Source organism: Leptopilina boulardi, unplaced genomic scaffold, assembly GCF_019393585.1.
Source record: "Leptopilina boulardi isolate dan_hultmark-lab unplaced genomic scaffold, ZJU_Lbou_2.1 LbouV2_237, whole genome shotgun sequence".
NCBI classification, from domain to species: Eukaryota; Metazoa; Arthropoda; class Insecta; order Hymenoptera; family Figitidae; genus Leptopilina; species Leptopilina boulardi.
The window spans coordinates 1,099,068-1,171,156 of NW_026137793.1; the positions used below are offsets into that span (position 1 = coordinate 1,099,068).

The 72,089-nt window shown below is 28.7% G+C and overlaps 4 protein-coding genes across 5 annotated transcripts; all 4 read right to left on the minus strand.

Moving 5' to 3' along the window:
* Positions 1–8,030: 8,030 nt before the first annotated feature.
* On the minus strand, positions 8,031–12,786 carry LOC127280310 (uncharacterized). 2 transcript variants are annotated; one of them, XM_051303221.1, is made up of 2 exons: positions 12,669–12,786; positions 8,031–12,114 (listed from the first exon to the last, which is right to left on the minus strand). In XM_051303221.1, the coding sequence occupies exon 2, from the start codon at positions 12,025–12,027 to the stop codon at positions 8,635–8,637; it is 3,393 nt and encodes a 1,130-aa protein (XP_051159178.1). In that variant the 5' UTR covers positions 12,028–12,114; positions 12,669–12,786; the 3' UTR covers positions 8,031–8,634. The 2 variants fall into 2 exon arrangements, with proteins under 2 accessions (XP_051159178.1, XP_051159179.1); XM_051303222.1 differs by having other exon boundaries at positions 8,031–12,111; positions 12,669–12,754.
* Positions 12,787–14,133: 1,347 nt separating this feature from the next.
* Positions 14,134–18,810, minus strand: LOC127280313 (uncharacterized). The gene is made up of 2 exons (XM_051303224.1): positions 18,754–18,810; positions 14,134–18,325 (listed from the first exon to the last, which is right to left on the minus strand). The coding sequence occupies exon 2, from the start codon at positions 18,196–18,198 to the stop codon at positions 14,824–14,826; it is 3,375 nt and encodes a 1,124-aa protein (XP_051159181.1). The 5' UTR covers positions 18,199–18,325; positions 18,754–18,810; the 3' UTR covers positions 14,134–14,823.
* A 556-nt stretch (positions 18,811–19,366) lies between these two features.
* LOC127280311 (uncharacterized) lies at positions 19,367–23,586 on the minus strand. The gene is made up of 3 exons (XM_051303223.1): positions 23,558–23,586; positions 23,261–23,328; positions 19,367–22,948 (listed from the first exon to the last, which is right to left on the minus strand). The coding sequence occupies exon 3, from the start codon at positions 22,860–22,862 to the stop codon at positions 19,488–19,490; it is 3,375 nt and encodes a 1,124-aa protein (XP_051159180.1). The 5' UTR covers positions 22,863–22,948; positions 23,261–23,328; positions 23,558–23,586; the 3' UTR covers positions 19,367–19,487.
* A 705-nt stretch (positions 23,587–24,291) lies between these two features.
* LOC127280328 (uncharacterized) lies at positions 24,292–28,470 on the minus strand. The gene is made up of 2 exons (XM_051303242.1): positions 28,423–28,470; positions 24,292–27,778 (listed from the first exon to the last, which is right to left on the minus strand). Exon 2 carries the CDS (start codon positions 27,688–27,690, stop codon positions 24,292–24,294), a length of 3,399 nt encoding a protein of 1,132 aa, XP_051159199.1. The 5' UTR covers positions 27,691–27,778; positions 28,423–28,470.
* Between the last annotated feature and the right edge of the window lie 43,619 nt (positions 28,471–72,089).

Here is a 72,089-nt window from a genome sequence, read left to right on the forward strand (position 1 = left end):
TTTTTTTTGACTAATTTCAAAAAAAAAAGGTAAAAAATAATTTTGTTCTAATATTTAAAAAAAATGTTTTAAAAAAGGTTTGATTAAAAATTGATCTAATAAAATGAAACTAAGAAAAAATATATCAGATTACAATCGAAGATGATTAATTTCTATTTTTTGTTAAACATTTTCAAAATTATTTTCTGTATAGCAGAAAAGCAAAATTTACATATAATATATAAATTTTTTTAGTCTTTTTGGAAAAATGTACTCTTACTTTCTTAATTGAAAACAGAAGTTCGTATATTCAGAGACATTATTTATTTTCTTATTGATCTGACAGTTTTAATGTCTCTATAAGAGATTATTTTTATCCATCTCTATATATATACACTGAAAGAAAATTCATACTACTAAGTATTAAACTCATATTAGAGTTTAATATAAATGTTACAATTTAGGGAAAAAGTGCACCTATACTGATTACTATTACAGTTTTTATGAAAATATATAATGAATTTAAGAGTAACTATTATTTTAAGAAATAAGAATTAGTATATTTATTTTAAAAATTAGTATTTTCTTTATGAATTCACAGAATACGAAATATTATAATAAATAATTTCACAAAATAGTAAGAAAAATAACATATATCCGTATACTTATTTCACATTTTGTAAAACTTTATATTAAAAGTCACGGATTTTCCCGAGAGACTACGAATTTAACCGAAGTTCTGTCTGTTTGCGGCTTCGTGTCCTACTCGAACTTCTACGACTTGATCCGATTTTCGAAAGTGTTGTTAACCAGCAGAACGTACCTAATTTATTTTCAATTTATAAAAAATGTTTTATTAAAGTTATTTAATAATAATAAATTTATTATTAATTATTAAATTTATTATTATTTTTATTAATTTTTATTTTTTGATGTCATCTTTACAATTATTTAATTTTTATTTGCAATAAAAATTTTTATAACAATCATAATTTTTAATCTGAAAAAAAAGAAAAATCTATATAAACAATTAATAATAAAAATGAACCCAGCGTAACCTCTATAAAATTACACCATTGGCACTAGTAAACTATTTTTTATTATTAAGTTATTATAAGTAAACTTCTTTCTCGCAAGTGGTAAAAATATTCAGTAGTTAGTATATAAGAAAACGATATATGCCGACCCCCAGCGAAATTTATCGTTATGCGTATAGAATTGTAAGTGTAGGTTTCGTTGCGATCGTGTAATGTCTATATGTATAAGCGAAATGAACGTGCGTGTTCATTAGTATGTGTATTAACCTGTATCGTAAGTGTGAATGTGTTGTTCCTAGTCTCACTCCTCTTCCTCCCGAGAATTAACGGAAACGTCCGACAGTTTCCGCTTTTTTTCCCTTTTCTTCCGACATTCTGAATTTTTCGTATAAAGTTTTACAAATATTAGAACGCTACATTCCATATAATGCAACAACTCTATGAGAATTTAATATAATATTTTCAAATATTGGTAATTTTTTTACGTTCTTTCTACAATAATTATTAATATTTGAAAAAAGATTTTAAGTTGGAACTTTAATATAAAGTATATTGAATTTTAATAAAAAGTACACTTTTCCCTAAATTCTAAAAGAATATATTAAAATGTAATACGCATTTTGTTATTTTTTCCTATGAAATTTCTTTCAGTGTAGGCACATTTTTCATCTCAATTATTGTACATTTTTTTTATAAGACACAATACTAAAATTGAATAATTTATATTTTTCATTGTAATGATAATTTCCAAACTTTCTATAATAAAATTCGTACACATAAATATATCAAATCTAGAACAAATTAATCAGTTTTAATATTTTTTTTAATAACAAACTTATTTCTTCTTACGCGATTCATTCGCTAATAATAATAGAACTGTTGTACTAGTTTTCTAAGTAGCTAAACCGCATTATAGTCAGACACGAGAGATTTATTCTTCTGTCAGCGTCAAGGTTTAGAAAGAAAAAAAAACTGTATATAACATTACTTCCGCATGTGATTAAAGTTACTTATCACTTATCTGCAATTATTCTTTGTAAATAGATGTACAAAGATCAGCGGTACAGACTCTATTGAAAAGAAATTTTTCCTAATCTTATAAATTTAACAAAAAAAAAAAAAAAAAAAATTTGCATTAAAAAATTCCACCCTTTCGTTTATACAAGAGTTGTGGCTATAATTTTCTAATTCTCTCTCTCTATATATATATATATATATTTCAGTGGGCATACATTTTCATCATGTCAAGTTGCATAGAGCCTTTATACAGGCGTGCATATAATCTTCTGTTGGATCCGATCAAGGATTTAAGTTTGTATAGTGCGCGCGCGTTACGTACTTACGCATGTTTGCAGGCGGTTGTCTTGGATAAATTCGTTCTTATACGTATTACTCGCTAGATGCATTGCCATCCAAACATGTTTTCTAAGTACAGCCAGATAAACAGTTGCTTGGACGTATTTAAATAATCTCAAAGTCCTTTGTGGGATCTTGCGCCGACATTACCGTCAATCCGCCTCGTGACAATGTGAGGATCTTCACGACAAGGGAAGAGAAGTCACCCTCGCAATTCTTGATTGTCAACACACCAACATCCGGGTTTTAAGATACAAACAAAGAATCAGTCCCTTCAAACCGTTAAATAAACAGCTAATTTTATTCAAAAAATTTATTTCCTTTTTTTTCTTTAGAATTTACATACTTTTTTTTTATATTTGCAAATTTGTATTTTTAGACAAAAATTATTCAACTTTTTTAATTTTATTAGTTTTTCAATTTATAAATTTAATGACATTCATTTACATTAATACTCATGTTCTAATTTAAAAACAAAATATCTATACATTTCTCAGATAGAAATTTTTTAGTAATACTAGAGTCTGTCTTGGAGGGGGGGGGGGTATAGAAAAAGTCGACAGGGGAGTGAGGGGGTGTTAGAGTAATTGTCAACGTTTGACATTCAAACAGAAATACATAGGTATTTCTATAAGAAAAAAAAATTTTTATTATATAAAATATTTTGATTCTACTTTAATATCTCGCAGCGCTATATTCGCGCAGGTTATTTGAATTTTTTACGGTTAAATTCATCCAAGTTGCGTACACCGGCAAAATACATCCTTTCCAGAATAAAAACAGAAGCATGTTGCTGTTTATGTTAAATTTGTTCTCGCTTTAATTTTGCGTTACATGATTGTTATATTAAAAATTGTCGGGTCAAAAATAAGTGAGGGTGATTTATATCACCAGCTGATTTTAAGTTACAAAAGTACTCACCCATATTACACATTTAAATTCTACAATCCCGTGTAGAAATGTCCCTAAGCTTCCCAACGTGATAATGGATTCCGACTAGAACCACGCTAGAAAAGTCGTACTCGAACCTGATTAGATTCTTGTGAAAAATTCAGACTAGAAATATCTGCTGAGATCCCGTTTGAATTCTAGAAAGGCAATTCAAACTAGAAAAATCTGATTAAGCTCTTACTAAATTCTACCCAGAAATACCTCTAATCGGACTTAGATTATTTTTCGATGTTTTCTTTATTTAAAATATGAATTTAATTATGTTCAATAAGGGACACAAATATTTTTAAAATGTTCGTTTTAGACATAATAATAAAAAGAATAAATATTAATAATAATAAATTATAATAATAAAATTATTAAATAAATTAAATTTATTATCAAATAACACCGAGTGATAGAATCAAAATAATATTATTAATAAATTACATTATTATATATAGTTTCACTTTTTATTTAATTTAAAAATAATATTTAAATTTAAATCGAAAATATCGAAATCGATGTATCGAAGTTTTCAATATATCGATGTTCCATCGTCGAGAATGATGACATGAATGGTGCAAGTGCACATGTCATTTTGTGTGAACCTGAATTTTATTGTTCTTTTGTTAATTAATAATGGAAAATAATGAGAGGAAAAAAAGCAATCGCGAATGCGTAGCAAACAATATCGTGAGGTGAAATCCGTACGCGCTGAATTAAATAGAATGCAATATGTTCAAGAGCAAGTTATGGATATTGACAATTTAGATGACTCAAATCACTCATCTTCTTTACCAGAAGGTAAATATTAACATAATATTATCAATTTAAGAATATTTAATATTAAGCCAACAAATATGAAATATGTAAAAAATATATTGATTGGTTTTCTAACCTCAAATTTTGTCTTTATGTTAATATCATTATTGAAAATTTTTAATTTTTACTATGATTATTCCAATTTCTTTAGGTAATATTATGATTTCTAACTTTTTTATTTATAATTCTGGTTAAAATTTGTGTTAGTACTGTTTGGAGGTTAGGAACACAGAAAATTAAAAGGCATTAAAATAAGCTGCAACGCTTATTATTTTAATCTAATTTTGCTTATTTTAATCCATTTTGGTATTAAAATAAGAAAAAATTGGATTAAAATAATAAGCGTTGCAGCTTATTTTAATGCCTTTTAATTTTCTGTGAAGTTCAATTAAACTACACGGCTATAATAAATAGCATAACGGGCGTTTTTAACTCTACAATTTCAAAAACACACACGGAAGAAAGGCCGTTGGATCTTTATATAAATATGTTTTTTGGATTTATTAAATATTTATTAATTTTATTATATTAATTTTTATTTAATAATAATCAATTAAAGGGATCTAATAGGGTTCTAGCGAGAACCCTTTACTTCTGGTAGGGAAATCGCAGGGATATCCCTGCTAGATCCCTATACCAACATTCCTCGCTGGCGTCGATCGTGACGAAAAATGCCGGGTCCCGCCTAGAGTTTCCCTTCCGGAACCCATCTGGCAAAAGGGACGCACAGCGAGGTCGCTATTAAAATCTAACTTAAATTTCTGCACGGGATGTTAAAACCCTACATGTAAAATTCTACACAGTTAAATTGTACATCGTTAAACTCTACATAAAATTATTTTGTAACGAAAAATTAGTTAAACTTTTTATACATTTATTAAAATAATAAGAAAATTAATTTTGTTAAATTCTACAAATTTAAATTTAACACCATTAAATTCTACACAAATTTATTTCAAAAAATTATTATCATAAAACTCTACACAGTCATGAAAGTCTACAATCTAAAGTTTTTCACATTTTATTATATTTGTTAAATTTTGCATTGTTAAACTCTACACACGCTTATATATAAGGAAAAAATAAATTTTGAGTCGATTTCACTTTCCCATATTTAGACTGTACATTTATTAATTCTACACCAGTTAAATTATACATTTTAATACTTTACATTAGAAATATTAATTTTAAACTCTATATTTTGAAATTGAACACTTAAATTTTTCTTATAAAATTAATTCTACTTTATTAGATTGTCATTCACTTAATTGTACACAAACTAAAATGCATACAAAAAATTTAACAGTATTTTTCGTTTGTCAGTTTTTAATTTAATTTCTTTTAATTACCTTAATCTGTGTAGAATTGAATGTAATTATATGTAATTTGTAAATTTCTTAATAAAATTATTGTACGAAATTTAGTTTGTGTAGAAGTAAACAGTGTACAATTGAATAAAAATGGAATTTAAAATTTTTATATTAAATTTTATTTCGTGTAGAGTTTGATAGTACTTAATGTAGCGGTGTAGAATGTGCAATTTTTTTATTTTTTTTTTTTACTGATTTTCGTTACTGTAGAATCGAAACGTGTACAATGTAAAAATATAAAATTTATAAAAATGTGTAGAATTTGTTCGTGTAGAGTTTAAAGATATTATTTTTTAATTTTATCATCTGTAGAGTTTGACTATAACCAATTTAATGATGTAGAATTTAACAATTTTTTATTTAATTTTTTGTATGCATTTTAGTTTGTGTACAATTAAGTCAATGACAATCTAATAAAGTAATATTAATTTGATAAGAAAAATTTAAGTGTTCAATTTCAAAATGTAGAGTTTAAAATTAATATTCCTAATTTACAATATTAAAATGTAAAATTTAACTGATAGAATTAAAAAATGTACAGTGTGTAAATATGGGAAAATGCAATCGCCCGCAAAATTTATTTTTTCATTATATAAGCGTGTGTAGAGTTTAACAATGTAAAATTTAATAAAGATAATAAAATCTGAAGAATTTCAAATTGTAGAATATTTATCTTTGTAGATTTTTATAATAATAAATAGCGCGGTTCAACTACTACAAAATTAAACTTTACACCATTTAAACTGTACAATTTTAAATTCTGTATTGGTTAGATTGTCTAGAATTTATTTTTTAAAGTCTAAAAAATTAAATTCTGCACCGTTAAACTTTATACGCTTTTATTTAATAAAAACAAATTATTATTTTTAAACCCTAAAAGATAATTTTTAATGAATTTTAATGAAATAAAATAAATTTTAAATTACCTTGCCTAAATAACGAATATCTTAAGAAAACAAATAAATTAACATTTTTTTAAACTAAAAATTTGTATTAAAATAAAATTCCTTCATTTTTTTCGACACAAATGACAATATCATAGTCACATGCAGAAAAAATGCAGTGACAATTTTGCCAATAGACAGGAAAATAGTCAAAGGCGCTACCCCAATCGACCGTGTCCAATTGAAGAAATACCAATGATAATTTAACCTTCCGCTTTCTCAGAAATTCCAGTAAACCACCAAAGATTTTCTCTTTAAGATGCATACGCATGAGGAAGATCTCGCGATCTCGTTGAAGATCCGTCGTGCGATCGCGATGGGTACCCGTCAAAGTACATCGTATATTCTTTAAGGAATGAGATCTCGGCCTCTTCTAAAGCAGTGTTGCTTGTAGTGATCTTGCGAGAAGGAAATAAAAGAAGAGAGAATGATCAAGGGAGAGAGAGACGGAAAAGAGCTAGGACTCGCGAAGACTCGAATGTATGAAGCCATAAATTTTCGCGCGACAAATCGTCGGCTCGCTCGTTCGTTCTCAGGCTAATTGTTGGGACGCACTCAAATGTCCAGGGATCTTCTCTCTTTTACTCCTCCCTTTGGATCGATAAAAGCTAAACGTCTCTAATCGATTAATCGATTATTTACTCGATAGTTACTCGTTTGCGCGATTAATGTCTCCCTTGAGACGCAATCTTGATTCCGATGAAAATTTATGTTCAACTTCCCGTTTAATATATAAAAGAAACATAATTTGCATTTTCTTTCCTTAATATTAAATTTACGATTTGTTGGAGGTGGAGTTGACCCCTTAGATGTCAAAATTAACCGGCAGAAATTTATTTCCAGTAAAAATAATAATCATAAATTGTGCGCAAATATTTGTCCGCTTCTAAGTTTTTGCAAAAGAAAAAAAAAAAAAAAAAAAAAAACTTGGAGGGAACAAAATTTATGTGTGAGACTGGAAATTTCTTGATAAATTGATCAGGTTTTACAACGTTAAGGAAATATTTCTAAGGCTAAGGGTCAATAGGACTAGTTTTTCCGATAAAAACAATTTTCTTCTTCAAATTTTTGCAAAACGGAAATACTAAATATTTTTAATGCTTCATCATTTATATTATTCTTCACTTGTTCTAATTTCATAATTTGATAACATTTTCTCCCTTAAAGTGAATTTCAAATTTACAAAATAAAATTTATCTTGGAAACCATTAGTAAATTTTGATTTCCATTAATATAAAAATGTAATTAATGATTTAATATAGTTATTATTTAATTATTTAATTTTCAAATAAGAATAAAAACAATTTTCTTAAATTAAATTAAGAAAGTTACGAAAATGTTGATTATTGTGTATACTGAAATAACTTCTTTACTTTAATTAAACAAAAAAAAAATTCAAAAGCTTCTTTATGAAAATTAAATTGAATGCCAGGTAACTGACACAACAACGAAATGAAATTTTTTATTATTCTTCAAAATAAAGAATACATACATTATTGCAAAATACATACTTTATATATATATACATTAAATATTATTAGAAAATAATTTAAAAATTAATCCATGACAAAACTTACTATCCTCTAAAATCTAAATTTACCACATGTATAAGAAAACTTTTACAATTGTTTTGAATTCTTAATTTTTTTAAACCATTTTACACATATGGGACATACATACTATTTTTTAAATATTATTTATTTTTAAAAATAGTTTGAAATCCTTTAAAATTTATTATACAAGAGTGTTTGGGATCGCTGATTATGAATTCGATATCAGTTTTTCAAAATTCAAAATGGCAGGTCAAATATGGCGAGAGAATGAAATTTAAAGCCGATTGGTTATAGTTGACAAATTTTTTTAATTCATACGATTTGCTTGAACCTCGTTATTTTATGGGATTCGAAGTTACTAATTACAAATTTAAAATCAGCATTGTAATCTACGACTCCAAGAACCCTAGAGAAACGAGTTTCAAGCAAATCAAAACGATTTTTAAAATTTTGGCCTCAATATTACATACGCTATTTTGCAATTAGAAACACAAAACTCAAACTTATAATCAGAGACCATCAAAACGAAAATAACAACTTCAGCTCTCATTCACTGAATATTCAGTTAATTCTAGGTGGGAAAGAGTTAAATAAATTACAATAGAATTAAAATTTTCTAGATATTAACTACTTTATAAACTTATTGATGTTTTATGGACGTAATTTCTGTAATTTCTCTCATAATATTTTTGTACCCTCGAAATTTCTCATCACTTTTGTGATTATACATAAGTGTAACCCATAAAAAATTACCCAAATTACGAAACTGTGTTTCACTGACATTAACAATCGAAAACATAGTTCCCGGTAAAAGAATTGCAATCTCTTCCTCAAAATGATAGAACAGTTTTATTTTTGCTCTAAAGTAAGGTTTAGTAAATTTCATTTCGTACAAAACATTTTTATATCCAGAAATTGCAACCGCAGCGGAATTAAGAGCTGCAGACTCCTTTAAATAATTTATTGTAAATTTTTGCAAAGTAAATATTTGTCTAGAGGATAGTGTTCTGTTGATGATTTCCACTGGTTTTGATTCAATTCTAAATAATGTTTTTTCAAATTCATCATCTGGATCGTCAGATTGTCTTATTGCTAATTTATATAAAGCCAATTTCATAAAATTTGCCTCCCTCGTATCTCCTGTTATTCTTGTATATCCAGATTGTGCAAAATTTCGAATTGCATAATAATCTTCAAATGTGGTAACATATCGTGCATTTTGAGAATTGTAGTGTTCAATTATACTTTTTAGATTTGTTCCATTTTCAATTTTGTATTTTTCTCGGAATGTGTAAATTGATTCAATTTTAAGAATACCATCAGTGAGTGACAAATTAGCATTCTCGAGGTGTAAATCGAATCTTAATTTCGAGAGAAGAGCATGGTTTTCTATTATATAGTGTTCTGACCATTCAGGTATTTTTAAGTCAGTAGTATTTGTATAATCTTTCACGAATTTTAAATCAAGCCTTCCTTCATCCGGAAATGTATATTTTTCCATTGTTTTCAAAATCTCATTTCTTGTGAGATTCATTTGTTTTTTTAATACTAATTCCACATCTTCATCAAGATTCCACCTTTTTTCCATGCGACGGGCATGTCTTGGACAATCAACTAAAGGTAGTGACCATTGCATGTATATACCAATGTCACATTTTTCAATATTGAAAGAATGAGTAGATATTCTTAAAAATAAATTATTCTCACCGCTCCTTTCTAATTGATTAGTAATTTCAAATAAACATTTTTCTTCTGCATATACAAAACTATTATCCAAAATCTGATAATATATTTCATCATCATTTGGTTTATTTTCATCATTCAATAGAAGAAAGATTCTTTTGTTTTCAACATAACTAGTTCTGAATTGTACAAATCTATTAGGAGCTATATAAAAATATTTGTAACCATAACCGTAATTACCCCTTGCATTGTATCGACGCTTTATGTAAAAAGAACAATTTGTATTATTATCTTTCAGTTTTAATAGTTGTAAAGGATTAAAAATTAAAAAATGTATATCCCGTAGCATATTTTTAAGAGATGTAAATGTATGATTGACTTTGGTTTGTAACAAAGAAATTACTGTTCCTAAAAAGTCAAGATAATTTGTAGTAATTGAAATAAGTTGAAATCCAGGTTCTTCTATGTGTAATGACATTTTATTAAATACCTCACTAATAGATGTTTCTTCATAGAATGGTAATACACTTTTGATATTCATTTTAACTATTTTATTAATTATTTTATGGTTTGAATTTCTTATCATCATTGTCTTTAAAGAAGTACCTAATGAAGTTAGTAAGGTTTGTGTACTTTGTTGGATCAATAATGAAGATACATCTTCATTGAATTGATGAAAAAATTCCAAATCATCAATTTCGCAAAGATTATACTCACCAAATTTTTTCTCTTGTGATTTTGTTACGCATGGATAGAACGGTACTAATGGTAAACCAAATTCCTTCCACCATTCACCCAATACGAAACGTGAGTCGGAAAATTTTAAATATGATTCTAATCGTTGTTCTTTATAAGATAAAAATTTATTCCAAAATACATCCATAGATTGGTCAACTGTTTTTAAATTTAATCGATGATACCTAAGACTTAGCAACAATTGAACACTCATACCAGTTTTGTTTTGAAAATCTTCAGGATTATCAGCCTCTTTGATTAATGTCGTCGTGTAATTTTCTCGTATTAATGCATAAAAGTCTGCATTATTGTTTTCTGGATAATAAAACACAAATAAATCAAATGGTATTCGCGCATGATTATTAAATACACCTAATTTTACTTTATCATCCGGAACAAGTAATTGTATAATTACTTTATCATATTTGAGAGATCTTAATAAAGAAATTCCGAATGACTGTTTCACTGATTTCAAATCATGTATTTTATATGCTTCAATAATTTTATTCACTTGGTACATGAATGCTTCATTTAAATTTGGTAATATATGATCAGAATTACATTGAAAACCTTCGGGATTATAAAAATAGTCAGCGATTTTGGATTGTACTTCTTCTTTGTTAAGATATTGGCAATGATTTTCTATTAATAGTTTAGCTATTGCCGACCTATTGTAAAATGTTGAGAACGCAACATGTATTTGATATATAGTGTCAGCGTTAAGTTTATCATTTATTCTGCCAAAAGTTTCATGTAAATAAAAAAAAAGATTTTCATATGCTGCTGTCCAGAAATGTGGGTCAAAAACTGTATTTTTTATTCCATCGTTTTGTTCAGATTCTTTAGTGACATGGACAAATAAGGCTGGAAGAGCAAAAGCTTTAAATGATGCTAAAGTTATATTTTCATGATTATGTAAATTTTCCAACATAAGTCCCATAGTCAAGTATTCGTCAAATAAATTTTCTTGATCCAATATATTAGATTGAAAGTTTTTTAAATCTGAGTAATATATTTTATTTACTCTACCAGGTTGAAGAAAATGTAATCCTGCTTGTGCATAAATATAATCAGGAGACAATAAATTAAGGTCAGTTTTTGGTCTTGGAAATAGAGGCAATATTATATCTGTTAATATTCTATTCACTGATAAAGAAGAAAGAGTTGATGGTCCACCGTACTCGTTTTGAAATATTGCTTTCTCAAGATTTACCTTTATTTCACTGTATATTAAACTCAATTCTAACGTTTTTGCTTTTCGTACAACATCAGCTAGAAAACCATAAATATTTCCATATTTGTCAAAAACAAGGGACTTAATAATGTAGTCAAACATTGTGTTCACAAAAATTAGGTCAGAAGTTTCATTCTCCTCTTCTCCGTATAAGTCGCTGCCTTTTAACAAATATCTTATTAATTTAAGAATCATTGTTTCATTATCATGATGGTCTTCTAAATATTCATAGAGTGCATTAACAACTGGTATTTGTTTGTTTTGATTAATTTCCATCAGATATTTTTCAACAAACAAGAAATCACTGAGTAGATTTAAGTAAATAAAGATCGGTATATACTGTACTGTTCCTAGAGGATTTGTGTAGAGTGTGTTGTTCATTCTTAAAAATTTGGTTCCTTTTTGCAATCAATAGTGGAAGATTTTTGATATTATGGACATGTATCCAGAACACGTGTATCGATTCTGCTAAAAAAGTAAATATGTTTTATATTTACATATTTTGTAATATTTATAAAATTGTCAGCAGTTTATTAAATATGATAGATTAGATTATATTAGTCAGCAGGTTTCTCATACATTCGATTTGTAAGAGTACATAATTATTTTTTACAAAATATTAAAATTTCTAAACATATCACAAATAATCATAATATGTGATATTCAAATCAAGTGATTAATTAATTAATTAATCACACATAATTATTTACATAAGAACATTCTTCAAAATTTTATTTTAAAAAATATAAAAATCAGTATGAGCTATACTTTTTGTAAAGAAATGCCACACAAATTAAATTAAAAATAAAATAACAATAAATTTATGCACCTCTATTATTTGTCTTTTCGATTATTTGTCAAAATGAAAAAATTTTTTACGAAAAATTACCATCTAATAGGAATAAATGACCCAAGTTTAAGCACTATTGGTCAAAAATGCATTTGACTTAAAAAAAGTAAATTAGAAATATGTTTAAAAACTTTCATTAAATTTAAAAATAAAATGTTTGGTTTATACTTACAAGCAAATATCATTAAAGAAAAGTCGAATATATGCAGCTATTTGGGACAGTTTGGAAATTGTGTGACTTTGAAGAACAGAATGGAAAATATATATCAATTAAAAATTTCTTATATAACTCAAAGTTACATTTGAATGTATAAATTGTTCGATTTCTAAAATTTATTTTGCTTTATATCATATCTTTTATTAACACAATTGTGAATGTCGAGGACATGAGTCTATTACATAATGTTGGATTACTTTTTTTTAATTCTTTTTTTTTAGTTTATGAGAAATAGAACAGAAATGATCAAGAGGATCACAGGGGGCATAAAATGAGAGTAAGATAAATTATTTATTTTTTCCATTGATTTGTAAAATAGAATTTTGTAGGATCCGTATAAAAATCATAAAGTTTACTATAAAAATGCAACATATTGTATCTATCTTGATTTATTAAGTACCGAAAACAAATATAATTACAAATAATAATAAATCCATTGTGGAGTAGAGTGGTGTGAAAATGGCATTTAGGTTTTATATTGAAAATATTGAATTGTTTTATCAGCCATTTAGAATATAAGCTAAATTAGGTAATACGCAACTTCTGAATCTAGTTTGTATAAACAGATGTAAAAAATTAAATTTTATATTTTGTAGAATCAAAATTATACTGCTCGAAACCAATGGAAACATACACTGAAAGAAATTTCATAGGAAAAAATAACAAAATGCGTATTACATTTTAATATATTCTTTTAGAATTTAGGGAAAAGTGTACTTTTTATTAAAATTCAATATACTTTATATTAAAGTTCCAACTTAAAATCTTTTTTCAAATATTAATAATTATTGTAGAAAGAACGTAAAAAGATTACCAATATTTGAAAATATTATATTAAATTCTCATAGAGTTGTTGCATTATATGGAATGTAGCGTTCTAATATTTGTAAAACTTTATACGAAAAATTCAGAATGTCGGAAGAAAAGGGAAAAAAAGTGGAAACTCGGACGTTTCCGTTAATTCTCGGGAGGAAGAGGAGTGAGACTAGGAACAACACATTCACACTTACGATACAGGTTAATACACATACTAATGAACACGCACGTTCATTTCGCTTATACATAGACATTACACGATCGCAACGAAACCTACACTTACAATTCTACACGCATAACGATAAATTTCGCTGGGGGTCGGCATATATCGTTTTCTTATATACTAACTACTGAATATTTTTACCACTTGCGAGAAAGAAGTTTACTTATAATAACTTAATAATAAAAAATAGTTTACTAGTGCCAATGGTGTAATTTTATAGAGGTTACGCTGGGTTCACTTTTATTATTAATTGTTTATATAGATTTTTCTTTTTTTTCAGATTAAAAATTATGATTGTTATAAAAATTTTTATTGCAAATAAAAATTAAATAATTGTAAAGATGACATCAAAAAATAAAAATTCATAAAAATAATAATAAATTTAATAATTAATAATAAATTTATTATTATTAAATAACTTTAATAAAACATTTTTTATAAATTGAAAATAAATTAGGTACGTTCTGCTGGTTAACAATACTTTCGAAAATCGGATCAAGTCGTAGAAGTTCGAGTAGGACACGAAGCCGCAAACAGACAGAACTTCGGTTAAATTCGTAGTCTCTCGGGAAAATCCGTGACTTTTAATATAAAGTTTTACAAAATGTGAAATAAGTATACGGATATATGTTATTTTTCTTACTATTTTGTGAAATTATTTATTATAATATTTCGTATTCTGTGAATTCATAAAGAAAATACTAATTTTTAAAATAAATATACTAATTCTTATTTCTTAAAATAATAGTTACTCTTAAATTCATTATATATTTTCATAAAAACTGTAATAGTAATCAGTATAGGTGCACTTTTTCCCTAAATTGTAACATTTATATTAAACTCTAATATGAGTTTAATACTTAGTAGTATGAATTTTCTTTCAGTGTAGGCACAATATTACAAAATATATTTTAAATAATAATAGTATAAACTTGTCAAAATAACAATCGAAGACAATTATTTATAATAAAAAATGAGAACAATAAATTACATAACTCAAAAAAAAATTTTTTTTCTTCTAACCTGAGAGTCAGATACAATTAATCTTCAACCTTAGTCAAAACTTACAGTTTAACAGCATTTTGTAATTTCTGTAATTTCTCTCATAATATTTTTGTACCATTGATATTTCACATCATTTTTGTGATTATACATAAGTTCCACTCTTAAACAATCACCCAAGTTAAGAAATTGTGTTTCACTGACATTAACAATAGAAAACGTAGTTCCCGGTAAGAGAATTGCAATCTCTTCCTCATAATGGAAGAAATGTTTTATTTTTGCTCTAAAATAAGGTTTAGTCAATTTCAACACGTACAAGATATTTTTATATCCAGAGATTGCAACCGAAGCGGAATTAATAGCTAAAGACTCTTTTAAATAATTTGTTGTAAATTTTTGCAAAATAAATATTTGTCTAGAAGATATTGTTTTGTTGATAATTTCTATTGGTTTCGATTCAATTCTAAATAATGTTTTTTCAAATTCATCATCTGGATCGTCAGATTGTCTTATTGCTAATTTATATAAAGCCAATTTCATAAAATTTGCCTCCCTCGTATCTCCTGTTATTCTTGTATATCCAGATTGTGCAAAATTTCGAATTGCATAATAATCTTCAAATGTGGTAAGATATCGTGCATTTTGAGAATTGTAGTGTTCAATTATACTTTTTAGATTTGTTCCATCTTCAATTTTTTGTTTTTCCCGAAATGTGTAAATTGATTCAATTTTAAGACTACCATCAGTAAGTGACAAATTAGCATTCTCGAGGTGTAAATCGAATCTTAATTTCGAGAGAAGAGCATGGTTTTCTATTATATAGTGTTCTGCCCATTCAGGTATTTTTAAGTCTGCAGTATTTGTCCAATCTTCCATAAATCTTAAATCAAGCCTTCCTTCATCCGGAAATGTATATTTTTCCATTGTTTTTAATATCTCATTTCTTGTAAGATTCATTTGTTTTTTTAATACTAATTCGACAACTTCATTAAGATTCCGACTTTTTTCCATACGACGGGCATGTCTTGGACAATCAGTTAAAGGTAGTGACCATTGCATGTATATACCAATGTCACATTTTTCAATATTGAAAGAATTAATAGATATTCCTAAAAACGAAAATTTTTCATCGCTTCTTTGTAATTTGTTCGTAATTCCAAACATACAATTTCCCTTAATATGAACAAAACTTTGATCTATAATTACGTCATTTACTTTTTCAACATTTAGTTTAGTGTCATTTACAAGAAGAAGAAATTTTTCGTTTATATTATAATTAGTTCTTAATTGGACAAATATTTTCGAACCTAGATAACCATATTTGTAACCATAACCGTAACTATCTTTAGAATTGTCTTTACACATTATGTAAAAAGAACAAGGTGTGTTTTTAACTTCCAATGTTACCACTTTTAACACATTGTCAATTAAAAAATGAATATTTCCAACAATATTATTAAGAGATGTAAACCTCTGATTAAAATTGTTTTCTATCACAAAAATAGTTGATTTTAAAAAATTTAGATACTTCAAAGTTAGAGACGTAAGTCGAAATCCAGGTTCTTCAATATGTAATGACAATTTTTGTGATAATTCAATCATAGGTATTTCTTCTTTGGATGATAATATATCCTTCCAATTAGCTTTAATTAAGAAATATATTATTTCGTTCTTTGAATTCTTTAAAACTACAGTCTTCAAAGAAGTACCTAGTGAAGTGAGTAAGGTTTGTGTACTTTGTTGAATCAATAATGAAGATATATCTGTATTAAATTTGTGAAAAAATACCAAATCATCAATCTTGCAAGAATCAGTATCACCAATTTTTTTCTCTGCAGATTTTGTTACGCATGGATAGAACGGTACTAATGGTAAACCAAATTCCTTCCACCATTCACCCAATACAAAACGTGAGTCGGAAAATTTTAAATATGATTCTAATCGTTGTTCTTTATAAGATAAAAATTTATTCCAAAATACATCCATAGATTGGTCAACTGTTTTTAAATTTAATCGATGATACCTAAGACTTAGCAACAATTGAACACTCATACCAGTTTTGTTTTTAAAATCTTCAGGATTATCAGCCTCTTTGATTAATGTCGTCATGTAATTTTCTCGTATTAATGCATAAAATTCTGCATTATTGTTTTCTGGATAATAAAACACAAATAAATCAAATGGTATTCGCGCATCATTATTAAATACACCTAATTTTACTTTATCATCCGGAACAAGTAATTGTATCATTACTTTATCATATTTGAGAGATCTTAATAAAGTAATTCCAAATGATTGTTTCACTGATTTCAAATCATGCATTTTATACGCTTCAATAATTTCATTCACTTGGTACATGAATGCTTCAGTTAGATTTGGTAATATATAATCAGAATTACATTGAAAACCTTCGGGATTATAAAAATAGTCAGCAATTTTGGATTGTACTTCTTCTTTGTTAAGATATTGGCAATGACTTTCTATTAATAGTTTAGCTATTGCCGACCTATTGTAAAATGTTGAGAACGCTACATGTATTTGATATATAGTGTCAGTGTTAAGTTTATCATTTATTCTGCCAAAAGTTTTATGTAAATAAAAAAAAAGATTATCATATGCTGCTGTCCAGAAATGTGGGTCAAAAACTGTATTTTTTATTTCATCGTTTTGATCAGATTCTTTAGTGACATGGACAAATAACGCTGGAAGAGCAAAAGCTTGCAATGTTTCTAAAGTTTTTATTTCAATGGCAAGGTAATTTTCTAGTATAAGTCCTGTGGCTAAATATTCATCAAATAAGTTGTCTTGATCTAAAATAGTAGTATTAAAGTTCTCTGAACCTGTGTAATAGATACTATTTATTCTACCAGGTTGAAGAAAATGTAATCCTGCTTGTGCATAAATATAATCAAGAGACAATAAATTAAGGTCAGTTTTTGGTCTTGGAAATAGAGGCAATATTATATCTGTTAATATTCTATTCACTGATAAAGAACTAAGAGTCGATGGTTCGCCATACTCATTTTGAAATATTGCTTTCTCAAGATTTACCTTTATTTCACTGTATATTAAACTTAATTCTAACGTTTTTGCTTTCTGTACAACATCAGCTAGAAAACCATAAATATTTCCATATTTGTCAAAAACAAGAGACTTAATAATGTAATCAAACATTGTGTTCACAAAAATTATGTCAGGATTTTCATTCTCCTCTTCTCCGTATAAATCGCTACCTTTTAACAAATGTCTTATTAATTTAAGTATTTTTGTTTGATCATCATGATGGACTTGGAAATATTCATAGAGTGCATTAACAACTGGTATTTGTTTATTTTGATCAACTTCTGATAGACAATTTTCGATAAATAAGTAATCACTTAGTGCATTAAAGTAACTGAAGATGGATATAAGTTGCACTGATTCTAAAGGATTTGTCTTGAGCATGTTATCTATTGTTAATAATGTTATTTTGATAATTAAAATTTTGTAAAGTATTTACATATGATTTTAAATAGTAGTTTTTTTTATATCACTTGATTGCAACAATCCCCTTTCTTCGTGTACAAAAAATCTGTGAAAAAAATTTGTTTTTGTTAGGGTGTGTAGTTTACACAGTTTTTCGTTGCTACAAAGGGCTCAAAAACAGAAAGTTACAATTTCTATTAGGTTTTTTAAGAAAAAAACGATTAAAATTTAAATTAATATTTTATTGAGTTTTGTTTAATTCACCCGAATATTATACACGAAAAATTTTTGGGTGATCTGGTTTACTAGCTATAGTAACGCTGCGCTGCACTAACTACAGTCACCCTGCAGAACCAATTTTGATAGGGCTTCTTTCCCGTTGTGGGTGAGCAGCCCTACCGCTGGATACGGCAGCTCGCCCAAGAATTTTTTCGTGTTCAGTTATGAAAAATCTTATTATTTAATATTTGGATTGTTAAAAATCCATTATTTTATTGCGAACATTTACTTATTGCTAAAAGTAAAATTTTTTACCTGGATATTTATATGTAGACATTCAACTGCCGTATACTGATTATAGTTACATTCTAAATTAGAGTATTCGTGTTTTACAATGTACTTTTTATTTACATTGTTGTCTTATAACTTGGTATTGACACAATTGTGTATACCAAAGGCGTGTAATTATCAGTACACGTGTCCCATATGTGAATAACTCTAAAATATAGCATAATAATAGTAATACTCTTATGAAAAATAATTACTGGCATAATTGTTGGGATAACTACTAAAATAATTACTGGAATAAATACTAGATTAATTACTGGAATACTTCCTGGAAACTCCAGTAATTTTTTTGCTATACATATTCTTAAAAATTTACTTGTTGTATAATACCTTTCCATATCTCCTACTTTTCTACAATAGTTTTTTGTTGTAAATTCAATTTATTTGAATATATTTACCACAAAATTACAATTCCATTGAAATTTAAATAAAAATTTTTTGTATTACTAAAAAACACTCCTCGTGAAAAAATTAGTAGAGTTTCAGGTAATTAATCCAATAGTAATAATATTATATATATTGTATAATTTTGTCCTTAATAATAAATAGCAAACAAAATAATTAATAATATTCTCAAAACTAACGATCAACAAACTTTATTTGTTTTCTATATACAATAAAAAAATGAGAAACAAATATAAACATAATATAACCATTTAATAATTTATTGTTTTATTTATAAACTTAAACATGCTAAAAAATTAAAAATCTATAGAACTTTTCGTCATTAGTTGTGTGATTTTCTTCATAATATTTTGATATCCTTGGTATTTCTCATTACTCGCATGATCATACATAAGTTCTACCCTTAAACAATCACCTAAATGAAGGAGTCGTGTTTCACTTACATTTAAAACCGAAAACTCAATTCCTGGTAAAAGAATTGCTATCTCTTTCTCATAATGGAAGAATTGTTTTATTTTTCCTCTAAAATAAGGTTTAGTCAATTTCATCACGTACAAGATATTTTTATATCCAGGTAATGGAAAAACAGCGGAATTAATAGCAGATGACTTCTTTAAATAAGTAGTAGAAAATTTAGGGAAAATTAATATTTGTTTAGAAGATATTGTTTTGTTGATGATTTCTATTGGTTTTGATTCAATTCTAAATAAAGTTTTTTCAAACTCATCATCTGGATCGTCAGATTGTCTAATTGCTAATTTATATAAAGCCAATTTCATAAAATTTGCCTCCCTCGTATCTCCTGTTATTCTTGTATATCCAGATTGTGCAAAATTTCGAATTGCATAATAATCTTCAAATGTGGTAACATATCGTGCATTTTGAGAATTGTAGTGTTCAATTATACTTTTTAGATTTGTTCCATCTTCAATTTTTTGTTTTTCCCGAAATGTGTAAATTGATTCAATTTTAAGAATACCATCAGTGAGTGACAAATTAGCATTCTCGAGGTGTAAATCGAATCTTAATTTCGAGAGAAGAGCATGGTTTTCTATTATATAGTGTTCTGACCATTCAGGTATTTTTAAGTCAGTAGTATTTGTATAATCTTTCACGAATTTTAAATCAAGCCTTCCTTCATCCGGAAATGTATATTTTTCCATTGTTTTCAATATCTCATTTTTTGTAAGATTCATTTGTTTTTTTAATACGAATTCTACATCTTCATCAAGATTCCACCTTTTTTCCATGCGACGGGCATGTCTTGGACAATTAACTAAAGGTAGTGACCATTGCATGTATATACCAATGTCACATTTTTCAATATTGAAAGAATTAATAGATATTCCTAAAAAGGAAAATTTTTCATCGCTTCTTTGTAATTGGTTAGTAATTTCATACGTACAGTTTCTATTTTTATAAACAAAAGTATTATCTATAGTTATGTTGCCTGCATTCTCGACATTAATCTTAGTATCATTTACTATAAGAAACAATTTTTTATTTACAGTATAGTCAGTTCTTAACTCTACAAATCTTTTAGGGCTTAAATAGAAGTATTTGTAACCATAACTATCTTTAGCATTTATTCGACATTTTAAGTAGAATGAACAAGTTGTATTGTTATATTCTAATTTTAGTAGTCTTAAATCGTTAAAATGTAATGAATATATGTTTTGCACGATATTATTAGCAGATTTGAACCTATTACTAACTCTGTCTTGTAAGATATTAAATTTTACTTTCAAAAACTCTAAGTTAGTTGTAGTCATAGTAGTAAGCTGAAATCCAGGTTCTTCTATATGCAATGACAATTCTTTAAATACTTTCCTCGTAGATGATACTGCATAGAGTGGTAATTTATTTTTGTTAATCATATTGACTGAGGAATATATCATTTTATCGTTTGTATTCTTTAAAAGTATGGTCTTTAAAGAAGCACCTAATGATGCGAGTAATATGCGTGTATTATGTTGCGTCAATAATGAAGATATATCTGTATGAATTTGACTAAAAACTACGAAATCATCGATTTCGCAAAGATTTTTTTCATCATTTTTTTTCTGTGTTAATTTTGTAACGCATGGATAAAATGGTACCAACGATAATCCAAATTCCTTCCACCAATCACCTAATGTCAAATGGCTGTTACAAAATTTTAGATATGATTCTAATCTTTGTCCTTTATAAGCCATATATTCATTCCAAAATACATCCATAGATTGGTCAACATTTTTCAAATTTAATCGATGATACCTAAGACTTAGTAATAATTGAACACTCATACCAGTTTTGTTTTGAAAATCTTCAGGATTATCAGCCTGTTTGATTAATGTCGTCGTGTAATTTTCTCGTATTAATGCATAAAAATATGCATTGTTATTTTCTGGATAATAAAACACAAATACATCAAATGGTATTCGCGCATGATTATTAAATATACCTAATTTTACTTTATCATCCGGAACAAGTAATTGTATAATTACTTTATCATATTTGAGAGATCTTAATAAAGAAATTCCGAATGACTGTTTCACTGATTTCAAATCATGAATTTTATATGCTTCAATAACTTCATTAACATGGTACATGAATGTTACAGTCAGATTTGGCATTATATAACTAGAATTACATTCAAAGTTTGCTGGATGATCTATATAGTCAGCAATTTTTGACGCTATATCTTCTTGGTTAAAGTGTTTGCAATGACGATCAAAAAACATTTCAGCTATTGCTGAAGGATTGTGATATCTTGAAAATGCTGCATGTATTTGATAAATTGTATCATTTCTTAATTTTTTATTTATTCTGTCAATAGTTGCATGCAAATATGAAAATAGATTTATATAAACTGCTTTCCAGTAAAGTGGATCAAAAACTTTAGATGTTATTTTTTCGTCTTGATCAGATTCTTTTGAGGCATGGAGAAATAGGGCTGGTAGAGAAAAAGCATACAATGATGCTAAAGTGATATTTTCGTTGTCAACAAAAGTTTCTAGTGTAATTCCTGTGGCTAAATATTCGTCAAATAAGTTTTCTTGATCCAATATAGTAGTATTAATGTTCTCTGAACCTGTATAATAGATACTATTTATTCTACCAGGTTGAAGAAAATGTAATCCTGCTTGTGCATAAATATAGTCAAGAGACAATAAATTAAGGTCAGTTTTTGGTTCAGGAAATAGAGGCAATATTATATCTGTAAGTATTCTATTCACTGCTAAAGAAGTAAGAGTCGATGGTTCGCCATACTCATTTTGAAATATTGCTTTCTCAAGATTTACCTTTATTTCACTGTATATTAAACTTAATTCTAACGTTTTTGCTTTTTGTACAACATCAGCTAGAAAACCATAAATATTTCCATATTTGTCAAAAACAAGGGACTTAATAATGTAATCAAACATTGTGTTCACAAAAATTATGTCAGGATTTTCATTCTCCTCTTCTCCGTATAAATCGCTACCTTTTAACAAATATCTTATTAATTCAAGTATCTTTGTTTGATTATCATGATGGACTTGGAAATATTCATAGAGTGCATTAACAACTGGTATTTGTTTATTTTGATCAACTTCTGATAGACAATTTTCAATGAATAAATAATCACTTAGTGCATTGAAGTAACTAAAGATGGATATAAATTGAACTGCCTCTAAAGGATTTGTCATTTTGATGAATAAAACTTTTTAAAAGTTTGATATATTTTTTTAATACTTTTTTTTTATATCGATTTGTAAACTTTAACGTGTCAAGTCTGAAAAAATAAAACTTTTTTTGTTATTTACAAATGTCAATTTGCTTTAATTATAGTTTAATAAATAGAAAACTGAAATGTTAATAAAATTAAGTGAATTCCGTGTGGGCAGAAAACCATGTTCGCTCTAAAAATGTTTTAAAGACGTTCTTAGAATGTTTCATGTCCGCCAAATAATGTTCTAGAATATTTTAAGAACATGGAAGTTCAAATAATGTTCCAGAACATTATTTGCTAGACATGAAACGTTCTAAAAACGTTTTTAGAACGAAGATGGTTTTTTGCCCACAGGGTTAACTTTAAAATACTGACCTAAAGTTTAGAACTTTCTTTTTTGTACTTCATCTAATAAATCCATGAAGGTCAACTTAAGGTCCTGACTGCGAAATAGAATAATTTTTAAATTCAAATGTAATAGGAAAATTGCTTGTGGGCCCAAAAAAAGTTTCCAAAAAAATGTCATATCATCGTATCGAGGGGGAATTTACTCAGGTAGTCAAGTGTACACTTATAAATTTAGTAAGACGTACACTATTAAACATTTGTATTCATTAAAAATCTAAAGTTTTATTCTAAGAAATTATTTTTATAAAAAATAAAAATTTTCACCTGAATTTTTATATTCAACTTCTTTCTACAGATTGTAGTTTCTTCTAAATATATAAATTTTTCAAATTTCATAATGTACATATTCTTTAGACAATTTATTTGCTTTATAACTTGAATTGACACAATTGAGAATGATAAGAATATGTAAATATAAGTACACGTGGCCCATGTCTTATTTTCTGAAGGTATTAATATTAAATATATTAATAATAATTAGAAAAATGTTCGCCTGTAAAGAAATATTGTAGGAAATATTGCGTAAATATTATGCTAAAATTTTCTCGATATTTAAATTAAATAATTAGAGCTTAATGTTACATTTAAAAATTTGAAAAATTAATTAAAAATTGTTTTAAAAACTTTTATTAAATTTATTTATAAATTTATAAAATTTATTATTTTTACTTCAACTTTTAGATTGTAATTGTGGAATTTCAGATTGCTACCTAACATTTTTTGGTTATTTCTTTTTTTAGAATGCCGTTCGCAATAAGTAGGAATATTTATTTAGGTAAACAGAATCAAAAAACTAAAATTTTATACAAATTTTATCATGTAACTTAGCCAACGACAGTTATCCATATTTTATTAATAAAAGCAAAGGCAACTTAGACTATTTTTGAAAATATGTATATTTAATTACAGTAAAACAAAACATTTAAAACAAAAAAAAATACTTTCATTTAATAATTTACTCTTATGTTCATAAATCGGATAAAACATTATTAATATATTCAACTCTTAGGCATAATTTGTGTAATTTCTTTCATAATATTTTTATATCCTTGATATTTCTCATTACTTGCATGATCATACATTAGTTCTACCCTTAAACAATCACCTAAATGAAGGAGTCGTGTTTCAATTACTTTTCCAACAGAAAACTTAGTTCCAGGCAAAAGAATTGCTACATCTTCATCTGAATGATAAAACTGTCCAATTTTTGCTCTTAAATAAGTTTTAATAAATTTCATCTCATACAAGATATTTTTATATCCAGCCACTGGAAACATAGCAGAATTAATAGCAGACGATTCCTTTAAATAATTTGTTGTAAATTTTTGCATAATAAATATTTGTTTAGAAGATATTGTTTTGTTGATGATTTTTATTGGTTTCGATTCAATTCTAAATAATGTTTTTTCAAATTCATCATCTGGATCGTCAAATTGTCTTATTGCTAATTTATATAAAGCCAATTTCATAAAATTTGCCTCCCTCGTATCTCCTGTTATTCTTGTATATCCAGATTGTGCAAAATTTCGAATTGCATAATAATCTTCAAATGTGGTAACATATCGTGCATTTTGAGAATTGTAGTGTTCAATTATACTTTTTAGATTTGTTCCATCTTCAATTTTTTGTTTTTCCCGAAATGTGTAAATTGATTCAATTTTAAGAATACCATCAGTGAGTGACAAATTAGCATTCTCGAGGTGTAAATCGAATCTTAATTTCGAGAGAAGAGCATGGTTTTCTATTATATAGTGTTCTGACCATTCAGGTATTTTTAAGTCTGAAGTATTTGTCCAATCTTCCATAAATCTTAAATCAAGCCTTCCTTCATCCGGAAATGTATATTTTTCCAATGTTTTCAAAATCTCATTTCTTGTGAGATTCATTTGTTTTTTTAATACTAATTCCACAACTTCATCAAGATTCCACCTTTTTTGCATGCGACGGGCATGTCTTGGACACTCAACTAAAGGTATTGGCCGTTGAATATATATACTAATGTCACATTTTTCAAAATTCAAAGAGTGAATAGATATTCCTGAAAACATAAATTTCTTATCACTTGTTATTATTTGGTTTGTAATTTCAAATATACAGTTTTCTTTTTCATACACAATACTGTTATTCATAATAATATTATATGTTTTCTTGACATTTGGTTTATTATCATTTAATAAAAGAACAACTTTTTTGTTTACATTATAATTAGTTCTGAATTGTAAAAATATTCCAGAGGATAAATGAAAATATTTGTAACCATAAGCGTAACTACCTCCAGCATAGTTATGAAACTGTATGAAGAAAAAACAGATTGTATTATCATCCACAAACTTTATTAGTTTTAAGGTTTTAAAATTTAAAAAATATATATTTTGTACAAATCTTTTAAGCGATGTAAAACTATGATTAATTTTAGTTTGTAACACATATGTTATTGCTTCTAAACAAACAAGATAATTTTCAGTTAGAGAAGTCAATTGAAATCCAGGTTCTTCTATATGCAATGCCAATTTATTATATACTTCACTTACAGATGTTTCTTCGTAAGATGGCACTACATTTTCGATATTCCTTTTGTTTATGGCATTAATTATTTCTTGGTTTGAATTTTTCAAAATTATCGTTTTAAAAGAAGTACCTAGTGAAGTAAGTAATGTTTGTGTACTTTGTTGAATCAATAATAAAGATATATCTGTATTAAAGTGGTGAAAAAATACCAAATCATCAATCTCGCAAGGATCAATATCACCAATCTTTTTCTCTGCTGATTTTGTTACGCATGGATAGAACGGTACTAATGGTAAACCAAATTCCTTCCACCAATCACCTAATGTCAAATGGCTGTTACAAAATTTTAGATATGATTCTAATCTTTGTCCTTTATAAGCCATATATTCATTCCAAAATACATCTATAGATTGGTCAACTGTTTTTAAATTTAATCGATGATACCTAAGACTTAGCAATAATTGAACACTAATACCAGTTTTGTTTTGAAAATCTTCAGGATTATCAGCCTCTTTGATTAATGTCGTCGTGTAATTTTCTCGCATTAATGCATAAAAGTCTGCATTATTGTTTTCTGGATAATAAAACACAAATAAATCAAATGGTATTCGCGCATCATTATTAAATACACCTAATTTTACTTTATCATCCGGAACAAGTAATTGTATCATTACTTTATCATATTTGAGAGATCTTAATAAAGTAATTCCAAATGATTGTTTCACTGATTTCAAATCATGAATTTTATAGGCTTCAATAACTTCATTCACTTGGTACATGAATGCTTCAGTTAGATTTGGCAACATATAATCAGAATTACATTGAAAGTCTCCTGGACGATATAAATATTCAGCAATTTTTGATTGCATTAATTTTTTGTCCATGTAGTTACAATGACGCTCTAAAAACATTTCAGCTTTTGCTGAGGGATTATAAAATTTTGAAAACGCTGTATGTATTTGATGAATAGTGTCATTTCTTAATTTTTCATCTATTTTTTCAATAGTTGCATGTAAATGTGAAAAAAGATTTTCATAAGTTGCTTTCCAGAAATGTGGATCAAAAATTGTATTTATTATATTGTCTACTTCATTAGATTTTTTAGACACATGAAGAAAAAGAGCAGGAAAAGCAAAAGCATGCAATCTTGATAATGTTATGTTTTCATTATGAAATGAATTTTCTAATACAAGTCCCGTTGTTAAGTATTCGTCAAATATGTTTTCTTGATCCAAAAAAGTAGTGTTAATATTTTCTAAATTAGTGTAATATATATTATTTATTCTACCAGGTTGAAGAAAATGTAATCCTGCTTGTGCATAAATATAATCAAGAGACAATAAATTAAGGTCAGTTTTTGGTTCAGGAAATAGAGGCAATATTATATCTGTAAGTATTCTATTCACTGCTAAAGAAGTAAGAGTCGATGGTTCGCCATACTCATTTTGAAATATTGCTTTCTCAAGATTTACCTTTATTTCACTGTATATTAAACTTAATTCTAACGTTTTTGCTTTTTGTACAACATCAGCTAGAAAACCATAAATATTTCCATATTTGTCAAAAACAAGGGACTTAATAATGTAATCAAACATTGTGTTCACAAAAATTATGTCAGGATTTTCATTCTCCTCTTCTCCGTATAAATCGCTACCTTTTAACAAATATCTTATTAATTCAAGTATCTTTGTTTGATTATCATGATGGACTTGGAAATATTCATAGAGTGCATTAACAACTGATATTTGTTTGTTTTGATCAACTTCTGATAGACAATTTTCAATGAATAAAAAATCACTTAGTGCGTTGAAGTAACTAAAGATAGATATAAGCTGCACTGTTTCTAATGGATTTGTATTGGCCATGTTATCTACTGTTAAGGTTATCATTTTGATTTTAATAATTGTTTAGTATTCGTATAGATTTTTAAGTGGTAGATTTTTGTATTGATTTGTAAAGTTGGATGTTAGGACAAATCTGAAAAAAATAAACTATTGTTAAATATTTAAAAATTATAAAAAATTATTTAAATTTAACTTTTTTTTTAAATATTCGACACAGTATATAATATTAGATAATTATCTCAGAAATATTTCATTGTAAGATTTGAAAGATTTTAATTCAAGGTGTATAAAATGTTGGTGCAATAAATGTTCGCTTGTGTGGAAATATTTTAACAAAATTTTTGTGAATATTACGTTGAAATTTTCTGAAAATGTAAAATAACAAATGACAGCAATTTTGAATTTAAAAAATGTATTCCTCATTGCATTCATCTAATTATTGGATCAACATTTAATGCACTTAAAATTGAAATATTTCATATCTTTTAATGAAATATTTAGAAAATATTATGTACTGTGTATTAGTATTTTGAAAAACTGTATAAATAGAAAGGTATATTTATATTCACTAGGAATTAGAACATTTAACTGATTTTAAAAATTCAATTTTTGTCACTTTTATAGGCAAACATTTAAAAACTTGAATCACTACACTCCACGTTATTCCACATTATCTAATAAACAAGAACTATACTATTGAATACTTGAATTTATTAAGAAAAAACTTCAAGATTGTATTAAAAGTAATTACTTTTTATAAAAAATAAAATTTTTAACCTGTAATTTTTGTGTAGATATTCAACTGCTTTCCACAAATGTATAAATGTAAAAAACAAGAACAAATATATAAAGTGTTCGAGTTTTACTATTTATCTTGTATTTCATAGGTATTTTTATTATACACATATTGGTATTAACGCAATTGTGAATATTAAGGTCATGTAATTATTACTATACGTGTACCACTTGTTTACATATATATATACTGATAAATATTAATAATTTTCTATGTATTCGTACATTGTTAACATCATGGTCCCTTTCAGAAACGATAATTGGACCCACACTAGTGTAATAAATAATTTGGCTTTGGTAATTTATTAACAATATATCATAATATTTTTTATCACCAACCATGCGTGATAAGGAACATATGTACGTATTATAAATAATGTGAAAAATATTTACTATTCAAGTCAAAATATAAGACAAGTATTTTATTTTCTACCTTGGCTTGAGAGAATTAATAATTTTTAAAATATTGATATTATTTTTTTTAGCAAGTGCAGATACTTTGTCAATCTCAAAAACAACAGGGAGAATATGATAGTGCAAGTGGAAAAGCATATAGGACAAACCATGCAGAAAGATAGCAAGTAAAAGTCTCAAGTTCTTATGGAGAAGACCTTTAAAGAATGCAATGTCGAGTCGAATTAATAGATCGAGAATCCTGGGTAAATTCATTCGCTTCAAGGCGGCGAGCTTAAAAGTACGCGGGATTTCTTTACATCTTGATCTTCTATCGCGGTCCCTGCCGAGTGCAAGAAAACAATAAAACTTCAAATTGATAATGGAGACACATAAAAATCTCTCTAAAATTTAGAATATTACCAAAGAAAATTCTCTGCAAAATATTCTGAAGCTTACACATCACATCGAGTTAAAATCTTGTGAAAATTAAGTTTTAGCGACAAATGTATTGAATATTTATAAAATTATATTTTTGCGTAAAATTTGAATTTGAATCGTTTTCGCGCCATGTCGCGTCAGTCGACAATAGCTGGCGCGCTTAACCACGGGATAGGTTGGTTTTTTCCGGCGATCATACACTGTAAGAAATTTTTATTGAAATTTGCATGCTATGTGTAAAACTTTAATAGAAACGACCTTTGAATATTACTAATTTTAAGGAAAATCATCAATCTTTATAACTTTACCGTATTTATTGAATTTTCAATGAAACAACGGTTTACATAAAATTATAACCGTACAACGATTGAAAATTCAATAAAAGTGTAATCTAAAAAAAATGTAAACTTACTGTGATTGTTGAAAATTCAATACTTTTTTTGTAATTTCACTATACGAAATGTGTAAAAGTCAACTATAACATGAAAATTTCAACGTAATTTGTGTCGTGTCGTGTCGCGACTCGACACATTTGGAAACAATTAATCGTATCGTGGCGGAACCCGACACTTTTAGAAATTTTCAATCGTATCGTGGCGCGACACGACACATTTACAAAATCATAATCGTATCGTGGCGAAGCACGATTATATTATATTATATTATATTATTTTCACGATTTTCTGTTTTCATCCTACACTGTTTATTTTCATGTATTTCGTTTTGTATTATCAACAACTAATTGTATTTGTATATAAACAAACCACATTGAAAATTAAAAAAAATTTTGTTCAACGCAAAATAATTAGATTAATTTAATTTATTAACGTTTTAATTATGATTTAAATAATTTAAAAAAATGTAATCCCTGATTACGAATCCAATATCAGTTTTTAAAATTTTCAAAATTCAAAATGGCGGATCCAATATGACGAACGAGAAAATAAAAAATTAATTAATTGCTTACAGATGCAAACTGATGTTTGCTATCTGATCTATCAAAATTAGTAACCACAGCTAAATTTTTTGCTATGCGTGTAAAGAAATATTCCATGATTTATATATTTTCAAATAGTACCCGATTATGATACACCCTGTATATTTAGTCTATATTTATTTTAATTAAATTTCCCGAAAATCTTTGAAATATAATATGATATATTAAAATATTAATATTATTAAAATATTATTTTATAAACATATTATTATTACATATATGTTATATTATAATAGATAACGTCCAATTAATTTAAATATCTTTTTTATGCGACACGATACGTTTGTGCAGAATTACCGTGTCGTGTCAAGTTATAATACAATACATTTTTCCCTTTCTAAACGTATCGTGCTTTGCCACGATACGATTATGAATTTGTAAATGTGTCGAGCCACACCACGATACGATTAATTGTTTTCAAACGTACCCAATCGTGACACGACACGACACTTTCTTAAAATTCAACAACATTTCGTGTCCGAGACAGTCCCTGATTTGAAGCAAACTAAAAAAATAAATTGAGATTCATAAAATTACTGTTGATTTAGCATAATTTAACAGCGTCATTCAAAATTAAATTATTTTTTTTTTTGAGAAGCATTAAAAAATTTCTTTCAAAGAATATTCAAAATGCATGGCAATTCTTCTCATAATGTCAGTAAAATTAAAAATTGATAAGACTGAATATTTATATTTTTAACTAAATTTATTCATTTGAATATGTAGTTTAGAAATTTTTAATTCTCACAGTTTATACTATAATAGATCAAAATATTATTGAATCTAGATTAATAGTCTTTAATAGAATTTTTACAAATAATTCCATTTTGATTTTTATTATGTTTTTTTTTTAAGTACATTCCTTCCTGCTTCGTTGCATCCTTCCTAAATTATATGATAGATTCATTTGGATGCGGAAAAGAAATGTGAATGTATTCGCATATACCTATAGGGTTACAGGTGAGATAACGGAAATCAATTTTTAAAGGATCGCAACAGCCTCCAACTATATACATATAAGTGTCCACATATTGTGGGTGAGAGAAAATACATACAAGAAATATATTTATATATATATATATATATGTCATAGAGGAAGGGATTATACGAGCGGAAACAAGACTCTGAAAAATGGTGTAATTTAATCGAGCGATTCGGCACGGTGTCGGAGCCACATTCATAGTATATACCTGGCCTAAGCACGACGAGGTGAGAAATGTTACTCGTCTCGTGACCGATGTCTACACAACAAACTGTCACCACTTGACATATCGCTCTGATAAAAACCCATGGCAATGATTTCTACTCGAGACTCTTTTATAAAATGATAACTTTTAAACGTTAATAATACCTCGACATTCACATTCTATCAAACTATATAGTCACACTTATTATTCCATTCAATTTACAGAAATACGAACTAAACAGGAAACTATTATAATCGAAATTGAATGATTCTCATTAAATATCCTGTTATCGTTATCAATATATGATTAATTACATATCTAGCTTGTTTGAATGTTAAAATTGTTTTTATAATTTACTCAAAAATTGTTAAATTTCTAAAGTATAATTTTTGTAAAATATTTGAGAATTTTGAAAAACACAAATTTTTAAAATTATTCTGAACTGTTTTTTTCCAAACAGAAGAATCTTTTTATAATTTTTTGTGGATCATTTAAAAACTGTTAGTGTCCATATAGTTTAAGAGTATTACTCCTCTGCGGATAAGTGATAACAGATTTCAATACTTATAATTAAAAAAAAAAAAGGAATTGCTCATAACACAGAAACTCAATTGAATTATTTATCCCGATGCAAATAGATGAGCAAGCGGAAATGGTAAATTTATATTAGATAACAGGTTTAAACTTAAATTGTATACAAGTTAACAGTGAACCAGTTTTCAGGGTTGTTGGCTAATATATATTCTCAAGCTTGCCTCGGTCCCGTTTGAAACACTAGACGGGCACGGTCGTACTTTAACATTGAGTAATGCGGTGCGGAGTGACCCTAATGAGAGGCATTAATAAGCAATGAAAATGTCCCTCTTCGGTTCGTGTTATTTGAGTGCGTGGGGAGTGTGAAACGTGCGATAGCGTCAAGATAGTGGGTTTATATTAATAGCCAAGCTTCATTGTTCCACGATATGCGAGTAACAGGGCTGATTCGTGAATATGTACCTCTCGGGGTCGAAGAACGTGGACCCAAGGATTTTGTATCCAGAAAACGAGTACCTTCACTTCTAGAGAAATCTATCATGACAATAGTCTCTCATCTCTAAATCCAAAACACTACTCAATCAACATTTCCATCTCTTTATTCTTTCTGTCCGCTTATAACGTTTCCTGAAATTTAATGCCTATTCTGATACACTTTTACTTTAATTCTCATTTGTTTTCTATAAACTAGTTTTTAAAAATTAATATTATAATCTACAATAATAATTTAATGGAATCATATTGTTTTTTAAAATAAAATAAAACAATTTTCATTTGCGGATGTGGGTGAACTTATATCGTGCCAAGCGGGTATTCACTTTAACCGTTGGTTCATGACCTTGTGGCATTATAGATTACAGACGCTTTTTATAAAGCACCCCACGTCAAGGAGGCTGCAATTACTAATTTAGAGGCGAGACCGAGTCGTGCCAAATCCCTCTGCTTCTTCTTCCCTCCCTAGAACGCCCTTTTTTCTCATGTTATTTGTATGAATTGCAAGGAATACCTTGGAGAAAATAAAATGGTTTATACATCCACGATCTCAATATATATACAACATTCACAATGTATTTTTTTTTTAATGTACATGAAATTTTTGTTCCTTGGGGGGGTATTCAAAAGTAGAGGGTGTTTCAAATGAACAACGTTATTCAGAAGTTGATAATAATTATACACGCGGCTGTCCTGGACTCTCGCGCTTTCTTTAACAGTCCCCATGCCCTTCATACTATGCTTCATTTATAAAACCAATCTTCTTTCTACGATAATTACAATTAATGACACACAGCCCCACAAAAAAAAGTGTCGTGCGCGGCAGACTAGACTAGTCATTTCCTATGTATTTTGACGCTCTGAACACGAATCCGAAGTCCGTATTGCTCCATCACGTCAGGATTTTTTTCTAACCTCCAAAAACCTGACGGATTTTAAGAGGTAGGCTATTTTTTTAAAAATTGATGGATTTACTTCAAACTTGGTATCTAGGGGTTTTTTGGGTCGCTTATGACGAATTTGAAGTTAGATTGTCAAAATTCAAAATGGCGGCTCCAATATGGCGGACGAATTTTGTAAAAATTGATGGATTTACTTCAAACTTGGTATCTAGGGATTTTTTGAGTCGCTGATTACGAATCTAAAGTTAGATTTTTAAAATTTAAAATGGCTGCTCCAATATGGCCAATATGGCTCCAATTCCAATAGCGCATTCAACAGAAAAGAAAGAAAACTATGAATATATGAAACTAGTTTTGGATAAAATTAGTTACCGAGAACACAACTGGCAAATTTGTGGAGATTTCAAGATTTTAAGCATACTACTTGGACAACAATCAGGTTTTACAAAAACACCATGTTTCCTGTGTTTGTGGGACAATAGAGATCGAGCAAAATCACTACATTAAAAAACAATGGCCAAAAAGGAATTCTTTCGAACCAGGTTCAAAAAATATAATAGATAATCCCCTAATCGACCCTTCAAAGGTGATAATTCCGCCCTTACACACGAAACTAGGAGCAATTAAACAGTTTGTCAAAGCTTTAGATAAAAAAGGAAACTGTTTCAAATACCTGGAACAAAAGTTTCGAGAAATATCTGATGCGAAACTAAAAGAAGGGGTTTTTGACGGACCACGTATTCGCAAATTGTTAAAATATGAGCAATTTATCACCAAGATGAATAAAAAGGAGAAAGCCGCATGGCTTAGTTTCAAAGCAGTTGTCGGAAATTTTCTGGGTAATCACAAGAGTGAAAATTGGGAGCAAATAGTTAGTGATATGATTAAAAACTTTGGTAAGTTAGGATGCTTAATGAGCATAAAGTTGCATTACTTAGACTCGCATCGGGATCAATTCCCTGAAAATTTGGGAGATTACAGTGAAGAACAAGAAGAACGATTCCATCAAGATCTTAAAGAATTTAAGCGTCGTTATCAAGGAAGATGGGATGTAAATATGATGGCCGACTACTGTTGGATGCTGAAAAGGGATATTGTACCTGGAGGCACCAATTTGAAATGAAAACCATTACACAGATCCTTTGAGGACAAAAGAGTGCGCTACCATAAAAAGACGTGAATACCTTACTTATGTATATAAGAATTTTCATTTCTAGTTTTGAAAATCTAACTTCAGATTCGTAATCAGCGACCCAAAAAACCCCTAGATACCAAGTTTGAAGTAAATCCATCAATTTTTACAAAATTCGTCCGCCATATTGGAGCCGCAATTTTGAATTTTGAAAATCTAACTTCAAATTCGTCATCAGCGACCCAAAAAACCCCTAGATACCAAGTTTGAAGTAAATCCATCTATTTTTACAAAATTCGTCCGCCATATTGGAGCCGCCATTTTGAATTTTGACAATTAAAATTTTTTTCAAATAATTTTTTCCCTAAAATCTGACTTTAGAAGGTCATACCTCTAAAAGTTTTAGAGCTAAAGCACTCAATTTTTTTTTATTTTTTAGCGAATTCTAATATCAACTAGGGGGGTTTTGCGCGCCAACCCCTCCTTTTTTTATTGTTTTTATAGATGGCCTTATGACCTATTTTGAGTTTACGTTTGGACAATTTCTGTAAATTTAAAACTATTATTAATATTTTATTATTTATTTTTTTAAATGTTATTTATGATTTTTATTATTCTTAATTTTTAAAACAAAATTTATCTAATTTTTTAAATTTTCCTTTAAAGTTTGACCTAAATTTTAAGGTTAAGTTCGTTTTTTTGACCATTGTCCTCCAAAGTTTGACCTAAATTTTAAGGTTATGTTTTTTTCTTGGTCATTTCCCGCCAAAATAATATAACCTCAAAATTTAGGTCATTTTTGGCTGAAAATCCACCACCCCCTCAACGTAAGGGAGGGGGGGGCTTGCGGCTATATTCAGAGTCTTGAAACAAACATAACCTTTAAATTAAGGTCATTTTAGACGGGAAATACACTTTCACTTCAAACATAACCTTAAAATTTAGGTCATTTTTGGCGGGAAATCCACCCTTTAAACGGGGGTGGATGGAGAGGAGGAGGACTTGCAGCTACATTCAGAGTCTTGAAATGAACATAACCTCAAAATTTACGTCATTTGTGGCGGGAAATTATATTCAGAGTCTTAAAACAGCGCGGCGGCGACGATATCTTTTTGTAATATAGGTAGATTAAAATAAATTGCAAAATGTAATAGAATTAAAATTGTAATTTATAACAATCTACCTATATCTACTTTTGCCACATGTCAAAATGTTAAAAACTAATTGACTTATTTATTTAAACAGACGCGGAGAACATCAGTAGAATAGCGGCGAGACTTGAAAAGCTTTAATTTCTTCACTTGAAATTAATGCGAAAAGAATAACGAATGCACTTTTAAAGCAAAAAAAAAAAAAAAAAAAAAAAAGATGGGAGGAGTTGAAATGTCTAGATCGCACAGGAAAATTTTATACTGTATCCCATCAATGTCGGCAACTAGAGGGTGGAGAGCTGTTTTCAATAAGCAAGGTAATGCTCTGAGAATCTTATTTTTTTAAAATTCTTTTTTTCTTAAATGAGCGGCACAAAAATAAAAAGACGCGCTAAAGAACAGAAAAGAAATTTAACGCACGCGCACTTTATGAGCTCTCAGACACCTCGCCATTAATGCATCGCTCGCATTAGATACAGACAGCCACGAAACTCGTTTACACCCCCATGACATGTTCTTATTTCACCTGGTTCAACTTCATTCGTGATGAGGATTTCTTAAAGTGTTATTACCAATTATAAATTAAATTACAGATCGTGATTATTATTTTTTTCATTGTGTTATATAATTAATTGCGTGATAAATATATTATAAGTATATATGTAATTTAACGAACATTTTAAAAATTACTTGATTTATTTTTGAAAAAAATTGAAAATTTCTAATCGAGTCAACCAATTCCAAACTGCAAAACATTCCTTAACCATTTGATGCATACATTTTTCTTTAACAGGAATTTATCATTGAAGTGCATTATAGGGGGTTTTAAGGGTCGCTGATTACGAATCCGAAGCCAGATTTAAAAAATTTTCAAAATTCAAAATGGCGGATCCAATAAGGTGGACAATTTTTTTTTAGATCATATCCGCTCGAAACTGGTTACTCAGGGGTTTTCGGGGTCGCTGATTACGAATCCGATGTCAGTTTTTCAAAATGGCGGATCCAATATAGCGGACAATTTTGTTAAAATTGATCAAATTGATCACAGACACACACACACACACGCACATACAAAAGCGCCATTTTGAATTATAAAAATCCAAAGTCATATTTATAAACAGCGACATCAAAAACACCTTAGTAACAAGTTTTAAGCAAATCCGATCAATTCTTCATTTTGTCATCCGCCATTTTGAATTTTGATAATCCAACATCATATTTGTAACGAGCGACCCAAAAACCCTCCAAGTAACAAGTTTCAAGCCATTCCTATAAATTTTTCATTTTCTCATCCGCCATATTGGATCCGCCATTTTGAATTTTGAATATCTAACGTCATATTCGTAATCAGAGCCCCCAAAAACCCACGAGTTACAAGTTTCAAGGAAATCCGATCAATTTTGCATTTTGTCATCCGCCATATTGGATCCGCCTATTTGAATTTTGAAAATCTGATGCCAGATTCGTAATCAGCGACCCCGAAAACTTTATAGACATTATTGTTAGGTTATTTCTTATTGTTGTTTAGTCACAATTACATTTATTGTAAAAAAAACGCTATTTTTAAACTTAATTTATTTATAACATTTATTTTTTTATAAAAAACACTTTTTTAATGTAGTTATATTGTAATAGATATTCTAAAATACATTTTAAATACATTTTGTTACTGAAATGTGTAAAATAGTGGCTGAAGTATTCAAAAAAGTGCAAGAAAAAAGGTGACACTCAGGAGTGTCACTATATGCCGCAAATGGTTAACAGTTGAAGCTAATTTACGTCATCTCTTCCCTTCAGATATTTGTCTCCTTTACCTTCACGAGAGTTTCAATCAAAAATCACATTTAAAATCTATGAAAATCTATAAATTTCGAATATTCATATATAAATTCGAAAAATTCTCAATCCTAATCTTTGAAATTTTTTTTTTATTTAGGAATTATTAGAAAGTTCAGTAGGTCAAGTGTAAGTTCATGTGGTTTGGGTTTGTAAGGTTGAAGGTGTCGGTCGCCGTAGGGGTTCCGTGCTAGCTGGTGCTACATCATCCACGGGGACAGCGCATCCACTTGTTAGCGAAGCGGGCGCACGGCCACTGACTACAAATACGTTTCCAACGCGCAACGGTGATAAATGGACTGCAACTCTCGAAATACTGAAGGCATTCCAACATAGGGCGTTGCTTGATTAATGAACTCTCTCTCTTTCATATATATGTGCAAGAGATTTTCTATACAAGAGAACGTGAATTGATCTCGCGATATTTTGAAATGCACCCAAGGTGGAAGTTAATCTCGCGAGCCAACGAATCATGACCCCTTTTGATACCTTGGTTGCGCACTTCCGGCAACTTGAAAACGACCACCTGTTCCGAACCAGTCCAGGTCACTGAACCCAACAAGTCCCGCTCATTTTTCATTTTTGATTCTTAATCAGAAAACGCAAATAAACTTATACATGATTGCCAGATAATAATCAGCTTGACCATAAATTCATTATCCATATGACCTGTATATGATTCACATCTAATGATAAATCTTTTAGTATTGTATATATTTTGTGTAATCAAAACTAATCATTAAATTTTCTCCAATAATTTTCCAAATTCCGGATCTTATGGAGAAAACTGGAGGTTCAAAATAAAGACGTTCTACAAATAAATACAATTAACCATGAAATATGATTAACTTAGGACAGTTACTTTGACCCTCTATTTTTCCGTGTATATGATTCACAATAAAAATAACAAGTAGGTGAAATAAAATTCAAATCGCAGAAAAGGTATCATTATTATTACAGAGAAAAATGGGATTGTTGTGCAAACAATTTTTGGATTGTTGTCAGTAGATTTTTTGATATTACAATTCGAAATGTTAATATTACAATTCGGATTGTTGTCAATACAAATATATGTTGTTTTAATAACAATACGAATTTTTTGTTATCAGTTTTGTTCAGTTTGCAATTTTGTACAGTTGCAGAAGCAAAATCTCTCTCGATATGCTGATGGAACAATCCGGATTTGTTCAGCTGACAGGTTTATTGTTCCATGTCACGTAGTCATCTTGAATTCTCGCAAACTGACGTGCAGATCGTCGCGTCGTTTACTTCTGGCTCATGTGCTACTTTTGCTTTTATTATTAGTTTTAAAAAAAAAATGACAAAGTGCTGTTAAATAATGAATTCGGTTAAAGTGAGAAATCTATTGCTAGTAAATGGATGAAGAGACAATTTCATCGTTTATCGGTAAGTTATACTCGGTTACTATTGAACATAACCTCATCTTAAAAAATACAAAATGTATATTAAATATATTACTTAACTAAAATAATTTTTTAGTTTCAGGTCAAAGAATTTGATTTAGAAACTGAATGTTCCACAGATTTTAATGCAAATGAAACTGGTGATATGACCTACGGAAATCTGCTATCCATTATTTTAGATGGCAAAGAAACTGAACAAATTGTATTAGACGGATCAAAGCTTTATTAATACAACAAATTGTATTGCCGATTTAACAATTTAGTTTTGTTATTTCAACTGTTCCATAACAATTTTCTTTGTTCATCAAAGAATTCTGTTTGTTCACCAAACAATCCGAATAGTTTTAATAACAATCCAATTTCAACAATTTTTTTTTGTCTCAAAAAGAAATAGAACTGCTGGTTTTATATAGACAATGCGGAATTGTTGTGTGGACTTAATTTTTAGTAACCACAACAATTCTTTTTTCACCGTGATTGAGAATATGATTCTAAGTACGTCAGAAATTTCACACGAGGGTTTTAATCATTTTTTTTTCTCATATATGCCGTTTCGCCTGAAACTGATGGCATTCAAAAACAGCAAAGTCTGTAGACGTGGTCGAGTAGTGTAACGATAAATCAATAGCTGGTGGCCTCTCGGTATGTGAGCCTGGTGCCCATAATAAATTCATGAATTGTAAAACTTCTGCTCTCTCGCAGGACGAACCATGGCGTATTGGGATTTATTAGTCGACCTGACCCCGCTAAGACGCCTCGGTTGAATCTATATATATATATATATATATAGGTGGAAAGATGTGCGCGGGAGGAAAAGAGAAAGAGTCTAAAGAAATGAGAGGCAAATAAGCCAAAAAAGAAGAAATATAATGGATCTGTTATAAATATATATATAAATGCGGCCCTGAAATCGCAGAATAATATATACACACAAGTTTAATGTATTGCAATCGATCAATCTTATTACCAAATAATTTTCAATTATCATCGATAAATCGAATGTAAAATACCAAGTGCAGTAAACTGTCGATCGGACAGAAGGATCCCGATCAATGATTATGTGGATCGTCGATCACGTCCGTTCCCAATGTAAACCATGGTTTCACTTTGCGCAAACTCGTTTGAAGGATCACTAAAATTTATGTCGGCAATATTTAACACAAGAGAGACGTCCAAACGATTAAATGGCAATGACTCAAGATGAAAATCAAAGTGATTCGAGAGTTCTGTTTTCATTAGGAATAAAATATGTGTTTAATGGATTATACCGTGTGATTTGATCACAATTGACGTATGAAGATGAATTTCCTGAGGATAATGTAATAGTACTTTCCTAACAAAATAATTTCAAAACAAACATTTTATAAATATTGACAAATTTACTTTAATTTTACACGAAGAAAAATATTATTGTTGTGTTAACAATTTTTGAATACTTATTGGCAGATTTGTTGTTAATACAATTCAAATTGTTGGTATTGCAAATGTGATTGTTACAATCAGTAAAAATGTGTTTTATTTTGTATCACTTTGTGCATTAGGAAAAACACCTTATTAAAAAATTTTAAAATACATAAAATTTATTAACGAAAAATAAGTTTTTTCAAAAATTATTATTAGTTCTATATTGACAATCTGCAATTGTTGAGTGGACTTAGTTTTTAGTAGCTACAACAATTCTTTTTCTCCGTGTGGTAGCTACGGATGCGTCATTTTGGATTTTAAAAATATGATTGCAACTTCGTAATCAGTGACCTGTTTTACCATTAGTCGGTAATGTAGATTTCTATATCGGAAATATTTTATATTTTCATTTTCCTGTTTTACCATCAGTCGATCACAAATTATGTAACAAAATCATCTTCTTAATGTATTTTTAATATTTTCTTTTAGGGTTCCGTACTCGGTTCGGAACCCTATTAATATCGGTTTTTTTGAAATCATGTACCCCCCCCCCCCTAGCGGCCACATAAATTTATCTGGAGGGCTAAAAATTAGTACACATATGTATTTTCGCGTGTAGATTACAGGAAAATTATAGCGAACTTGATTGGAATTGATTAACATAGCGTTGTCAAGGAAAAACCATGAATTTTTACGAAAAATGCCTAAAAATGACTATGTACCCCCCCCTAGCGGCCACATCTTTTGACATAAAGAGCTCAAATTGGACACACTTACGTATTTTTACGTGAAAATTACAGGAAAATTATAGCGAACTTGATTCGGATCAATTTACATAGCGTTGTCAAGGAAAAATCAAAAATTTCGAAAAAAATAATTTATTCTCCCTAGCGCACACAATATTCAACCCAGACAGATCATATTTAGTATACAAATGTATTTTTACGGGAAAAATACAGGGGAAAAAAAGCGGTCACGATTAGAGTTGATGATTAACTTTTTATCAAGTTTTTCAAGAAAAAATGACAATTTTAGGAAAAAAATGTATTTTTCCACCAAAAACGAACAAAATTTTATTTAAAGGAAATTAAATTTATATATTTTAACGTATTTTTACGTGTAGATTACAAAAAAAATATAGCGAGCATGATTGGAGTTGATTATCATAGCGTTGTCAAGGAAAAACCATGAATTTTTACGAAAAATACCTAAAAATGAGTATGTACCCCCCCCCCCCCTAACGGCCACATCTTTTGACATAAAGAGCTCAAATTTGACACACTTACGTATTTTTACGTGAAAATTACAGGAAAATTATAGCGAACTTGATTCGGATTAATTTACATAGCGTTGTCAAGGAAAAATCAAAAATTTCGAAAAAAATGATTTATTCTCCCTAGCGCTCACAATATTCAATCCAGACTGTTCATACTTGCTGTAAAACTCAATTTTTGCGTGAAAAATACAGGGAAAAAATGTAAGCGCGATTGTAGTTGATGATCAATTTTTATCAAATTTTTGAAGAAAAATGATAAATTTCAGAAAAAAATGTATTTTTCCGCAAAAAACGAAAAAAGTTTTTCTACAGTGATTAAAATTTATATATTTTGACGTATTTTTACGTGTAGATTACAAAAAAAATATAGCGAGGATGATTGGAGTTGATTTTTCTGGAATTAATAAACAAATTTTATTTTTTAGATAACTTTCGATTTTTCCTTGACAAGCAGCTACTAGCCTTATATCAATATCTTAAGTTTTATCTCTTTTTGACTTAGAAAGATAAAATTTAATATTCAATATATTTTTAAAATGTAAATACAATAAATATATTGCGAGTTGAAATAAAATTATGTTTCTTATATTTTTTTAGTAAAATATTTTTTAAAAAATAAAATTGGACAAGTGCGAGTGTAACTCGCACTTGTCCGATTTTTTTACACTTAAAACATATTTTATTTTCCGCATTTTTCTTGAGAGATATTTTTTTATTTATGTTTGTCTTTTGTATTTTATATATGTGTCCTTTTATTTCCGGTAATTGGATATTTAAAATATATGAAAATAAAATTAAAAAAACAAAAATGAAAATGAATAAATTCCAAGAAGTTGGTGTTGATGAAAGGAATAGTAGGTTAAAAATTTTATGACCTGTCAAAAAGACAAAAGGGTTGATTTTACCAGTCTCTTCTTTTGTCCGTTAAAGCGTGCGCCCGCGGAAAATGATTCATATACGCATATATAAAATTATACATATATATATATATATATATATGCAGCTGGTATTTATTCGAAGGACGATCCAATGCTTCAGGCAAATTTTGTCGGCCAGTTAGAAGTGGTTTAGCGCTAATTTAAAGCAGCTAAATCAGAAATGCATTTATAAGATCGGCGTGAAATTTATAAATTAGCTCGACTGGCAGATTTGTAGCTTTATATTTATATATATACATTGCTTTAGGGCATCGCTCAATATTCCAATGCTAAAAGGGATATATTATATAATTTTCTAAACTTTTGGAAGCCAATACATTCACACAAAAAAAAACCCTACTCTATTGGCTTTAAAACCAATTAAGAATTTTTACAAATTTTATTATACGTCGTGAAAGTTCAATATTTTCTGCACTTCATATTTTTTCATTCATTAATTTATTGTTCCGACTTTTGTGCACACGCGAACGCCATTTAAAGGACCCTTTTATGTAAGTTCTTCTTAATTGATTAAAATAAAAACTAAAATTCCTCTTTTCACTAAAAATGCATGCTTAAATAAATTCAATGACGCCCCGTTATTTATGAATATATATTATATAGTATACACTCCGCAAAAAAAAAAGAGTAAATATACTGTTATCATAACTGTTATATCTTGAACCAAATTGAAATAGAAAAAAAAGAGAATAATATACTACCTGATTACAATCATAAATGAAGTTAATTACACGCTAATTTGCATAAGAACGGTTAGAAAATACTATTAAAAACTCCACTATAATAATATCGAACGCATAAAAATGCCCATAAACATTCCATAAAGGACGCCAAGCTGTCAAGACTTTGAAGGAACAAGACAAGTATAAAAGAAAATATCATTGAGAATAAGGAAAAAAAAAAAATTCCACTTAATGGGAATGACGTCAATTGTGGAATGTAGGCGCCACGATGCGTTTGTCAGAAATCTGATTTTCACCTCGCATAAGTAAAGCGTATGTCCCATGTATCGTCGGTATGTAATTTTTTTTTTTACATATGTTTACGTAAATACACGTATGTATGCCTACGTTAAGAACGATGTTGCGAACGTTCATTATAGGCCTGATCTCGACATGAGGTCTTTCTCTCTTGTGTGGAGTCGACACCCATCCTTATAGAAAGTTGTATATATATTTTTTAATTTCCAATGCTTATAAGCTTGCGGGCTTTAAGGGCTAATGAGACACGCGCGCACTACGGTTTCCGGAAGTTTAGGCCAAGCGAAATTTATTAATCGACCTCCTCCGGTAGTTAAAACGAACCCACGAATATCCCAGGGGGATTTCACCCGCTGTCTCGTGTGAAATTCTTTAATTCTGTAATGACCCAGACACTAATTCTAAATATGCCTTAGTCACTATATATATATATATATATAGTGTCATGGGTCATTATAGTTGCGGGTTCAACAACGTATCACCCACTGAGAATTATTTGAATATTTACTAAAAAATTTAAGAAATGTTTCTTATTTTAAGAATATTTTATTCTTACTTTAAGAATAAAATGCATGGGAAATATTCTTAAATAGGCGTCAAGAAGATTATTTTTAAATTTAGAATATAATTTTTTTCAGTGTAAGTAAATTTTTAATTTAAAAAAAAAAAAAATTATAGGGGTAGGGAACTTTATTCCCCGACACCATACGGATTATGTTCTCTTTACGCATATATGCGCAACTTAAAAAAGTGTTTAAAAACATCTTAAATCAGGCTGAAATTGGTTACTATGAAGTTTTTGGGGTCGCTAATTACGAATCCAATGTCAGTTTTTCAAAATTTTCAATATTCAAAATGGCAGATCCAATATGGCGGAAAATTATTCAAAATTGATCGGATTCGCCTGAAACTCGTTATTCAGGGATTTTTGGGGTCGCTGATTACGAAATTGACATCAGTTTTTCAAAATTCAAAATGGCGGATCCAATATGGCGGACGACAAAATTAAAAATAGACAGATTCGCTTAAAACTTGTTACACTTGAGTTTTCGGGGTAGCTGATTATAAATCTGACATCAGTTTTTTAAAATTCAAAATGTTGGATTCAATATGGTGGACGACAAAATTAAAAATTGCTCGGATTTGCTTGAAACTTGTTACTCTAGGGTTTTTGAGGCTATTTTAAATTTTAAAAAACTGATTTCATATTCGTAATCTGCGACCCTGAAAACCCTCAAGTAACAGGTTTCAAGCCATTCCGATTAATTTTTAATTTTGTCGTCCGCCATATTGGATCTGCCATTTTGAATTTTTAAAAACTGCTGTCAGATTCGTAATCACTGACGCCGGACAATTTTGCTAAAAGTTGATTGTTCTTTATAAAACTTGGTACCTAGGGGTTATTAGGGTCAATTATTACGAATCTGAAGTCAGACATTCAAAATTGAAAATAACAGTTCTAAGATGGTGGACAAATTTTTTAATAATTGATAGTTTTTTTTTTTATAAAATATAGTATGTAAAAGTTTCTGTACTACAAAATCGTTATCATTAACTCCAAGAAACCGTAGATACCATATTTCTTTAAATTCATCAATTTTTTTAAAAGTCCCCATTTTGAATCCGACATTTTGAATTTTGAAAAACCAGTTTCATATTCGCAATCATCGACCCTAAAAACCGCTAGATACCAAGTTTCATAAAAAAAATATCAGTTTTTAACAAAATCATTTTCCATATTGGATCCGCCATTTTGAAAATCTGACTTCAGTTTTGTAATTAGCGACCCTAAATGAGCCTAGAAACCAAGTTTTATGTAAATCTAATAATATTTTTAAAAAAATCCATATTCCACCAAAAAATTGAATAAATATTTTGAGGTTAGGAAAAAATTCTAACATAATTTTTTAATTACGTTAAAAATTTTATAAAGTATTAAACTTGTATTTTTATATGAAAACTGTTAAGGCCATATTGTAAGAATAAAATTATTTTTTTCTTTTACATTTGAAAAATTGAGATTTGTATTTATCAAACAAATACATCAAGACATTTTATAACATCTATCACTTGATGTTGGTTGTAATCAACCGAAACAAAGCAAGTCAATGTATTATTACAAGTGTGTTGTCTTTTAATATCACTATCATTATATATATATATATATATATATATATATATATATATATATATATATACATAACGTGCAGTACTTACTGGCACTCGTAAAACATGACTTTGCATATTCATATATTATATTTAAGCTGTCTGAATGCGCGCTATATCAGTATCGAATTATGTCATGACATTGAAAAAATCACTTGATCAAAAATCATATTCGTGACATAGCTTTAAATACAGGAACAGATTATCTTATAGAGAACCATGATTCATGCTATCCTGTAATAGAAGACGCTTTGTCCTATTAAAAATTTCGACACGTAACAGTGAAGCAACTTCCTTGAGCGACATCGACACCTGTTGCTTCAACATGTTTTATTCCTTACGTAAAATATATATATATATATATACATCATGTCCATTGTACGAATTAATTTTTTCGAAAAAATCACAATTTTTGTATGTAAAAATTAATTTCTTAAAAATCTGTAAATGATGTGACCTAACAGTCATATGGTATTAAAAGATATAATAATTGTTGTAAATAATAATAGTTTGTCAGCGATTCCTATTTTTTTAATACAGTCAAATTATTTGATTACACAGCCCAACAAAAAAAAAAAAAGTGTCATGTACTTTTAACCGGAATACCCTAACCCTATGTATTTTGACACGCTGAACACGAATCCGAAGTCCGTTTTGCTCCATCACGTCAGGATTTTTTTCTAACCTCAAAAAACATGTCGGATTTTGAGAAGTAGGCGATTTTTTTAAAAATTGATATATTAACTTCAAACTTGGTATCTGGGGGTTTTTTGTGTCGCTGATTACGAATCTGAAGTTAGATTTTCAAAATCCAAAATGGCGGATCCAATATGGCGGACGAATTTTGAAAAAATTTTAAGATTTACTTCAAACTTGGTATCTAGGGGTTTTTTGGGTCGCTGATTACGAATCTGATGTCAGATTTCCGAAATTCGATATGTCTGGTTCAATATTAAGGAATTATTTTTAAAAAATTGTCAGATTATTATGAAATTTGGTATCTACAGGTTTTCTAAGTTGCTGACAAGTAACACTAGGGAAGTGCCATACGCCGATTTTTCTGAAACTTGGCAGTTTTGTAGTTTTTTGAAAACAATTTGACACGTATGTTTTCTTTTTCCCCAAAAGCTGATTTATGGGGGGAACTACCCCTTGAATTTTTTTTATGGTAGGGGGACATTATTTTACGAAATTTTTTAAAAATTAATGTGCAATAGTGTATCTGGGGTTTTTTTGGGTCGCTGATTACGAATCTGATGTCAGTTTTCAAAAATTGATAATAGCGTATCTAGTATGGCCGGTAGAAGTCCATGTTGGATATGCAATTTTGAATTTTTCAAAGCTGACATCAGATTCGTAATCAGCGACCCAAAAAACCCCTAGATACCAAGTTTGAAGTAAATCTTAAAATTTTTTCAAAATTCGTCCGCCATATTGGATCCGCCATTTTGGATTTTGAAAATCTAACTTCAGATTCGTAATCAGCGATACAAAAAACCCCCAGATACCAAGTTTGAAGTTAATACAGCAATTTTTTAAAAAAAGCGCCTACTTCTCAAAATCCGACATGTTTTTTGAGGTTAGAAAAAAATCCTGACGTGATGGAGCAAAACGGACTTCGGATTCGTGTTCAGCGTGTCAAAATACATAGGGTTAGGGTATTCCGGTCAAAAGTACATGACACTTTTTTTTTGTGGGGCTGTGTTATTTGTGAATTTAAATTAAAATCTTTTTCGTTAATTTTAATACATAAATTTTTATTTATTAAAATTGCTTTATTTTTTTTATTTATTTTCTCTCATATTTAGTTTATCAGTTTTCGTATTCACATTTTATTATATAAATAAATTTCACGTTACATATAGTATATACATATATATATATATATCAGTAATTATATAGTATATATGTCAGAAATGTTGTTAAATACAAGAAATTTTATAAACTTTCACAGATTCTTTTGTATTGATTTTAACATATATAGTCAGTGTCTGTTTAGTTCGACAGAACTGTCGATTACTCAATAATTTATGGTTACCTTCTTTAAACGATTTGCTGTATATACGTGTAACATGACATTAAAAGCTTGCGTGGGTAAGTGTGAAATGTGACCCAAGTTCTTTTGTAACAAACTGATGGGATACTTTTTTGTCGTATTGTTGGTCAAACAATCTGTATGTCACAAATATAAATAATATGAATTTTGGTGTCTTATCGATTTTTATTGAAGACCAATTTTCATAAAAGATTTATCGTAATTACCCTTCATAAGCGAATGATTATTTATTAATTTTTAACTAATGAGAGAGGAAAAAAAAGAGTGTGTCTGTGTGCATAAAGATTCATAAGAAATTTTACGTATATATATATATATATATATATATATATAAGAAATCCCATAATATTGATACACTATTATAAGAGTGACAATCATCAAACCTTGGAGATGCAAAGAATGTATGAAGGTCGTCAACATTGTGAAAAAAGATGAGAAAATATTTTTAGAAATTTATCGAGGACGAGAAGCGAGTTTCAGTAACAAAAGAGTGGTATAATTTAGATTCTATTTTTGGTAATCAGGATGATCTTTAATAATTGCGATCAGTTATATTTCTTCTTTAATACGTATTTATAATATAAAATTTTTTCTAACAACTTGGACATAACTGGAGGATTAATAATCCGATAAATTAAAAAAAAAAATTTCTCTCAGGATCTAAGATCTTTTCGAATCCAGATAATAAAAACTATAAAGGTTGGGTTTGGTATAAATACTTTATTCATCTTGTTCGTCAAATGTTCATCTCTGTGCTTGAAACTATACTCGTTGGATACTTAGTCAATTTTATGAAAGTCATACATATACTCTCGGACACTTTATGAAGAAGGAATAACCCGTCTAGTACTACTCAACCTTCTGTAACAAAGAATAAATCTGTTTGTAAAATAATCTACTTTTGGCGAGAATTTATAAATTTTTGACAATTCGAACTCCGGATTACTGTTATTCAAAGCTCCAACAACTATCCAGACAAAATCATAAAACTTCAACATTATTTGGGTGTGTTACCTGACTTTAAATTCAATTATTTCGTTGTTTAAAATTAAAGTATTGTTGAAATCATGTTTTAACTAAACTTAGATTTTTAAGATGGTAATAAATAATGTTCACATAATATTTCGATTCCCATGTAAAAAGGTAATTTCTGTGATTACAAATAAAAACCAATAGTTACTTTTGTATTTAACAATATAATTTTTCGTCAAAAGTGGTTTTTAAGGCTGAAAACGTCAAAATTTCACCTGTCCCCACAGGATGTTTAAACAAAAAATTTAATATTTTTACTTTTAGCAATGTGCACTAATAAATACAATTTCTATTGCTATTTTAGTATTTTTGTGTGTTATTCTGCGTTTTATTATTAAACATTGAATTATTTAAATAAAAGTCAAATATTAATGTAGTTCTACTTCAGTAACAGCAAAAGTTATAATCCTTAAGTTGATCCATGAAGAAAGTAATCAATTTTCTAATTGATTTATCCTTTTTTTACACATTTCAAGATTCAAATTTGTACAGGGCATCACAAAATCGTCTCCACCAGCATCCACCGACCCTTCAATATTTTTTAAAAAAATAGAATATAATTAAATAATAAAGGTTAAATAAAGTGTAGTTATATTATTTTAGTCTATATATATGTGAAACATATGAAACTGATTAAAAATAAATGATAATTTTCTCAAAAAAAAAAAAAGAAATTATTAACGTTACATCCACCGGTTCCACCGACCCCAGCGTGTCCACACCCGCCACAGAATTTCCACCGTCGTATAAATTTCCATAAATTACCACATAAATTTCCTTAAATTACCGAAATAAAATTTTTAATTGTCATTCGCGCTATATATGTGTTTTTGTAAATTACTGCGAGAATTTCCATAAATTACCGCGGAAATTTCCGTAAATTACCAAAATTATAATTTTTAATTGTGATTTATGCTTTACATATTTTTATTTTTTAATAAATTATTAAAAAGTCTTGAAACGAACATAACCTTTAAATTCAAGTCATTTTTGGCGGGAACTCCACCTCCACTTGCGGCTATATTGAAAGTCTTGAAATTTACATAATCTTAAAATTAATGTCATTTTTGGCGGGAAATACAGAGAGAGATGAGGGAAGGACTTACTGCTTTATTAGGGTCTTAAAACAAACATAACCTCAAAATTTAGGTCATTTTTGGCGAAGGAGGGGAAATGAAAGGAGGGAGGGGGGGCTTGCGGCTATATTCAGAGCCTTGAAACAAACATAACCTCAAAATTTAGGGCATTTCTGGCGGGGGAGGGGAGGGGACTTGCAGCTATATTCAGAGCCTTGAAACGAACATAACCTTAAAATTTAGGCCATTTTGGAGGAGGAGGGGAAATGAAAGGAGGGAGGGGGGACTTGCGGCTATATTCAGAGCCTTGAAACGAACATAACCTCAAAATTTAGGAGGGGGGACTCTCCCTCTCCTAGGTCAAGAATTCTTGAAACAGCGGCGGCGGAGGCGGCGATATCTTTTTGTAATATAGGAAGATATATATATATATATATCTCCCGGAAGAGACGTGTGCCTCTTTTCGAATAGAGACGCGATACAGAAAGAAACACCGTTGCCCATAAGTATATGGATACCATGGGGTATATATACACGCATATTGTGGGGTTCAGACGTCAACACACGACGTGATGTTCAACGTAAATATATAGATGTATGTGTGTGTGTACTTTGGTATCTGCAAATGTACCGTCGCAAAAGCTAAGAAAAGGGTTTTTCGTTTAACTAATGATTTACGATGAGAACGTGTCCTACAAGGTGTCGATCGCATAATGGCGAGTCTGTCGCCATCGATCGTTGCTCGATACGGTAATCAAGAGGTGGCATCTATACCGACCGCAATCATAACGATAATCGTCTTCTCGTGAAAGACTTCATATCTTAAGTATACGCGAATCCTCTTCTTGAATGCTGTCTCATTTCTATATATATATATATATATATATATATATATATATATATATCATTTTCTGTAATTTTTTTTCAATCCTATGAAAAAAAATTTATTTCAAACGAAAAAAAAAATTAAGAGAAACGCAAAATGAAAAAAACAAGAATCATTGTTTCAGAAAAAATATAAATAGCCTATATATTTACGAACTTTTCACCCCAAGGGGTCCTTCTTTTACGTTTGCCTTGTTCTAGATTTACGTGTGGAATCTCCTCTTATCCAATGATCTCCTCAGTTGTGCGTTCATTTAAAACAATATACCGGTATAATTTCATAAATTTACCGCGAGGATCCAGAGATCAGAGAGTGCGGGCAAGAAAGAAGACAAAATACTATGATGAAAGGGGAGAAAAAGAGATAGAAGGGAAGTAATTTTAATCAGGAGTGCCAGGTTACTCCATGGGGGTCTTTGGAGCTAATCGAGGTCCCTATCAGTGGTATACCCAATGTACATGATCTTTTTTTTCTCATCACTTTCTCTTTCATCCTTCTTTCTTTCTCCTTTTTGTTTTTTTATTCTGAGATGCTCACATACACGCACAAATTCGCTACTAATTTACCGCTACCTGGAACATATACACTTCTATCTAAAGTTACGACAACGATGTCATTCTTATGTGTTCAGGTATAAATTATTTCTAAAAATGGTAAGGGTGGTCTATATTATTTTTTTTTTGCTTCTTCTTCATATGTGACGCTCCACGAGAGAAGGGACCTTACATAAAAAAAAAAATTAGGTTATGTTTGTGAGTTTTTAAGTGAAATTACTCACATCTATTAAGAAACTTTTTATCAAGGTAAAACTATTATTAAACATAACCTACAATTTTTTGATTTAAGGTCCCTTTTCTCGTGGAGCGTCACATATTTAAAATTGTTTTATACCTAATCCAAATATCATCTTTTAATTTTTTATTATTTTCTTTCCCTAATAACACAAGATATCTTGGGATATATTGATAATATCCCGCAGATATCCTAGGGATGTCCTATGGATATCAAAAGGATCTTTTAAGGATATCCAAAAAATCGGCGGTTTGGATATCCCATGGATATCTTCTGGATATCTCTATAGACTTTCATAAATGTCCTCCAGATATCCCATAGATATCGTCAGGATATCCCACAGATATCATCAGGATATCCCATAGATATCGTCAGGATATCCCACAGATATTTTCAGGATATTCTCAGTATATCTTCTGGATGTCAAGAAGATATTCTCAGGATACTGTTTTTAAAGTTATTATGAGACTACGAGTGAGAATATTCTGTGAATTAAATTTTATATAAATAAAATGCAACTTCTTTTTCGAGAAAGTTGTTTAATTTGAAAAATTATTAACTAATTTTTTTCTCATTCGTGATTCATTCCTTTATTCATATGCTTAATATTGTCAGAAAATAAATTGGCTTTAAACAATATAAATTCTTCCCCGCAAATAACGAATAACTATTAATATTAATTATACATTAAGTGCATGAGTTTATTTAAAAACTTTGAAAAATGCGTTTCAAATCTTCATTTAAAATAAATTAGAAGCTCATAAGATTTTTGTTTTTATTATATTATTATTCATTACATTAGCTTAACAATTTTAACCTTTAAAAATATATGTTGAGATATTAAATATCCCGTGAATATCCTAAGAATATCCCACGGACATCATGAGGATATCCTAAGAATATCCCACGGACATCATGAGGATATCCCATGGATATCCTGCGATATAATATACAATAGATATTTCGTGGATGTCTTAGGGATATCCTGTGGATATCCTATGGATGTCCTATTGATGTCCCACAGACCGGCGGTTTGGATATTCTATGGATATCCCAAGATATCCTGGGGACCATTCTAGGATATCGACTATTGATATGGATATCCTAGGGATATCCTTTTGTTATAAGGGTTAATACCAGTAAGGGATATGCTTATTTTTCTAACTAGTGTGAAAAAAGAATAAAATTTTGACTTCTTGTTTGTTTGTTTTTCAATATTACTTTTAAATATTACAATTTTATGCTGGGACAAGTGGAAATATTTTTCCAGTTAATACTAGAAAGAAAACCGTGGACCAAATAATGATTTTTTATATAAAAATTTTTTTAATTAATTTGTTTAAAGTTTAAACAAATTGTTATAAATAAGTGAAAAAAAATCGTAAATTGTAAAAAATGGCGTCATTCGATTCTACAGGAAAAATTACTAAAGAAACAATACATTACATTTTAATTTTTTTCATTCACTTTGTTATAAAAAAAAAAAATTATAAACAAAAAAACTTTTTGTAACAATCGAACTAAAAAAAAATTGTAATTTAATAAATATTCTTTAAAAACTTGTTACTGCAGAATCGAATTTAAATCACTTTTTTCATATACTTCAACCATTTTTAAAATATTAAAAATTTCAAAATACATTAAAAAAAATATTCCGAAATTTCAACAAAACTATATAATAAAATTCTTCTGAAAAATTCAAATTAAAAAAAAAAAAAATAGTCAATCATTTTCGAAGAAATGTATATTCTATAAAAATTTGTTTTACGATTAAAAATTAAATCTTTTTTTTTTTAAAAAATATTTCAATCTCATAAAAACTAAAACTCAAAAAGTAAAACAATTAAACAATAAAAATAAAATATACATTTTTATTTTTTCATATATTCATATTTTTATTATGAAGATAAACCATTTTTTTTTTTTTTTTTTTTTAAACCTTTGAATTCTTTCCCATGAAAATATATATATACCTATATATAAAGCTTTTAAACCACTTTTGAATTGTAACCAAGATTTTTAGTAAGTTAAAAATTTTTGTTTCATTTTTTATAGTTTTTGTACGACTTTCAGAAAAAGATCTTTATCTCATTGGTTATAAAAATTAGAAGAACTTTTTATACTCTCACGAAGGACCATTTGAAATCTTTATCTACATAATTTGTATCTATAACGAGGTGTATTCTTTTCAAAAAGAATTTCAACAAGGTTGTAAAAAATTAAGTGAAATTATTATTTTTTTTTTTTTTGTAACATATTTTTAATATTTAATTTCTTTTTTTGAAAAAAAATATATATATATTTAAACTGATAATTTAAGTATACTTATTAATATTATTTTTCTAATCACTGTCATATATCGACAGTAATAAAATGACTTTTTATATAAAAATATTTTTGCAGAGATTCCATCATTAAGAGATTTTTTTGTCGCAGCACCCGTAAAAATTCTTGTAATATATATATATTATATTAAAAGTGAAGCGCTCTGTGATTAAAAGCAGCTCGGTTTTTCTAACCCAATTTGCATATCTTGCCACTTCGTTTGTCGCTTCCATTTGGGTGGTCCAGCCGAATCCTAGATAAAGAAAGACGGGTGCTGGACTTAACGAGCTTAATTTATTAAAGCGATCTCGATACCTCCTGCAATATGTAACCCTTCGTGTATATGTATGTGTGTATGTATATATATGTATATATATATAAATGCGTCCTCTTTTTATGTCTGGACATGGACACCTACGTGCCTTCACTTGAATGTTTTTAACAAATTTACGACCTCGTCCTGATTACTCGCGAGAGGTGACTGATCTCTAAACTTCCTGACTCTCAAGAAACGAATTGTGTAATCTACTCTCCAAAAATCTAAACAAATTTACATAAAAAAAATTTTTCTCATTTATATATAGCATACGACAACGGAAATAAATCAAAAAGTTCTCATTTCTAATTCGCAATATATTGCGCAGAAATACCAACATAAATCTCATATATATATATATATATACAAAATGAACTCGTCTCTCGAATCTTTGTTAGCAATTTCGATCAAGATTTTTGCCAATCGATATAATTCTTCCGACCAAATTCCTCTCACCTGAAAGTCAATTTAATTTCCTCTAAAAAATAGGATCTTCGCAGATATACATATATTATATACGTATAAAAAATCGATTATACTAAAATGATCGATATGTTTCTGTTTTGTTTTTTAATGTAATTTAAATTAGTCAAACGATAATTTGACAGAATTAAAGTTTCTAAGTGAAAAAATATTTGCCCCTAATAATATTATTTTTTATGAAATTTGACTTTATTTCATGATCCAATTTAGATGAATTATTATTACTGAATTTATAGTGAAGGGCCCTTTAAATGATTTTTATATTTATTTTTAAAAAGGGTAATTCCATTTTATTTCACCTATAGTCGTTGCGGCCTAATTTTAGAAAAATTTCATATTTCGTATTAACGACTTTTAATATCCGTACAATTCATTTTTAACAATTATTTTATGAAATTTTTTTTTTATTTATGTTGAAATTTAGTTTTTAAGTTGAGTTTCACGGAAAATAGGTTAGATGGACAGCTTTAGAAATTTTATAAAAAAGAACAGAAATAATTTAATTTTTTTTCATTGATATTTGTTAAAAATAGTCTAATTTACCAATTGTTAATTGATAATTGTGTAAAAAAGGTCAAAATACTACGTGAAAATTAATATTCAAACTTACCTGTAAAATGTCAAAATTTGTCACATTTTATTTATATTTTGAAAGAAAGTTTATAAATATTATAAAATTTATTACTACCTAACAATAAGTACTTTTCATGTACTTTCACATGATATGTTGGCTTTTTATTTTTATAATATATAGAAATATGAGAAATTTTACCTTGAATGCTGAGCTTTTCAGGATTTTATCTGATTTTGAACACTTATATTTTCGCAGGCGATTAATGAAAAAATCCCATTTTGGTTTTAAAATTGAAGTAAAATCTTCTTTATTCATCTTATCAAAATTTGGTGATGGAGAACGAGCTACCTTTTATTTTTATTCAATTTAAAAAATCCACCTTACAATACGAATTTAAAGGTTAAAAAACAAGTAATTTTATAAAACTGAAGTTGGTTTTCTCAATATAGATTTATTTGTATGCATTTTATTTATAAAAATAATTTTTTTTTAACCTTCAAATGCGTATTTTACGGTGAATTTTTTAAAGTGAATAATAATAAAAAGTAGCTCGTTCTCCATCACCAAATTTTGATAAGATGAATAAAGATGATTTTACATATCATGTGAAAGTACATGAAAAGTACTTATTGTTAGTTTTATAAAATTTCGTGGAAAATATAAATAAAATGTGACAAATTTTTTTTGATTGAAAAAAAATATTAATTCTTCTCTCTTTGCATATAGAAAGAAAAATCCAAGTTATTCCATTTATAAAATTAATTGAAGTTTTTTTTAAAAAATATTTAGTAAATTTCGAAGAAGCATGCGAAATGTTTCCTTAATGAACGCTATATAGGGATAGGTGGACCAATACACTCAGATAAAAGAACTGAAAACCGCACGTGTCGCTACGAAATGCCATCGTCAATTAGCCCATATGCAAATTTGACGTTGAATGCCAGATTTGACTCATTTTTTGGAAGAATCTGGTTTCGCCCCGATTAATTTTGTTTTTTCCTTTATATATACCACTGAATAAATTTGTTTTATTCTAATTTATTCAACTGACGTCAAAAAAAAAAAAAAAAAAAAAAAAACTGCTCGCAAACAAATTCCAAAAAAGTTCAAGTTAAATCGTGAATAAAAACAAAATTTGTATTTAATATCCAATATTAGACATTAAATTATGTTTATTGAAAATCATTACAATGCAAATTTAAATTTAAATTATAATTTATAATCATAGCATACATATATTATTCCTTATATATATATATATATATATGTATGAAATACTTTAAAATGAAAAGAATTTAATATATAATGTGACAAAAAAGCTCTATATGGGCTTAAATTACAGAAATTTTTTTCTATTTTTTGATGCCGTATGGCAATTTTTAAATATTAAACATGGGGATATAAAAATTACCGACATAGAAATCTACATTACCATCAGTAGGTAATGTAGATTTCTATGTCGGTAATTTTTATATCATTAAAAAAAATAAGTTTTATTATGTCCCATATTTAAAATTGTTTTTAAATTTTATTAATACAACAAAAATTTTGTTAGAATAACAACCTTTACCATAGCAATCATTACTATCTAATTGTCACAATGTACCTTTTTCGGAAATTTCTTTTTTTAAAACCTTATATCTCTTGATGGAATCAATGAAAATGAAGAATAAAAAATAATAAATAAAATTTTAAATAAATTAATTAGAAGGTTTCGTATGAATAAAAACGATAACATTTGGACCATTGTTGTTTTAATAAAAGTTTACTCCAACGTTTCGAAATCTAAATGATTTCCTCTTCAGGGAGTCTATCAAAATTACAATAAATTGTCAAATAAACAAATACAAAAAAATAATTAAATTAAATACAGTGAAACATCAAAAATAAATACAGTCAATAATTAATAAATAAAATACAATAGATAGTAAAAAATAAAAAATAAATAAAATAACAATAATAAGTAATAAATTAAATACAAACAATTTAAAATAATCTTACCAAATAAGAAACATATGTCAAGTCATAGAAACAATGGTCAATTGCGGTGTCAAATTAATAAAAACAAAACCACCCTAACGTTGGAGAGAAACATAGAGTTTGGAGTTCAAATCTAAAATTGAATAATCAAATTCACTATAAATTAAAAATTATATAAAGAATAAATTAAAAATGACATAAAGAATAAATTAATAAAGAATAAATTAATAATTTAAAATTCGAAAATTAAAATAATAGATTACATACCAATCAATCCATTAAATAAATTAATTTAAATAACAGATATAAGTAAATAAAGAAATAAAAAAAGAAAATTAAGAAAATAAAAAACTACTAAACTCCAAGTTTCATAAAAACAAAACATTTTAAAAAAAATTGTCCTGCCATATTTTATCAGACATTTTGAATTTTAAAAATTTGGCTATCTTTGTAAAAAAATTATTTTAATACAAATAAATATTTAATTTGATAATAATCAAGTAACCGAGTATTTGAATCAAATAAATTGTTTCTTTCACTTTACCAAAGTGAGAATTTTAATTAAAATCAAACACCAATAAATAAAAAAAAAAAGAAAGAAATATTTAAATTAAAATAAAAAAATAAAAGTATAACAGTATTGGCATTGGATGCAGCCTAAAAAAATAACTTTCGTTCATAAATTTCATTATTATCTGTCATTATACGATTAGACAACAACCACCAATATGGACTAAACATAAAGTGATTTTGGATTAGCTGATAATGGATTTCCACAGAAAGGCTATTTCCAAAGAATGTGTATCTTTCTAGGCTTTGAAATATCCATTGAATTTGAAAGCACTTTAACGAACGTTGAGGGCGACGTTTAATTCGACTATGGCCTCTATAAAAAGTCAAATTACTAGTCGGCGAGGATATATCGAAAGATGGGACCCATCGAGAACATAAATTTAGTTGCTCTCGCAACGTAAACTCGGGTGGGTCCCCCAATATATATATATATATATATATATTGAATGGCTTTTAGCGATTATGTGAGAAAGATCTACATACAAAGTTTTTATTTTTCTGGGGGTATTTCGATACTCCAATTCCAGTTTCAACGAATTATCATAACGACCGCGCAGCAACGCACAGTATATGTAGAAAGAGAGAGAGAGAGAGATGGAGGTCGATTTCTAATTCCCTCGCGTCGCTCCGAGCGTTTCAATAAATTTAGTACTTTAAGCGTTGCTTGCTTGGTTTTTACGATCCGCCCATATAGGTGCCACGCACACTCTTATATGGGAACTATGAAAAAGAAGAATCGCCTTATATATATATATATATGTTCCTTTCAAATTTTTAGAATTATCAAAACCACAAGATTTCACAATCTTTTAGATTCCAAATAATATATATATACATATATATATATATATATATATATTAGATCGTTTGTCTTTCTGCGTTTCTTGAAAATTTTTGAGGTAAAAGAAAAAAAAGTAAAAGAAACTAACGATCGATCGAACACAGGTGTGACTAAATTAAATGTTATCGATAAATAAAAAAAAAACAGTTTGTGGTCTATGTATGGAAATTTTTAGGGAAAAAAGAAACTTTACTCCAATAAACAATTTATCAGTCATATGGGAAATGTATGTTAATAGTATTTTGAAATTTAATAAATTGTCACGACAATTATTGGAAAATTATGTTTAGTTATAATAGTGTAGTAACACTGAATGAATTGACGGAGATGAAAAATTACAATTTTCACCTTTTACACATATCTTGATATTATATTTTATTTATTATATTTCGTGCATTCCTGCATTTTAAGTAATAAAGACTTATTATAGATCGAGTTTTTAAAAGAATCATTTGATCAAATATATATAAAATTTTTTTTTAAATTGTGTAATTTTTTAATATTATTACTTGCGCGTTTCGTGCTAAATTTTGAGGTTATGTTCGTTTCTTGATTAGGGGAATTAAAATTTGTTGGACAGGCATAGCCTCAAACCTAACGGTGCCTTGACGAATTTTGAGGTTATGTTTGATCTATGACCTTAAATTTTTAGGTTAAGTTTGAACTATAAGGCTTTTAATTCCTGTAAAGCAATGCCCTAGAATTTTAAGGTTATGTTTGATCTACGATCTTGAATTCTGGAGACCTTTAGGACCTTGATTTTTTACGTCAAAAACAAGTTCAAACTTTATATATGTTAATATCAAAAAATAATACCTTCTCATGTGATGAGAATGTAATATTCTATTTTTTAAATTGATATAATAATATGTCTTTGAAAAAAGGTGTATCTATTGTATATACACGAAGCAGTATAAAGGAGACACCACTGTCTGGGAAAGCTAAAGCCGTTTTCCCCGTTTCTCTTACAATTAACAAAGGTGTCGAACCCTAACGGGAAAATTTGATATCTCCGAAATTTTGTCTGCTAAAAATGACATGAGCGATGTATAAACATGGAGAATCTCCATGGATATAAACATGATATAATTATTTATGTTATATGTAAAAACACAGTATCAAGATAAAATTAGTAACTGCAAGTGAATATAATTTATTAAACTATTTAAATTTTATTTTAATTATGGTTGTGATAAAAATTTTCTTTAATAAGATTTATATTTAAAATGAAACTCATCATTATTATTTGGATTTCATTGAAAATAGTTTTGTAAATAGATTTATATTTTGTATTGCCTTTAACACAATTTGTTTTGCAACCTTTAATAGAACAATTAATCATATTTCCTTATTTTTCTTTAAATTATTTACAAAAACCAGAAAAAAAACAAAGCGATATAAAAACTATCAGTTTATGCAGGTTATGTCACGGTAGCCATTTTGCGAAAGTTCTATGTGTTAGTAACTGTATGTACACATTTTGTGTCAGTGTGGGTAACTAGTTCCCAACTTTTCCGATAGGTTCGACATCTCCGTTAATTGTAAGATAAACGGGGAAATCAGCTTAAACTTTTCGTGCAGGCTTAATATAGCAGTGGGGTCTCCTTAGGGTACACTCTCACCTCTTGGCTGCCTGCCTGCAGGAGTTGTCATGGCAACGTGTAGGAGTAATAGAGATAGTAAATTCAAATTTGAATTTTCTCTCTCTCTTACTCCTTCACGTTGCCATGACAACTCCCCTATTGAAAATCCCCACATGGGAAACCACATGGGATCCTATGTCAAAAACTATGTAAAACCCCATTCCCCACATGGGAAACCACATGGGATCCCATATAAAAACTCATGGGAAATTGGGACAGGAATTGGCATAGGAAAATATCAAAACGAGGTTCCTCCATGTCATTTCCTATGTCAAATCCCATGTCAAATATCATGTTAAATACCATGTTAAATACTAATTGAGATCCTTTATCACTTTTTTGAAAAATTTTCCCATGTCAAACCCCATGTCATTTCCCAAGTAAAAACCTTTATCATTTTTTTGAAAAATTTTCCAATGTCATTTCCCATGTGAAATCTTTTATCATTTTTTTGAAAAATTTTCCCATGTCAAATCCTCTTTCGCCTTATCGAAAATACCCACATAGCAAAGCATATGGGAATCCACATGGGACACCATATTGGAATCCACATGGGAAATGGAATACGATTTCATGTGCATTCTTCCAAATGATAAAACAAATAGATTTAAGCATAGGAAATCATATAAGATTTCATATAGATTCTGAAATTTCAACCTAAGATTTCACATGGATTTACATATAGGAAACGATATAGGATTTTATTCGGGAATTTTTTAGTTGGCTGCTTTATGCAGGCGGCAGTTTACAAAAAAAAATTAATTATTTGATTAAATATCAAATAATAATACTTCAACTCATCTGAAAATAAAAAAAAGTTTACTTTACTTCTGCCTTAGACTCTCAGCTTTTATAGTATTCCAGACTGATCTCAACTGTGAGAGAAAATATTTTCACCATCTGGTGGTGAAACAATGAAACTATAATGACGATCAACATCTATATTGAAATTTCCTATGTCATTTCCCATGTCATTTCCCATGTGAAATCCTCTTTCATTTATTCGAAAAATTTTCCCATGTCATTTCCCATGTGAAATCTTATCATTTTTTCGAAAAATTTTCCCATGTCATTTCCCATGTGAAATCCTTCATCATTTTTTTGACAAATCCTCTTTCGCCCTATCGAAAATACCCACATGGGAAAGCATATGGGAATCCACAGAGGAAATGGAATACGATAAAGGATTTCACATGGCAAATGACATGAGGTTTGACGTGGGAATTGATATGGGAAAATTTTTCCAAAAAATAATAAAAGATTTCACATGGGAAATGACATGGGAAAATTTTTTGAAAAAAATGATAAAGGAATTCACATGGGAAATGACATGGGAAAATTTTTCGAAAAAATGATAAGATTTCACATGGGAAATAACATGGGAAATGACATAGGAAATTTCAATATAGATGTTGATCGTCATTATAGTTTCATTGTTTCACCACCAGATGGTGAAAATATTTTCTCTCACAATTGAGATCAGTCTGGAATACTATAAAAGCTGAGAGTCTAAGGCAGAAGTAAAGTAAACTTTTTTTTATTTTCAGATGAGTTGAAGTATTATTATTTGATATTTAATCAAATAATTAATTTTTTTTGTAAACTGCCGCCTGCATAAAGCAGCCAACTAAAAAATTTCCGAATAAAATCCTATATCGTTTCCTATATGTAAATCCATGTGAAATCTTAGGTTGAAATTTCAGAATCTATATGAAATCTTATATGATTTCCTATGCTTAAATCTATTTGTTTTATCATTTGGAAGAATGCACATGAAATCGTATTCCATTTCCCATGTGGATTCCCATATGGTGTCCCATGTGGATTCCCATATGCTTTCCTATGTGGGTATTTTCGATAAGGCGAAAGAGGATTTGACATGGGAAAATTTTTCAAAAAAATGATAAAAGATTTCACATGGGAAATGACATGGGAAAATTTTTCAAAAAAATGATAAAGGTTTTTACTTGGGAAATGACATGGGGTTTGACATGGGAAAATTTTTCAAAAAAGTGATAAAGAATCTCAATTAGTATTTAACATGGTATTTAACATGATATTTGACATAAGATTTGACATAGGAAATGACATGGAGGAACCTCGTTTTGATATTTTCCTATGCCAATTCCTGTCCCAATTTCCCATGAGTTTTTGTATGGGATCCCATGTGGTTTCCCATGTGGGGAATGGGGTTTTACATAGTTTTTGACATAGGATCCCATGTGGTTTCCCATGTGGGGATTTTCAATAGGGCTCCTGCAGGCAGGCAGGCAGACAAAAAGGTGTAAGTGCGCCCTTATACTACTTCGTGTGTATTGGTGATTCAAACAGCTACACTAGCGCCACAGTTAAACTAACGTAAGCGTGACTCGCTTTGTATCACTCAATGTGTTCTAAATTATTTTTCTTTATTTAAAGCTTAAAAATTATTTTACAAACGGAATAAAAATATCAGAATAATTAAATAATTTGAAATAAACTGTCAAAACAGAGACTGCTTTAGAGCGAGTCACGCTTACGTTAGTTCAACAGTGGCGCTAGTGTAGCTGTTTGAATCGCCAATATATAACTGAAATATAAAGATCTTTATGAATGATTTTTCGATTTCTAAATAAATAGTAAAACCTTCAAGTGTTTCTTTCTCAATTCCAAGATTCTGGATAAGAGTTGGATTTCTTGTCAGATTATCGAGGAAATTAACGTCGAAGACAACACTAACGTTTATAAGGACAACAACGTCAAAAAAGAAAGACAAAAACTGTGAGCTTCGTGCACTATCATTTTTCTGCGTCGATATATCGGCGATAATTGCCTAAGAAAGAGAGAAAGAACCCAGTAGATTCTTTAATGCGATAACTAAAGCACTTGGATGATACAATCTAATTTATATTGAACACGATCCAGGTGTATATATATATGCACAATACTATATCAGCATTATATATATATATAATATGCTAAAAACCTTTGAAAAAGTCATCAAGAGTGTCTAATGCAAAAAATATTGAGTTAATTGATATTTTATTTAAATCTAAAAGTTATCCAATATATATAATATATGTGTTGAGACGTTAATCAAAGTTACGAAATCCCATGCTATATTATATCGATAACTCGCACGATCGACCCTTGCTGTGAGAGATGAGAAACGAGCAGTAATAGTGAGAAATCTCTCAATGTGTTAGTATACATTGGAGCAGTGGGTTTTTTATTTTTTATACGTGCAATTCCGGTCTTTTGCACGACTGCATATTGAGCGTTAAAATGAAATATTTACTGTTTATGAAAATCTCTGTGTAGGTGTAAATAGGTTTGCGTGAGGAAGATAAAGAGCGATGTAATTACTCTAAATGTAATGGAAACTTATGGTGGGAATTGTACGCGACTGAAATAAAATATCAATAAATTTTTTTTAAATTATTATTATGATTAGTTAGCTCTTTAAAATTTTATTACTTCATTTTACTCTGTTTACATATAATTGAAATATATTTTTCATAAAAGTCAATTAAATAAAAATAATTCGAAATTTCTTTTTTAAAAATATAATTTACATAAATTCGATTTTTTTTAATTAACTTGTGTAAAGAAAAATTTAATTACACTTATTAATTTTAAATAGTCTTTTTTTAATTAAGATTGCTTTTTTAGAAATCTATTGATTTAGTTTGATTTGAAATTTTATTATTATAATTTTTTTGATAATGAAATAATAATTTTCTTAAAGAAAGTTATTATATCTTTCGAAACTTTTATTATACATTTTTGATTAAAGACAATTTTTTAATTACAAATAATTCTCAGATATTTAATTAAAAATGTGATAATAACAAATTATTATTGTTACAAAATCTGTAGTATAATAATAATGAAAGAAAAAATAAATAAATACTATTAGGTGAAAAGACCATTATATATAGAATTGAAAAAGAGGAGAAAATAAATAGAAATACAAAACAAATAAAATAACGAAAATTTTTAACAAGAAATCTGGTTTTTGACTTAATACAAACAAATTGCTTGCTCATGAAAACAATATATTCAATAAAATCGCTGAAATGACACTAATACATTCACACAGGTGTCCACGACTCGTATCCTTCGATCTGACTTTACTTAAAATGTAATAACTGCAATCATAACTTTTACTAAATTGTTCAATTTTTATTTTGTTTTTGTTTTGTTTTCCGCCTTGAGTGGTATGACCTCCACTCAACAAATACCGGTTTTCGCTTTTATTGGATCTAGAAATACGACAATAAAGAAACACATGTGAACCAATGGTCGTAAACGATTTTGTCATAAAAGATCGTATTCGACATGAAACTCAACTGTATAAAATCTCGTTCACAAGTATCGTCAATTTCCTTCATATTAAGATGAACGTAAATTATATTTGTATGGATTTTTTTCTCCCCTTTGGCTTAAAAAAAATGTGTTTTCATTTTCCATTGTTATAATTATTGTAAATTTTAATTTTTTTCTACATTTTAATAATTCCAAAGTTTCAATTCAAAGCTTATTTTCATTTAACATAATAGCCATTTGAATGAATTTTTATTGGGTAGAATTTCATTGCATAGAATTTGCTTTTAGATGAATTTTCATTTGTTCAAATTATTATATTTGATATAAGTGACGTAGGGGTAAAATGGGATAGGGGTCAAAACGGGATAGTTGCTTATATTCACACATTATAATGGGTCAATAATAGAGATATTGCACATAATGTGGAATCAATATGACAATTTTCAGGTGGTAAAAACATTGAACGATTATACCACGTTTTTTCTTTTTACCACGTTGCTTTATGAAAAAAACTGTTTTTGGTGATTTTCTTCTAACTTATCCATTTTGTTCAGAACGTGTTTATTTTGTAAATAACAGCATTTTATATAACATTTTTTGTTTTTCATAAATGTCACTGACTACTCTAGCAGGTAAACATTTGTTTAATTGTTTGTTGAATCATACTTTTTATTGGTTAACTTTTTAGTGTCATTTCGCATGAGGGGGCAAAATGGGATATGGAGTTTATTTTATCATATAATTAAAAGCATATTATTTATAAGTACAATAGTTAATTAGTTTTGTGTCAATGTTTCATTTTTCTTGTAGAAGGGTACTAAAATCCTTTATTATATTAAAACAAAGTCCGACCAACCGACCGACCGACACCATTCAGGAACATTTTTTTATGTTTAAATAAAACCAACTATTACTTATGCTTATGTTATATATTATTATTAACAATTTCACATTTACTTACACATATACACAAAGTAGATACACATGTATACTCACACATATACACAAAGTAGATACACGTGTATACTCACACATATACACAAAGTACATACACATGTATACTCACACATATGAATATATCATTACTATATTATAAAAAGATTTCGCCGCCGCCGCTGTTTCAGCAAATTTTGACCTAGGAGGGGGGATATCCCCCCTCCTTTCCCCTCCCCCGCCAGAAATGACCTAAATTTTGAGGTTATGTTCGTTTCGAGGCTCTAAATATAGCCCAAGTCCCCCCTCCCTCCTCTCATTTCCCCTCCTCCGCCAAAAACTACTAACCATATCAAAAACATGGGTTGGTTACACTTCATCTAGAATGACCCATATTATAAAAAAATTTCGCCGCCGCCGCTGTTTCAGAAATGTTGACAAGGATGGGTCATTCCGTGTCAAGTGTACCCAACACATGTTTTTGACAAGGTTAGGTAAGGGTGAGCCAACCCATGTTTTTTACATGGATAGTACAATATTTGGTTACATTTGATATGGAATGACCCATCTGAATATAGCTGCAAGTCCCCCCCCCTCTCCTCCCCCTTCCGCGCAAAAAATGACCTAAATTTTAAGGTTACGTTCGTTACAAGACTCTGAATAGGGCCGCAAGTTCTCCCCCCTCCCTTACCCTCTCTCCGTATTTCCCACCAAAAATCACCTAAATTTTGAAGTTATGTTCGTCTCAAGCCTCTAAATATAGCAAGTGGAGGTAGATTTCCTGCCAAAAATGACCTGAATTTAAAGGTTATGTTCGTTTCAAGACTGTGAATATAGACGCAAGCCCCCCCTCCTTCCTTACGTTGAAGGAGAGGTGGATTTTCCGCCGAAATTGATATAAATTTTAAGGTTAAGTTATTTTGTCGGGAAACGACCAAGAAACAAACATAACCTCAAAATTTAGGCGAAAATTTGGTGCAAAAAGACAAAGAAACAAACATAACTTCAAAATGTAGGTCAAACTTTGAAGGAAAATTACCAAAAAACGAACATAACCTTAAATGTAGGTCAAATTTTAGCTGGAAAATTTAAAAAATTAGATAAATTTTGTTTTAAAAATTAAAAATAATAAAAATTATTGTTAATAAAAATCGTAAATAACATTTGAAGAAATAAATAATAAAATATTAATAATAGTTTTAAATTCCAGAAATTATTTAAACATTAACTCAAACATCTACAAAACCAATAAAAAATAAAAAATAGGGGGTTGGCGAAGCCCCCCTAGTATATATATATATATATATATACATATGACATTGATATAAAATAATCCTTTATTATATTATCCTTCATTATCCTTTATTATATTAAAATCCTTTATTATATTAAAACAAAGTCCGACCGACCGACCGACACCATTCAGGAAAATTTTTTTATTTTTAAATAAAACCAACTATTACTTATGCTTATGTTATGTATTATTATTAGCAATTTCACATTTACTTACACGTAAATAATATAAATAATTTATCATATATCATTTCATTATTTGTTCTAATAACGTTGTTTACTAATTATTAATTGTTTTATTTTTTAAAAAGACGCAACCGATGTTATACAGCGCTGCCTTTTATGATAATTTTTTAGTACGTTACATGGTTCCTATGCAGCCAATATTATTCAGCGTATCCTATATCTTTTAGAAAATTTTTATTAATTTTTTATCAGACGCAGCCGTTATTATACAGCGCAGTTTTTTATTATGCTTATTACAGAACATTTTATTGTGAGTGTGCAGCCGACACTATGCAGCACAGCAGATAATGATTAAGAAGTTTTAATAGTTCTTAAAAAGGCGCAGCCGATATTATTCAGCGCTGTCTTTCACAATATTTAATTCAGTAATTTTTATAAGTATGCAGCTAGCATTTTACAGCGCATGAGAATTGAAAATATCAGCATTTAGACATATCGATCTCCATAAATAAAAACAAGTCCATTCAGGCCTTGGCAGTTTGGACCTCTGAGAACCAATAAATTTAGGACCATCTCGAAAGTCCACCGATTTTAATTAAATTAGTTTTATTGGTTAATTTAAAGTTTAAATAATTTTCTTGATTCGTAACATTATTAATTATAAAATTAACTACTAAGGGACTAAGTACATAAGCACTTTAGATAAAAATAAATAATATATTTATACATAAAATAAATAGAAAAAATTAACTAAGCAAATAAAAAAATAAATTTCACCGGAGCGAGCGAGGACACATCGCTAGTTATAAAATAAAGACAAGTAGAGAAAATTTGTCAGAAGAGAGCATGAAAAATGCGGTGGGCGAAAAATGGGTTTCAACTTAGCAGCAAAAATATTTTCTGTCCTTCAAATCATTTTGGAAAAAAAGGTTAAGATGCAACTTCCACTTTTGAAGATTGCAAGCAATAATAGGTTGATTTTTTTGTAATTTTATTGATACCCTATAGGGTATCCCATTTTGCCCCTAGGGAAGGCAAAAAATGGAGCAATGTGACTTTTTTAAAAATCAACCAATCAAAATATATCAATAAAATTGTGATTGGTTGCTTTTAAAAATTGCGCCGAAATCTTTCGGTCAATTGTTTGTTCCGACATTTGCAATTTCGAACCAATGAAAATTCATCTAAAAGAAAATTCTATGCAATGAAATTATACCCAATAAAAATTGGAACAAATAAAAATTCTGCGAAATAAATTTTCGGTTATATAAAAATTCTGTAATATCAAAAATTCGTCAAAAAATCGTTTTGATGAAAATTCTGCAAAATACTAATTCGAACAAATAAAAAATTCGGCTCAAAAATAACACAAGCCTGCAAAAAAAAAAAAAAAATTTCCGTTGTCAGAGATCGAGAAGTCATTTCCCGTAGTTTTTTGGTGCGCTAAATCCGAGTCTGGCAACGAAAACCTCCCATATCGTCAAGATTTTGAGAAAAGTGGAGGTAAAAGTCCCAAAAATCACGTTTTTGGCAGTTTTTAAAAATTTCTATCGGGTAAATCAAGCCATTTTGAATTTTGAAAATCTGACATCATATCAGTAATCCGCGACCCCAAAAACCCCCGAGTGACAAATTTAAGTATTTTTTAAAATAGTTGTATTTACGAACAGTATAAGTCAATTTTTATGCTTGACAACTTAAAAAAAAACCATTTTTAACAGCTAATTTATTTTGTTGTTGTCAATATTGTTATATCGTCGTAAAGTAAAGGATTCAAGCTTTAATTTGACTCCTATAACAAGTCTCTATAGCACGTCAGATTTACTCCGTAAAAATTTTCAAAAACTGCCAAAAACGTTATTATTTGAGACTTTTACCCCCCACTTTTCTCAAAATCTTGACGATATGGGAGGTTTTCGTTGACAGATTTGGATTCAGCGCACCAAAAACTACGGGAAATGACTTCTCGATCTCTGACAACGGAAATTTATTTATTTTTTTTTTTTGCAGGCTTGTGTAATTATGAAAAATGAAATTTCATAAAATGAAAATTCTAACTAATGATTTTTAGAACATTATCATGCGTCCCTAAATAGAAAATGTTAAAAAGTGAGTTTATTTACAGTGTTTTGTCAAAGAAAAAAAAACTGGAAAGACCCAAATACCAAAGCCCTATTTTCACTGTAAAAAGTAAGATATTAATTTAATACCGACTTCAGGTACTAAATTGTCATTTGGTTCTATTTTGATACCTAAAATCGGTACTGTTTTAGTACTTTCGGATATAGTTCCGAATAGCACATACCTCTGATTTCGATAAAACTTGGTATCCCTACGTAATTTGGTGCGCTGATTACGAAAATCATAGTGAAAATTGGCGGAAATTTAATTATCATGGTAAAAACCATAAAAAACACCATAAAATCATGGTTTTTTTCGATTATCTCGTAAAAAACAAAAAACTTCGAAAAAAGTTTTAGACGAAAGTTATAGATCTCTAAAAAACACACATTTCATGTTTTATGCATTTTTTACCAAAAGTCATTATTTTTCGAGAAAAACGCAAAATAGTAAACACGGCCTTCGGCCGCGTAAGGTACTGCTCGCTTCTCTTTTTAAGAAATCTTGGCGAGAGGGGGTGGATGTGTCCGAAAGTAATTTGCAGAAATTGTGGGGTGGAGTCTACAGCAGCGGTAAACGCAAAATAGTAAACACGGCCTTCGGCCGCGTAAGGTACTGCTCGCTTTTCTTTTTAAAAAAACCTTGGCGAGAGGGGGTGGATATGGCCGAAAGTATTTTGCGGAATTCGTTGGATCCTGAGTAATGGTGAATATGATAATTTCTGCAAATTACTTTCGGACACATCCACCCCCTCTCGCCAAGATTTCTTAAAAAGAGAAGCGAGCAGTACCTTACGCGGCCGAAGGCCGTGTTTACTATTTTGCGTTTTTCTCGAAAAATAATGACTTTTGGTAAAAAATGCATAAAACATGAAATGTGTGTTTTTTAGAGATCTACAACTTTCGTCTAAAACTTTTTTCGAAGTTTTTTGTTTTTTACGAGATAATCGAAAAAAACCATGATTTTATGGTGTTTTTTATGGTTTTTACCATGATAATTAAATTTCCGCCAATTTTCACTATGATTTTCGTAATCAGCGCACCAAATTATGTAGGGATACCAAGTTTTATCGAAATCAGAGGTATGTGCTATTCGGAACTGCACCCGTACTTTCTTTTTACAGTGTTAAATAGGACAAAGTGAGGAATTTTTTAATATTTCAAAAAAAAAAAAAAAATTCAGGCTGCCAATAAAAGAAAAACAAAAGAACCTATGTAACATATTTGTTTCTCAGTAGTGCGCAGTGTGATTATATTATTTTAACGCGCAAGAGAAATTTTCACAAGAGATTTTTAATATCTTAGGGAAAAAAAAAAAAAAAAAATAGTAACAGGAAAGGAGAGGATTGCAATATAAATCTTAAACTTATATACGCCATTTGAAATGAGAGAGTTGGATGAGTGTAAAGGAGATGAGATGAAGGTTATGGTTAGGTCAAGAGGCTGCTGGGGACCCAGCATATGGGGTTGACGGATAAATATAATGATTTAATGACCATTTCGTCCATACGAACGACACAAAATTCTATGATCACGGGGCCTTTAATGACACGGCACTTGCCACGAGGCTGCAATTATTTTGCGGCACGTTGGATTCAAGTGACGTCATTGCCAGTACCTTCTCACGCCCTATGACCGTTCGTCGGGAAAAGTACACTCCGCCCTAGAAGCGGTTCTCCAGCTATCGCCTTGTTTCCACACCTTTTCCGGTATCATTTCAACGAGCATATATATATATATATATATATATATATATATATTATAGTCTTTGATTTGCAAAAAAAAAATCATTTTCTCCTTAAAATTATATACGAATAATAATTTTTACAATTTATTTAAAATGAAAAACAATTTTAAAAATAATACTTTTAAAAAAAAAAATTAAGTTGTATTATTTTTTTTTTTGGCAGGTTCTTTACACTTGGAGCAGGTAGTATTTAAGGTGTGCCCGCAGCTCACGGTCAGGTGCGAGGTTACGTACTCATCCGTGGGTTCCGTTTCTTATATTGGATCAAACACTTATACTTTATATACATATATATATTCGAGAATTTTTTTTTTTTTTATGGATTAGATAAGCACCCGTAGGTTATTTGTAACTTTTTTTCTAAATGCATTTTTCTCCTATTCATTCAAGAATTATGATATTGAAAAGAATCTGAAAAAATAACGTATAGGGAAACATTTGTAATTTAGTGTTATAATCGTTGAATTTCAATTTCTTTCCATATAGACACTAAATTTTCTCTATCATTTTAAAACGACATATAAATTTACAATCGATGAGAATACTATCGTACGCATTTACATATAAATTTTAGATTAAATCAAATAATGTGATATTTCTTTTTTTTCTAAATTAACTTTCCTTTCAATTTCTTTTTTTTTTTTGTCACTGAACTAAATCAAATCGAATTCCTAATTTAAAATAACATTTTTGAAATATTTTGAATTTTTTTTTTTCTAGAATAAGTATAGTAGAATTAATAATAATAATAATAATATATTTATGTTGAAAAAATGTATAATTTCAAAATGCGATAGAAGAATATTATAAGGAAGGGTTAACGAAAAACCTTATACCTATATAGCAATCTTAAAACTTTCCCGCGTGCACGATCGTTGAGAGACTGGGGAAAAAAAAAGAAGATAAAAGCGGGTAAAAGTGTAGAGGCGCGTGTATAACGTAACGTTTCTCCAATGATTGTTATCTGACGACGATATATTAAGTGCCATTACCAGTATTTAGAAGGCGGTGCTGCTTGGCATTGATCTTATCGAGATCGTAACACAACGCTTAATTCGACCCCATTGCCCAAGTGGACCAAGTTCAACAAGATTAATTGCACTCCTAGACACTGTTAATTGTTATTAAAATATTTTTTTTTTTAAATTGCCCTCATCGACACAATTATAAATATTCATATATATATATATATATATTAGAAATTTTATTTTCCATTTAATACGCAACAATTT

Excerpts from the sequence above, each read along its gene's own strand:
- LOC127280310 (XM_051303221.1), bottom strand. The coding sequence starts at position 12,027 with ATGAACAACACACTCTACACAAATCCTCTAGGAACAGTACAGTATATA.
- LOC127280313 (XM_051303224.1), bottom strand. The coding sequence starts at position 18,198 with ATGCTCAAGACAAATCCTTTAGAATCAGTGCAACTTATATCCATCTTC.
- LOC127280311 (XM_051303223.1), bottom strand. The coding sequence starts at position 22,862 with ATGACAAATCCTTTAGAGGCAGTTCAATTTATATCCATCTTTAGTTAC.
- LOC127280328 (XM_051303242.1), bottom strand. The coding sequence starts at position 27,690 with ATGATAACCTTAACAGTAGATAACATGGCCAATACAAATCCATTAGAA.